Source organism: Ranitomeya variabilis, chromosome 4 (genome assembly GCF_051348905.1).
Source record: "Ranitomeya variabilis isolate aRanVar5 chromosome 4, aRanVar5.hap1, whole genome shotgun sequence".
Classification (NCBI taxonomy): domain Eukaryota; kingdom Metazoa; phylum Chordata; class Amphibia; order Anura; family Dendrobatidae; genus Ranitomeya; species Ranitomeya variabilis.
Window position 1 is genome coordinate 700,461,905 of NC_135235.1, and position 72,089 is coordinate 700,533,993.

The window sequence follows — 72,089 nt, forward strand, 5'->3', positions numbered from 1 at the left end:
AAGGCAAACATACTGGTAGACCAAGGAAGACATCAAAGCGTCAAGACCAGAAACTTAAAGCAATATGTCTCCAAAACAAGAAATGCATAGCAAAACAAATGAGGAACGAATTTGTGGAAACTGGAGTCAACGTCTGTGACCAAACTGTAAGAAATTGCCTAAAGGAAATGAGATTTACATACAGAAAAGCTAAACGAAAGCCATCATTAACACCTAAACAGAAAAAAACAAGGTTACAATGGGTTAAGGAAAAGCAATCATGGACTGTGGATGACTGGATGAAAGTCATATTCAGTGATGAATTGCGAATCTGTATTGGGCAAGGTGATGATGCTAGAACTTTTGTTTGGTGCCGTTCCAATGAGATTTATAAAGATGACTGCCTGAAGAGAACATGCAAATTTCCACAGTCATTGATGATATGGGGCTGCATGTCATGTTAAGGCACTGAGGAGATGTCTGTCATTACATCTTCAACAAATGCACAAGTTTACGTTGATATTTTTGACACTTTTCTTATCCCATCAATTCAAAGGATGTTTGGGGATGATGAAATCATTTTTCAAGATGATAATGCATCCTGCCATAGAGCAAAAACTGTGAAAACATTCCTTGAAATAGGCGCATAAGGTCAATGTCATGGACTTCAAATAGTCCGTATCTCAATCCAATTGAAAATATTTGGTGGAAGTTTTAAAAAAATGGTCCGTGACAAGGCTCCAACCTGCAAAGCTGATCTGGCAACAGCAATCAGAGAAAGTTGGAGCCAGATTGTTGAGACTGACCTTAGCAATGATGTATAACGTGTGGGACAGAGGAGAGATGGTTGGAGATAAGGGAATACTCTAATATTACCCATTATGGCAAAATCATCGACTGGTGGACTTTGACAAATTTACTGGTTTCAGAGGTTGGGAATCAAGGGGAATTCAGACTTTAGATCAGTTAGTAGGAAATGGAACACTTAAAAGCTTTAACAAACTACAAAAAGAGTTAGGATTGCCCATGGCCTCTTCTTTCGATACCTACAACTTAGGCATGCATATCTAACTCAGTTTAGCGCTGTGGCACAGGATATACTGAAAAAATATTTGCTAGATTCAATAGCAGCTGAAAAATACATGACCAACTGGCAACTACATTAAAATAGGAAGCAGATGTGAGGTTTATTATGGAAGTTTTGAATTCCCCGTAGGTCTTTCGCAAACATTGTATCAAGCTCGCAAACTTATTGCACAACATTGGCCAGATACTCAACCACTTACAGTTAATGAGTTAATAAATAAGCAAAACAATATTTTTTGCTTGGAAATTTGACAACATCTGGGGATCCTGGTTCAATGTTCCATGTCTACCATCTGGAGTACTCCTGAGAGAACATATGGTAATTTCTGGCTTTATGAACACTTGTAGTATCATCAATCCAGGTTAAATGCTATAAGTAGGGTGAGTACACATGCAAACTAATTATGATAACTGAATGGCAGATATTCTAATGTATATACTGTACATCATAAAAAAAAATAATAGTATGAATACAGATTTATCTGGAGTGTTATCGGGGAGGGGGGGTTGAATTAGTGTCATGCCCTCAGCCGCAGGTCCGGTCTCCGCTGTGCAGGGAGACCGGCTCCTATCACACAGCCTTACTCGCCCTGTCCGTGGCTGCAGACGATCAGTGGCTTCTTTCTCTGCTAAGAACCTGCATCCTCTTGGCAGGTCTCCTGGAAATGCTCTTAGGAGCTGCGCCCTGCTTCCTGCACGTACTTGAAACAGCATGACACCTGTTCTCTATTAGGGCTGTCTGTGTTATGATGCTCTGTGCATAAAAAGCACCCTCTCCTTAAGGGAGGTGCCTGGGCAATGTGTTCATTCTTTGGATTGTTGCCTCAGCTTCAGGCCACGCTCTGCTGTGCTCTGCACTTTACTTACTGTATATTTCTATTTTCACACAGTCCTCTTTTGGCGAATCCCATTCTGGACTCCTCTGTTCTTTCCGGTTCCCACTCCAAGTTGTCTTGCCTCTCCTCACAGAATCCTCCAGACCCTGCTACCAGTGGGATCAACCTTGCTGGATTTCATGGAGCTTCTGGGATTCTTTCCACCATCAGGCCCAAGTATTCTACTGTGTTGCTAGTTGGTCAGTATGGGTCGTCCTCTGGTCCTGGATTCGTAGCATTCAGGCCACCTGGTGTGACGGGGGAATCCCTGTATAGGGGTACACCTTGCCCGGTGCTCCACTTCGTGGTACAGTGTTGTGATCCAGAGGTTCTTTCCCTCTGACACCTGTTTCCTTTTTGTTTTTACCTTGTTAATAAATATCTTTTGGTTTATGAGATCCACTCTCCTGTCTTTTGAGTATCCGGTATACAGCCGCCACTGCACCATCAGTGGTCTAGTGAGTCCACTTGACCTTGTCACACCCTGTGGGCGTTACAGTTTGCCCATGCCATGGACTCCGCTGATACCCGATTCTCAGTCCAGAGAGAGCTAGCTGCGCTTTGTCAAAGCCAGGATCAGCTAATTGCCTTCATGCAAACTCTGGATACCCGCTTATCTACTCTACAGGCTGCCGAGTCCACCAACGTGACCCAGCTAGCAGAGCTCCGTCTGGAATTCAATTGCCAACATGAGATGCAGACCCGCTTGTTGGACTACATGACCTCTGTGGATAACCGGTTAACTAAGGTACAGTATCCGACGGTTGAGCCCACCATAAGACCCTGTCCTCCTCGTCTCTGCAAGCCTCCTCGTTACTATGGTGACCCCAAGTCGAGCAGAGGATTTCTCAACCTATGCTTGCTGCATTTTCATTTTTTGCCTCAGCATTTTCAGACAGACATGGCCAAGGTGGCTTTCCTTGCCTCTCATCAGGAGGGAGAGGCTTTAGCTTGGTTCAACCCCCTAATGGAGCGGAATGATCCCGTCATGTCTGATCTGCAGGTATTCTTGGACACGTTCCGCAAGATATTTGATGAGCCTGGTCATGCCACATCTGCCATGGAGTCTCTCTTCAATTTGCAACAGGGCTCTCTCTCTGTCGGTCAGTATGCCATCCGTTTCCGCACCTTGGCTTCGGAGCTCCAGTCGACCAATGAGCCCCTGGTCGGAGTCTTCCGGCGAGGGTTATCTGGAAAAATCAAGGATGAATTGGCAGGCAGGGACCTTCCCGAGACCCTGGATGATCTCATATCCCTCACCATTCGGATTGACCTGCATCTTCAGCAGCGCTCCAGAGAGAGGCTTCTCGAGAAGCAATTTCCTCATCCAGCGTCTTCTTCACCGAAACCTTGGTTTCCGCTTTGTCCTGCTCCGGTCTTTGAGGATGAGCCCATGGAGCTTGACCGCGTAAAGGTGAAGAGGAATCAGCAGGAGGAGATTCCCACTAGGAATCTATATCGTTATGGTGGACGCTCCACTTCCGGTCAATGCAGTGGAACTGAGAGGTCAGAAAAACTCGTCCGCCTAGAACAGGTAAGGGAGACCTCCCTAGGTGAGAATGACTCTTCTCTCCCGCTAACCATATCCATACAGGTGATCTTCAAGAAGGTGCGGTTCTCCGAGACGGCCTATCTGGACTCTGGATCTGGTGGAAATTTCATCCAGCAAGCTGTGGCCAGGCAGTTCGGGATTCCAATTGTTCCACTGCAGCGGTCCTGGCGCATCGCCTCCGTAGATGGTAGACCCCTGAAAGATGCCATTATCGGTATCCCCAAAGAGGTGGAGCTTCTAATCGGAGCACTCCACAGGGAGAAAATTTCCTTCTATGTGTTACCGAATCTTTCTCCACCATTCCTTCTAGGTCTTCCGTGGCTGCTCCTTCATGAACCTGTCCTGGATTGGCGGTCTGGAGATGTCCTTCGATGGGGTCAGTCTTGTCACGAACACTCAAACAACCACAAGATGGCAGTACAATCACTGTCATCCCAAAGAAGCCAACCATTCATAAAAACTTGAATAAATTTTATTAAAGAAACAATTGCAACAATACACATACAAGTTAAAAAGCTACCTCCATTTTACCGGGTAATACCCCATGGGAAAGCCTTGCGAGGCACACTGTTCAATTAAATCTGGACTAAATAAAGTACATATGACAAAAAACTGCCTATGTCTATAGACCAACACATATATTATACACAAGGTGCTAACAGCATCCGCTCTGCAATATCAGTGTTTTTTTGTTTTCAGACAGCTCTTACTATCATAGTACTAGCTATGTCATAGATAATAATATCATTTCCTTAAATAAGTACAAAAAGTCGTTACCTAGATAGAATATCAGATCGTGTGCCTCCACCACTGGCTTTTCCCAGCGCCCCGATGCGCGTTTCGTCCTTGCTTCTTCCGGGGGCGTGTCCATACCCAGGCAGAGTGATGTATATATAGAGCCCCTGGCCCAATCCCCTTGCTGCTGTGGTCACAGCTAGTTACCGCCAGTTCCGTGAGTGACCTATCGGCGCATGCGCAGATCCATACTGCTCTGGATGTAAAAACACTTTGGGACATCCGCCGGGTGAAATACAAGCCTGCACGCAAGCTGATAACACCAGTGGTGCTGTCCCAAATGTATGGAGAAGGAGACCCACGCATGCGCACTATCATCTGGAAGACAGACTCAAAACCGGGACTATGAGAGAACGCTATAAACATACAGAAAGTGCCATAGTGCCGATTTCGTATAAGTGCATGACTAAGAAGTGAAGTAGATAAAGAACAGATTCTATACCACAAAGAATAAATAAAAATGATTAAAATACATTGAATAAAGTGCCAAGTGAAATACTATTTGTATCTATGAAGTGCATGCAGTGCATAATCCTCAAGATTATGGTTACAAAAGACCATGCGTGAAATCAAAATACCACATAAGTATAAAGGTGGTATTAATAAGCTAATAGGATACAGTATATTATATAAAGTGCTAAAACCAAAACCACAATAATAATATATCCAGTGCGTGATAATAATATAATAGACAAAGTGAAAAAGTGATGTGAATGAAATTTATTCATTAATCATAATTAATATTGTCATAACATAAATAACGCGGTGCGAAGTGATTTAAAAGAATATATAGATATAGAATCAACGATGTGTGCTATCGTTTGAAATTGCCTGCCTCCTTACGGATCCATAACTCCTTCCATGTATCCCTGCTGAAACCAGTTGTTCTCAGCCGCTTCACCCAGGATCCAGGTAATTTTCCTTCTCCTGTCAGTTCCGAGGACGTTTATGAAGTGAAGGACATCCTGGCCATGAAGAAAAGAGGGGGCAGGTCCCTCTTTCTGGTTGACTGGAAGGGATACGGCCCTGAAGAGAGATCCTGGGAGCCTGAGGAGAACATTAATGCCCCAGTTCTTCTTGGAAGGTTCCTGACAGGTTTGAAGAAGGGGGGCGTAAGGGGGGGTACTGTCATGCCCTCAGCCGCAGGTCCGGTCTCTGCTGTGCAGGGAGATCGGCGCCTATCACACAGCCTTACTCACCCTGTCCGTGGTCCAGATGATCAGCGGCTTCTTTCTCTGCTAAGAACCTGCATCCTCTTGGCAGGTCTCCTGGAAATGCTCTAAGGGTACTGTCACACTCTGCAACTTTCCAACGATCACGACCAGCGATACGACCTGGCCGTGATCGTTGGAAAGTCGTTGTGTGGTCGCTGGGGAGCTGTCACACAGACAGCTCTCCAGCGACCAATGATGCCGAAGGCCCCGGGTAACCATCGGGTTACTAAGCGCAGGGCCGCGCTTAGTAACCCGATGTTTACCGTGGTTACCAGCGTAAAAGTAAAAAAAAACAAACAGTACATACTCACATTCCGGTGTCCTTCAGGTCCCTTGCCGTCTGCTTCCCGCACTGACTGAGTGCTGCCATAAAGTGAAAGCAGAGCACAGCGGTGACGTCACTGCTGTGCTGTGCCACTGCCTTACGGCCGGCAGTCAGTCAGTGCGGGAAGCAGACGGCAAGGGACCTGAAGGACACCGGAATGTGAGTATGTACTGTTTTTTTTTTTTTTTTTACTTTTACGCTGGTAACCAGGGTAAACATCGGGTTACTAAGCGCGGCCCTGCGATGTTTACCCTGGTTACAAGCGAACGCATCGCTGGATCACTGTCACACACAACGATCCAGCGATGACAGCGGGAGATCCAGCGACAAAATAAAGTTCCAAACGATCTGCTACGACGTACGATTCTCAGCAGGGTCCCTGATCGCTGCTGCGTGTCAGACACAGCGATATCGTATGGATATCGCTGGAATGTCACAGATCGTACCGTCGTAGCGATCAAAGTGCCACTGTGTGACATTACCCTTAGGAGCCGCGCCCCGCTTCCTGCACATACTTGAAACAGCAGGACACCTGTTCGCTATTAGCTCTGCACTTTACTTATATTTCTATTTTCACAGAGTCCTCTTCTGGCGAATCCCATTCTGGACTCCCCTGGTCTTTCCGGTTCTCACTCCAAGTTGTCTTTCCTCTCCTCACAGAATCCTCCAGACCCTGCTACCAGTGGGATCAACCTTGCTGGATTTCATGGAGCTTCTGGGATTCTCTCCACCAGCAGGCCCAAGTATTCTACTGTGTTGCTAGTTGGTCAGTATGGGTCGTCCTCTGGTCCTGGATTCGTAGCATTCAGGCCACCTGGTGTTATGACGGGGGAATCCCTGTATAGGGGTACACCTTGCCCGGTGCTCCACTACGTGGTACAGTGTTGTGATCCAGAGGTTCTTTCCCTCTGACACCTGTTTCCTTTTTGTTTTTACCTTGTTAATAAATATCTTTCGGTTTATGAGATCCACTCTCCTGTCTTTTGAGTATCGGGTATACAGCCGCCACTGCACCATCAGTGCTCTAGTGAGTCCACTTTACCTTGTCACACCCTGTGGGCGTTACAATTAGTTTGAATGAAAAAAAAAATAGAATCCTTGGAAGATGACAACTTTATTGTATTTTATGTACAACAATAACATATAATAATACCATGTAACATTGAAAATATCTTTGTTCTACTGATGTCCCTTTGTAAAACTATTGTGGAATTTTCTTAAAAAAATTATCTAATAAAAAAATGTGTCATAGTAAGTTCTAAAGTAATTTCCCTCTCTGATTCAATAATACATCTGTTATATGTTTTTGTCCAATATGTCAATATCATATATAGTTTGAGTTAGTCAACAAAATACTATTTTTCAGTAATTAATTTTTCACACTCTGGGTATGATAAGGTCTTCTCCGCTATGTGGGATTTTGACTTCTCATTTCTCATGTTTGGTCCTGTTAAAATATAAACACCCATGCTGGTGCGGTTCCAGCAGTGTCAGCACTTGCATTTCGGTTGCTCGGGTTTTTATGTCATATGAGCCCTGCATCCAATTAGCGCTGGCTTCTCTGTTCTCACCTTCAGACAAATCGAACAATAAGAGGAAGTCAAAGAGAAGTCACAGCACTGGCTTCCTGTTCATGTTCAATACGTCTGAGGGTGGGGACAGTGAAGTTGGGGCTGATTGGGCACAGAGCTCGTGTGATGCAAAAACCTCATATGAGCCCCAGGAAGGCGAGTGACTATACCACTGGAACAGCACCAGCATGGAAGATGAATAGGGTTTATTTTATTTTAACAAAGCCAAACATGAAGACAACTCCTTTAAGAAAATACCATTTCCGTTTATAACATTTCCCTCACTAAGAACATGAAAAAGGCTTCCCCCGTGTGTGGGTTCTCTGGTGGTGATCAAGAACCGATTTCCAGTTAAAATATTTCCCACATTCTGAACATGAAAAAGGCTTCTCCCCTGTGTGGGTTCTCTGGTGGTGATTAAGATGCACTTTCTGGTTAAAACATTTCCCACATTGTGAACAGGAAAAAGGTTTCTCCCCTTTGTGAGTTCTAAGGTGTATAACACAATCTGATTTCTTTTTAAAACATTTCCCACATTCTGAGCATGAAAAAGGCTTCTCTCCTGTGTGAATTTTCTGGTGCTTAAGCAAAACTGATTTCTGGTTAAAACATTTCCCACATTCTGAACAGGAAAAAGGCTTCTCCCCTGTGTGAGATATTTGGTGTTTAACAAGATGTGATTTCTGGTTAAAACATTTCCCACATTCTGAACAGGAAAAAGGCTTGTCCCCTGTGTGAGTTCTTTGGTGTATAACAAGATGTGATTTCTGGTTAAAACATTTCCCACATTCTGAACAGGAAAAAGGCTTGTCCCCTGTGTGAGTTCTTTGGTGTATAACAAGATGTGATTTCTGGTTAAAACATTTCCCACATTCTGAACAGGAAAAAGGCTTCTCCCCTGTGTGAGATATTTGGTGTTTAACAAGATGTGATTTCTGGTTAAAACATTTCCCACATTCTGAACAGGAAAAAGGCTTCTCCCCTGTGTGATTTCTTTGGTGTATAACAAGATGTGATTTCTTGTTAAAACATTTCCCACATTCTGAACATAAAAAAGGCTTCTCCCCTGTGTGAATTCTCTGGTGCTTAAGCAAATTTGATTTCTGGCTAAAACATTTCCCACATTCTGAACAGGAAAAAGGCTTCTCCCCTGTGTGGGTTCTTTGGTGCATAACAAAATATGATTTCTTGTTAAAACATTTCCCACATTCTGAACAGGAAAAATGCTTCTCCCCTGTATGGGTTCTTTGGTGTATAACAATATGTGATTTCTTGCGAAAACATTTCCCACATTCTGAACAGGAAAATGGCTTCTCCCCTGTGTGGGTTCTTTGGTGTATAACAAAATCTGATTTCTGGTTAAAACATTTCCCACATTTTGAACATGAAAATCTGTTCTCTGCTGTGTGAATTGTTTGATGTTTAAGAAAAGACTTTTCAAGGTGAAAACTATTTCCATATTCGGAAGGTGTAAATGGCTTGTTTGATTTAGGAACAGTTCGTTTTTTAATGCTTATGTTGTGACTTTGACTTTCCTTAGTAGTTGGTAATGAATCAGAAGACAGGACCTGTTTCAAAGGATCAGATGACAGATCTTTGCTGTGAAGGGATGATGTTACATCTGGTGTAATGACATTCACTTCAATTGGATCCTGTGTGATCTCAAGATCTGATTTAAAAAATGAAGATGTCAGCTGCCCCTCTGATCTTCTGGTACAGTAAACTGCTAAGAATAAAACCAATTATTTTTCAATGAAATATCCTCAAATTTAATATTTTTTGAACATTTCTACTTAAACTGTCGTTAAAAATGGCAAGTTATGTAAAATATTTGAATTATTCACCAACAAAATGACAGTTCACAGTCGAATAGAAAACCTCATGAACCAGTGGAGCGTGGTGTTCAACTGTTTGTTCATTTTGCCTCCCAAATATATAATAAAAAGCCACCAAACAATGTTATGTAGACAAAATAATACCAAAGAAAAGTTCTACTTATCTTATAAAAACAAGTCCCCACTCAGGTCTATCATCTGTCAATGGAAAAACAGAGGTTTCTATATTATTAGTGGCTTGAAAAGCAACCTCGCTTCCATAAACCAATCTAGCAAAATCCACTCTTCCAAAATTAAATCTCCCCCTCGCTTCTGAGCCTTGCAGTATGCCCAAAACAAATTTAGCATCCATATATTGCCCTTCCCTAATAACCTCCCTCTCCAATATCACTGAAAGAGAGCTTACTTGCCTCTTTTCCAAATCACACCTCACCACCTGTGCACTTCACCCCATCCCCTCCCATTGCTCCCCAACCTCACTAACATGCTCATTACAGCCATAACCCATCTTTTCAACCTATCGCTATCTTCTGGTACCTTCCCCTCTGCCTTCAAACATGCCACCATCACACCCAACCTCAAAAAAACTAACCTTGACCCAACGGCTTTGCCCAGCTACAGCCCCATATCACTGCTCCCGTTTGCTTCAAAACTCCTTGAGCAGCATGTCCATGCTCAAATTTCTCCCACCTCTCATCTAACTCTCTCCTTGACAACCTCCAATCTGGCTTCTGTCCCCACCACTCCACCGAAACTGTTCTTACAAAAATTACTAATGGCTTACAGCCAAAGCTAACAGACAGTTCTCCATCCTCCTCCTTCTCGATCTGTCCTCTGCTTTCGACACAGTCGATCACTGCCTACTGCTACAGATTCTTTCTTCCCTTGGCATCAAAGACCTTGCCCTGTCCTGGATTGCCTCATACCTTTCCGACCGCACATTTAGCGTTTCCCACTCCCACACTACCTCCTCATCCCGCCCTCTCTCTCTGCTGGAGTCCCTCAAGGCTCTGTCCTAGGGCCCTATTTTTTTCCATCTATACCTTTGGCCTAGGGCAACTCATAAAGTCCCATGGCTTCCAGTACCACCTGTATGCGGACGACAATCAGACCTACCTCTCTGGCTCAGATGTTGCCTCTCTTCTGTCCAGATTCCAGGAGTGTCTGTCAACCATATCCTCCTTCTTCTCTCGCTTCCAAAAAATCAATGTAGGCAAAACCGAACTCATCATCTTTCCCCATCTCACGTATCCCCCCTACCTGATCTATCTATTATGGTAAATGGCATCACGTTCTCTCCCGCACCTGAAATCCGCTGCCTCGGGGTAACTCTCGACTCTGCCTTGTCCTTCAAACCGCACGTTCAAACTCTTGCCACTTCCTGTCGCCTCCAACTCAAAAATATTGCCAGAATCCGTCCCTTCCTCACCCCACAATCTACTAAGACTCTCGTGCATGACCTTATCTCCCGCCTCGACTACTGCAACACCCTCCTCTGTGGCCTCCCCGCTAACTCTCTTGCACCACTCCAGTCTGCCCTCAACTCTGCTGCCCGGCTAATCCACCTCTCTCCTCGCTACTCCCCTGCTTCTCCCCTTTGCAAATCCCTCCACTGGCTCCCAATTCCCCAACGAATCCAGTTCAAACTACTAACACTGATCTACAAAGCCATCCACAACCTGTCCCCTCCATATATCTCTGAACTAATCTCCCAATACCTTCCCTCACGTAATCTCCGATCCTCCCAAGACCTCCTACTCTCCTCCGCACTTATTCGTTCCTCACACAACCGCCTCCAAGATTTCTCCCGAATATCCCCCGTCCTCTGGAATTCCATGCCTCAACACGTCCGACTAGCCACCACCCTCGGATCCTTCAGACGGAACCTGAAAACCCATCTCTTCAAGAAAGCCTACAGCCTGCAATAACCATTCTGCCGCCTCGCCATCGCCAGAGCAGCCACCTGACCACCGCCAGAGCTGCTGCACCACCGACCTTCTGTCTCTTCCCCACTATCCCATAGAATGTAAGTCCGCAAGGAGAGGGGCCTCTCTCCCCTCTGCACCAGTCTGTCACTGTAAACTTGTTTACTGTAAACGATATTTATAACCCTCTATGTAACCTTTTTCTCATGTACAGCACCATGGAATTAATGGTGCTATATAAATAAATAATAATATATTTGGCATTACTATAGCGAGAAGACCCCACTTAAATTTATGGTGCATGTGTCTTCTGGAGCACAATCTGGGCACTATGTGTTGGGTAATAAAATGGTATATATTAAATTTTTAATCTCCAACATCCACTGCACGCTAATTATGGGAAAGTGGCTGTTGAGTCAAAATTGTCACTACTCCTGTAGATTAATTCACAGAGGGTTATACTGTCCAAAATGGAGTCACTTTATGGGGATTTCTACTGCTCTACTTTCTGACATTTTGTCATATTAGGGCTTCTACAAATGCTGCATCCCATCTTCTCTAGGATCTGCTTCTATGACGTCTGCTTATTCATTCTGTAGGTGGTGCTGGTAATAGAAGAGACAACAGAACCAGAAGCTCTGGGGGTGCAGACTGTCGAGCCACCAAGTTTAAGGTGTCTGCAACCTGTGATACCATCCATTCTGGCAGGGGTACCATCTATTCTGGCAGTTTGGGTGTGCACGCTGTCCAGCTAGAGTAATCTGCACACTACTTCAGCCAACTGGAAAGCCCCGCACCCCACTAAAGCTTGAAGCATATTGTCGGAAGCTGCGAGATACAGGCTTGTTCTCCTCTGGTTCAGTCCTCTGTACTCAGCTCCCAGCTTGTATATTTGTTTCCTGTTGTGACCCCGGCCTGTTTACTGACTACTATTGTGTCTTTTGATTTTGTATTTTCTTTTCCCTCACGGTTATAGCCAGACTACCTGACTATTCTTCTTGCCATCTCATACTACTGAAAAGCAAGTATCAATGTGGCCCAAGCATAGGGGTCTTTGTGTAAGTCCAGATGTAAAGGGGTTGAAGAAGTTAAAGGATGATGGGATAAACTGCAACTATATAACAAACCTACTGAAATAATCAAGCTGAACAGTCTTTTTAAGAATAAAAAAAAAAAGAGTAACTAACGGCAAAACCTCTTCAAGGAAATTAGAGTATGGGACTCAGTGGCTCTTACCAATATAAACTAAGGTAAAGGCCAATATTTTCTATCACATTAATTTCAATAAGAAATATACTTTTAAATAGCACTATTTCTAAGGCTGTGTGTGCACGTTGCGTAATTGCTTGCAGAAATTTCTGCATCTCTTGGCAGAAAAACGCAGCTGACAATACGCGCGGTTTTTATGCATTTTTGTGAATCCAAAGAGCTAAATAAAGATATATTAAAAAAAAATAATAATAGTTGTGATGTCATTTCCTTGTTCAACCTCTTCAGTCAGATACCCTCATTAATATTAAATAAAGACACACACACCAGCCTATGCAGGAGCATTAACATAATTAACCTACATATGCTGTAACAAAAAATTAATTGTCAGAAATCTGCGTGAAATGCAATATCTGTTTATATTTCAAAATATAAAAAAAAAAAGTGAGTGGGCTCCCGCATAATTTTCATAACCAGCAGAGGAAAAGCTGACAGCTGATATTAATATTCAGGCAAGGAGCCAATAGCCAAAGATTTGCAGGCTACGAGTATTAATATCAGCTCACAGCTGTTTGCTTAGGCTTTACTGGCTAGTTTACAGGGAAACCCCAGAAATAAATTGACATGAGTTCCCCCAATAAAATCAAACCAGCAAAGGCTAGGCAGACAGCTGTGGGCTGATATTAATAGCCTGGGAAGGGGTTATGGATATTGACATCCCTCAGGCTAGAAACATCAGCTCTCAGCCTCCCCAGAAATGGCGCATCTTAGAGATGCGCCAATTCTGGCACTTAGCCTCACTCTTCCCACATGCCCTGTAGCGGTGGCAAGTGGGGTTCACATTTGTGGGGTTAATATCACCTTTGTATTATCAGATGACATCAAGCCCACAGGTTAGAAATGGAGAGGCATCTAAAAGACATCTATCCATTAGTAACCATAGTGATATTGTATAAAACACAGACACCAAGAATACAGTCCTTTATTTGAAATAATCACATAGACTCCTTTATTGAATCAAAATTCACCATACTTACTTAACGCCTAATCTCCGACTCCCTTGTCTCCTGCAAACTATCAAAAAATAATAAACCAACATATAATACTATCCTGTCCTCCGTTATCCATTTAATACCGAGTGTCCCACGGCAATCTCACGTGTAGAACAGTCACATCAGGAGATGTGACTGCTCTACCCGGCCTCCGGCAATACACTGACAGGAGGTAATTATTCCTGCAATGTACCACTGCGCTGCCATGCTCTCACTTACGGCACTACCGCTGTGTGAGAACGTTCCCACGCAGCGATGCCGTGAGAGCATCGGAGCTGATTAACTCCAGTGAACTCACGGCGGTTCAGTGATACACTGCGGGAGGGATTACCTCCTGTCAAAAGACGCAGCCACATGGGAGTAGTAGTCCCATCAGATGATGCCTGGGTATACACGTCGCATGAATACACACACACACACGCACATATTCTCCGCCCACACACAGACACACGGATATATTCTCCGCCCACACACAGACACACATTCTCCGCCCACATACTCTTCCTCCTTCTGACATTATTTCCCTTTGACAATTTGCAGCATTTTTGGAAGCAAATCTGCAGCAAATCCGCAAACCTTTTTACACCTGCGTTTTTGCTGCAGATTTGACTGACTCAATTGAAGTCAATGAGTCAAAAACGCTGCAGAAACGCAAAAAGAATTGACATGCTGCAGAAAATAAAACGCTGCAAATACGGACGGAAATTTACTGATAATGTGCAGAACACTTCAGGATTGTCACTGAATTACCTTACTTTACTATCCCATGGCGTTTATGGAGCATTTACACACGTAATAAAATGTCGCGAAAATGCGTATGCATACAGCCTAATAGTGCAGAGCTGACGTGTGATAAATTTAAATCTCAAGCATTTGGAAAAGGGAATGGAGACCCTTTTTAACCCCTTAAACAACCAGAGGTATTTTTGGTTTTGCATTTTCATTTTTTGCTCCCCTGCTTCCCAGAGCCATAACAATTTTTTTGGTAAATATTGCCATGTGAAGGCTTGGTTTTTTGTTGGTTGAGTTGTATATTTGAAAGAAAGCTTAATTTTAACATATCGCGTACTGGAAAATGGGGAAAAAAATTCCAAAGGCGGTGAAATTGCAAAAAAGAGCAATCCCACAGTTGTTTTGGTCTTGCTTTTTTACTATGTTTATTAACCCCTTCCCGACCCATGACGCCACATAGGCGTCATGAAAACCCGTGCCAATCCGACCCATGACGCCTATGTGGCGTCATGGAATGATCGCGTCCCTGCAGATCGGGTGAAGGGGTTAACTCCTATTTTACCCGATCTGCAGGGAGAGGGGGAGTGGTGCTTCAGCCCAGGGGGGGTGGCTTCACCCCCCCGTGGCTACGATCGCTCTGATTGGCTGTTGAAAGTGAAACTGCCAATCAGAGCGATTTGTAATATTTCACCTAAAAAACAGGTGAAATATTACAATCCAGCCATGGCCGATGCTGCAATATCATCGGCCATGGCTGGAAAACCTGAAGTGACCACCCCCCACCCCACCGATCGCCCCCCCACCGCTCCGTTATGGGGTCCGGTCCCCTCCGTCCTGTGCTCCGCTGCCCCGTGCTCCTGCCCGCTCCCCCGTCCTGCTGTCCGCTCCCCCCGTCCTCCGATCACCCCCCCTGTGCTCAGATCCACCCCCCCACCACCCCTTCATACTTACCGATCCTCCCGGTGTCCGGCCGTCTCCTCGCTGGGCGCCGCCATCTTCCAAAATGGCGGGCGCATGCTCAGTACGCCCGCCGGCCGGCAGATTCCTTTCAGGTACATTTTGATCGCTGTGGTAGGTTCTACCACAGCGATCAAAATAAAAAAAATAATAAATAAACCCCCCCCTTTATCACCCCCATAGATAGGGACAATAATAAAATAAAGAAAATTTTTTTTTTTTTTTTTTCCCACTGTGGTTAGGGTTAGAACTAGGGTTAGGGTTAGAACTAGGGTTAGGGTTAGAACTAGGGTTAGGGTTACGGGTAGGGTTAGGGTTATGGCATGTGCGGATTTGGCAGCGGATCCGCAGCGGATCGGCCGCGGATCCGCAGCGGATCGGCCGCGGATCCGCAGCGGATCGGCCGCGGATCCGCAGCGGATTGGCCGCTGCGAATTCGTAGCAGTTTTCCATCAGGTTTACAGTACCGTGTACACCTATGGAAAACCAAATCCGCTGTGCCCATGGTGCGGAAAATTCCGTGCAGAAACGCTGCGTTGTATTTTCCACAGCATGTCAATTCTTTGTGCGGATTCCGCAGCGTTTTACACCTGTTCCTCAATAGGAATCCGCAGGTGAAATCCGCACAAAAAAACACTGGAAATCTGCTGTAAATCCGCAGGTAAAACGCAGTGCCTTTTACTTGCAGATTTTTCAAAAGTCGTGCGGAAAAATCTCACACGAATCCGCTACGTGGGCACATACCCTTAGGGTTAGGGTTGGAATTAGGGCTAGGGTTGGAATTAGGGTTACGGGTGTGTTGGGGTTAGGGTTGTGGTTAGGGGTGTGTTGGGGTTAGGGTTGGGATTAGGGTTATGGCTACAGTTGGGATTAGGATTAGGGGTGTGTTGGGGTTAGTGTTGAAGTTAGAAATGAGGGGTTTCCACTGTTAGGGCACATCAGGGGTCTCCAAACGCAACATGGCGCCACCATTGATTCCAGCCAATCTTGCATTCAAAAAGTCAAATGGTGCTCCCTCCCTTCCAAGCCCCGACGTGTGCCCAAACAGTGGTTTACCCCCACATTTGGGGTACCAGCGTACTCAGGACAAACTGGGCAACAACTGTTGGGGTCCAATTTCTCCTGTTACCCTTGCAAAAATAAAAAATTACTTGCTAAGACATAATTTTTGAGGAAAGAAGAATTATTTTTTATTTTCACGGCTCTGCGTTGTAAACTTCTGTGAAGCACTTGGAGGTTGAACGTGCTCATCACACATCTAGATAAGTTCCTTGGGGGGTCTAGTTTCCAAAATGGGGTCACTTGTGGGGTGTTTCTACTGTTTAGGCACATCAGGGGCTCTGCAAATGCAACGTGACGCCCGCAGACCATTCCATCAAAGTCTGCATTTCAAATGTCACTACTTCCCTTCCGAGCCCTGACGTGTGCCCAAACAGTGGTTTACCCCCACATATGGGGTATCACTGTACTCACAACAAACTGGGCAACAAACATTGGGGCCCAATTTCTCCTGTTACCCTTGTGAAAATAAAAAATTGCTTGCTAAAACATCTTTTTTGAGGAAAGAAAAATGATTTTTTATTTTCACGGCTCTGCGTTGTAAACTTCTGTGAAGCACTTGGGGGTTGAATGTGCTCATCACACATCTAGATAAGTTCCTTGGGGGGTCTAGTTTCCAAAATGGGGTCACTTGTGGGGTGTTTCTACTGTTTAGGCACATCAGGGGCTCTGCAAATGCAACGTGACGCCCGCAGACCATTCCATCAAAGTCTGCATTTCAAATGTCACTACTTCCCTTCCGAGCCCTGACGTGCGCCCAAACAGTGGTTTACCCCCACATATGGGGTATCACTGTACTCACAACAAACTGGGCAACAAACATTGGGGCCCAATTTCTCCTGTTACCCTTGTGAAAATAAAAAATTGCTTGCTAAAACATCTTTTTTGAGGAAAGAAAAATGATTTTTTATTTTCACGGCTCTGCGTTGTAAACTTCTGTGAAGCACTTGGGGGTTGAATGTGCTCATCACACATCTAGATAAGTTCCTTGGGGGGTCTAGTTTCCAAAATGGGGTCACTTGTGGGGTGTTTCTACTGTTTAGGCACATCAGGGGCTCTGCAAATGCAACGTGACGCCCGCAGACCATTCCATCAAAGTCTGCATTTCAAATGTCACTACTTCCCTTCCGAGCCCTGACGTGCGCCCAAACAGTGGTTTACCCCCACATATGGGGTATCACTGTACTCACAACAAACTGGGCAACAAACATTGGGGCCCAATTTCTCCTGTTACCCTTGTGAAAATAAAAAATTGCTTGCTAAAACATCTTTTTTGAGGAAAGAAAAATGATTTTTTATTTTCACGGCTCTGCGTTGTAAACTTCTGTGAAGCACTTGGGGGTTGAATGTGCTCATCACACATCTAGATAAGTTCCTTGGGGGGTCTAGTTTCCAAAATGGGGTCACTTGTGGGGTGTTTCTACTGTTTAGGCACATCAGGGGCTCTGCAAATGCAACGTGACGCCCGCAGACCATTCCATCAAAGTCTGCATTTCAAATGTCACTACTTCCCTTCCGAGCCCTGACGTGCGCCCAAACAGTGGTTTACCCCCACATATGGGGTATCACTGTACTCACAACAAACTGGGCAACAAACATTGGGGCCCAATTTCTCCTGTTACCCTTGTGAAAATAAAAAATTGCTTGCTAAAACATCTTTTTTGAGGAAAGAAAAATGATTTTTTATTTTCACGGCTCTGCGTTGTAAACTTCTGTGAAGCACTTGGGGGTTGAATGTGCTCATCACACATCTAGATAAGATCCTTGGGGGGTCTAGTTTCCAAAATGGGGTCACTTGTGGGGTGTTTCTACTGTTTAGGCACATCAGGGGCTCTGCAAATGCAACGTGACGCCCGCAGACCATTCCATCAAAGTCTGCATTTCAAATGTCACTACTTCCCTTCCGAGCCCTGACGTGCGCCCAAACAGTGGTTTACCCCCACATATGGGGTATCACTGTACTCACAACAAACTGGGCAACAAACATTGGGGCCCAATTTCTCCTGTTACCCTTGTGAAAATAAAAAATTGCTTGCTAAAACATCTTTTTTGAGGAAAGAAAAATGATTTTTTATTTTCACGGCTCTGCGTTGTAAACTTCTGTGAAGCACTTGGGGGTTGAATGTGCTCATCACACATCTAGATAAGTTCCTTGGGGGGTCTAGTTTTCAAAATGGGGTCACTTGTGGGGTGTTTCTACTGTTTAGGCACATCAGGGGCTCTGCAAATGCAACGTGACGCCCGCAGAGCATTCCATCAAAGTCTGCATTCCAAAACGTCACTACTTCCCTTCCGAGCCCCGGCATGTGCCCAAACAGTGGTTTACCCCCACATATGGGGTATCACCGTACTCAGGAGAAACTGGACAACAACTTTTGGGGTCCAATTTCTCCTGTTACCCTTGCAAAAATAAAAAATTCTGGGCTAAAAAAATATTTTTGAGGAAAGGAAACATTTATTATTTTCACGGCTCTGCTTTATAAACTTCTGCGAAGCACTTGGGGGTTCAAAGTGCTCACCACACATCTAGATTAGTTCCTTGGGAGGTCTAGTTTCCAAAATGGGGTCACTTGTTAGGGAGCTCCAATGTTTAGGCACACAGGGGCTCTCCAAACGTGACATGGTGTCCGCTAATGATTGGAGCTAATTTTCCATTCAAAAAGCCAAATGGCGTGCCTTCCCTTCCGAGCCCTGCCGTGTGCCCAAACAGTGGTTTACCCCCACATATGGGGTATCATCGTACTCAGGACAAACTGGACAACAACATTTGGGGTCCAATTTCTCCCATTACCCTTGGAAAATTAAAAAATCCTGGGCTAAAACTCATTTTTGAGGAAAGAAAAATTATTTTTTTATTTTCACGGCTCTGCGTTATAAACTTCTGTGAAGCACCTGGGGGTTATAAGTGCTCACTATGCATCTAGATAAGTTCCTTGGGGGGTCTAGTTTCCAAAATGGGGTCACGTGTAGGGGAGCTCCAATGTTTAGGCACACAGGGGCTCTCCAAACGCGACATGGTGTTCGCTAACGATTGGAGCTAATTTTCCATTTAAAAAGTCAAATGGCACGATTCCCCTTCCGAGCCTTGCCGTGCACCCAAACAGTGGTTTACCCCCACATATGAGGTATCAACATACTCAGCAGAAATTGCCCAACAAATTTTAGGATCCATTTTATCCTGTTGCCCATGTGAAAATGAAAAAATTGAGGCTAAAATAATTTTTTTGTGAAAAAAAAGTACTGTTTAATTTTTACGGATCAATTTGTGAAGCACCTGGGGGTTTAAAGTGCTCACTATGCTTCTAGATAAGTTCCTTGGGGGGTCTAGTTTCCAAAATGGGGTCACTTGTGGGGGAGCTCCAATGTTTAGGCACACGGGGGCTCTCCAAACGCGACATGGTGTCCGCTAAAGATTGGAGCCAATTTTTCATTCAAAAAGTCAAATGGCGCTCCTTTCCTTCCAAGCCCTGCCGTATGCCCAAACAGTGGTTTACCCCCACATATGAGGTATCAGCGTACTCAGGACAAATTGGACAACATCGTTCGTGGTCCAGTTTTTCCTTTTACCCTTGGGAAAATAAAAAAATTGTTGCTAAAAGATCATTTTTGTGACTAAAAAGTTAAATGTTCATTTTTTCCTTCCATGTTGCTTCTGCTGCTGTGAAACACCTGAAGGGTTAATAAACTTCTTGAATGTGGTTTTGAGCACCTTGAGGGGTGCAGTTTTTAGAATGGTGTCACTTTGGGGTATTTTCAGCCATATAGAACCCTCAAACTGACTTCAAATGTGAGGTGGTCCCTAAAAAAAATGGTTTTGTAAATTTTGTTGTAAAAATGAGAAATCACTGGTCAAATTTTAACCCTTATAACTTCCTAGCAAAAAAAAAATTTGTTTCCAAAATTGTGCTGATGTAAAGTAGACATGTGGGAAATGTTATTTATTAACTATTTTGTGTCACATAACTCTCTGGTTTAACAGAATAAAAATTCAAAATGTGAAAATTGCGAAATTTTCAAAATTTTCGCCAAATTTCCGTTTTTTTCACAAATAAACTCAGAAATTATCGACCTAAATTTACCACTAACATGAAGCCCAATATGTCACGAAAAAACAATCTCAGAATCGCTAGGATCCGTTGAAGCGTTCCTTAGTTATTACCTCATAAAGGGACACTGGTCAGAATTGCAAAAAACGGCAAGGTCATTAAGGCCAAAATAGGCTGGGTCATGAAGGGGTTAAATACTAAAACTGACCTGCCATTATGATTCTCCAGGTTATTACGAATTCATAGACACCAAACGTGTCCTTTTTTATCTTAGTTGCGAAAAAAAATTCCAAACTTTGTAAAAAAAAATAAATTGTGCCATTTTCCGATACCCGTAGCGTCTCCATTTTTCATGATCATGGGTTGGGTGAGGGCTTATTTTTTGTACACCGAGATGATGTTTTTAATTATACCATTTTGGTGCAGATACGAGCTTTTGATCGCCAGTTATTGCATTTTAATGCAATGACGTGGCGAGCAAAAAAATGGATTTCTGGCGTTTCTACTTTTTTTCTGGCTACGCTGTTTAGCGATCATGTTAATTCTTTTTTAATATTGATATATCGGATGATTCTGAACGTTGCGATATCAAATATGTGTATGTTTGTTTTTTTATTATTTTATTTTAAATAGGGCAAACGGGGGGGTGATTTGAACTTTTATATTTTTTTAATATTTTTAAAAACTTTTTTTTTACTTTTGGCATGCTTCAATAGCCTCCATGGAAGACTAGAAGCTGCCATAACCCAATCGGCTCAGCTACACGGTGTTCCAAATTATTATGCACAAAGAGTTTAGGAGTGATCAGGTTAGAATTTTTTTGTTTGTCATTTAAACTCATTGATGGTGATGTGTGTCAGGGCTCTTTATATCACCGAAAGCAATTGCAGATACCTGTGCAAATTAGTTTGGCAGGTGTGTCCAAATAAAGGCAAGACTACTTAAGAAGGCTGTTCCACATTATTAAGCAGCCTACATTTTTGGCCAAAATGGGAAAGAAAAAGGATGTGTTGGCTGCTGAGAAGCAACAAATTGTGGAACATTTAGGTCAAGGCATGATTTCAATCAACATTGCCAAGACACTTCATCGTGATCATCGCACAATCAAGAAGTATGTAGCTGATTCCCAGCACACACGTGTGCGTGCTGATAAGGGAAAATTGAGGACCCTTTCCAACAGGCAATTGCGTAAGGTTAAAAGAGCAGCTGCAAAAATGCCTTGTCATAGCAGCAGACAAGTTTTTGAAGCTGCTGGTGCCTCCAACATCCCCAGAACAACAAGATGCAGGGTCCTTCAGAGGTGCGTAAGCCATCCTGTCGACCACCTCTATCCACTGCACACAAGCAGAAACATCCCAGTGGACCAAACGATACATGAAGACTGACTTCCAAACTGTTTTGTTCACCGATGAGTGCCGTGCAACGCTCGATGGTCCAGATGGATGGAGTGGAGGATCGCTGGTTGATGGACACCCCATGAAAACACGGCTAAGGCGCCAACAAGGAGGAGGTGGAGTAATGTTTTGGGCTGGAATCATGGGGAGAGAAATTGTCGGCCCCTTTATGATCCCTGAAGGGGTAAAGATGAACTCCATAATCTATGTGGAGTTTCTAAAAACACTTCCTGCCATGGTTCAAGAGGAAGAACCGTGCTTTCCGCAGCAAGATCATTTTCATGCATAATAATGCACCATCTCATGCTGCAAAAAACACATCTGCATCTCTGGCTGCTATGGACATAAAAGAGGACAAACCCCATTGAGAACCTCTGGAGCATCATCAAAAGGAGTGTCTATGATGGCGGGAGGCAGTCTCACATCTAAGCAACAGCTCTGGGAGGGTATTCTGTCCACATGTAAAACAATTGAAGCAGAAACCATCCAAAAACTGACAAATTCAATGGACGAGAGAGTTCAGAAGCTTCTTTCGAACAAGGGGTCCTATGTGCAAATGTAACATCACCTAGAATAAAGTTTTCACTTGAAAACTGTTTGATTTCATTTTGTAATAAGCTGATAATGCTTATAACTTCACAATTGACCACTGTTTTGTTCAAAATAAAATAAAAAAGGTTGAAAACTCTGCTGTGCATAATAATTTGGAACATGCATTTTGAGTGTTTTTTTTTTTTTAAAAGATACTGTTTTCATAGGCAGTTTGTTCCAAAACATTGCAATTATACTAGAATAGTAGATGACTGGAAAATAACAATGACTGCAATTCAGATAGGTAATTTAGAGAAAATATGAGGAAATATTATTTGCATAATAATTTGGAACACAGTGTACATACAAGCGATGATCAGATCACCTGGATGTAGCAGAATTACTCACTTGATATGAGCGCCCACCACGTGGCGGTGCTCACAGCAAGCAGGTAGTGACAACCATAGAGGAATACAGGAGACCTCTGGTTGTCATGCCAACCCATTAGTGACCAGTGATCACATGATGGGGGTCATCGATGGGCAGATTTTCTGGCGCAATTGCCAGAATCGCATGTTAAATGCTGCTGTTGGCGTTTGGCAGCGGCATTTAATGGGTTAATAGTCGAGGGTGGATCGCGAATCTACCCGCAACTGTTCCTTGCACATGTCAGCTGTTCAAAACAGCTGAAATGTGCTGGAAAAGATGTCAGCTCACCGCCGGAGCCCACATCAAAGGGAAGGTGTCCGACATCGACGTACATTTACGACCAATGTAGGAAAGGGGCTAAGGACTAACACGGAGTTACAGACTCAGATAACTGAGGCAGGGCGATCCCACCACAATCAAACTATCATACAGATGAACAGGTAAAAAAAAGAAATAGAATTAAAAAAAACTATGATATATCCCCAACAACAGCGTATGTATGAGGGGAGAGCTCATACACTAAACCAGAGTTGCACTCATTTATGGTGAACCACTGGAGCCATTGTGAGTCCTGTTCAGAAGAGTAGAGAAAGTATTAGCGCCCCCATTTCAGGATAGATCGTGCAGTAATCTGAATTCCTGAGGATTGAAAACATAAAGTAATTTATGACGTGAAGTGAATCCATGAAACCAGGGCTTGCGCCATGCCAACACATCTCCTGCAGGCGTGAATAAATGGATATTACAGCCATCAGCCACGCACAGCTTAGAGATATATCATGGCACAGGTGTAATGTCTTTTAAGAAGTTTATCACAATCCTCCTTGAAGTTATTCGATTTTAAAAGAAATTGAAAATTCAGTATAAAGGGAAACTCTGTTGTTACAGTACAGAAATTCACACTTGGTCCTCACTGCACACTTAACCCCTTAAGCCCCGAGGGTGGTTTGCACATTAATGATCAGGCCAATTTTTACAATTCTGACCACTGTCCCTTTATGAGGTTATATCTCTGGAACGCTTCAACGGATCTTGGCGAACCTGACATTATTTTCTCGTGACATATTGTACTTCATGATAGTGGTAAAATTTCTTTGATATTACCTGTGTTTATTTGTGAAAAAAATGGAAATTAGGTGAAAATTATGAATTTTTATTCCCTTAAATAACAGAGATATGTCACCCAAAATACTTAGTAAGTAACATTTCCCACAAGTCTACTTTACAACAGACCAATTTTGGAAACAACATTTTTTTTTTTGTTAGGGAGTTATAAGGGTTAAAAATTGACCAGCAATTTCTCATTTTTACAACAAAATTTACAAAACCATTTTTGTTAGGGACCACCTCACATTTGAAGTCACATTTAGGAGTCTACCGTATATACTCGAGTATAAGCCGAGATTTTCAGCCCAAATTCTTGGGCTGAAAGTGCCCCCTCGGCTTATACTCGAGTCACGGTCGGCGGGTGAGGGGGAGAGGGCGCCGAGGCATACTTACCTGCTTCCGGGGCTCCTGGCGCTCCCCCTGCCCGTCCCACGGTCTCCGGGTGCCGCAGCTCTTCCCCTGTTCAGCGGTCACGTGGGACCGCTCATTAGAGAAATGAATAGGCTGCTCCACCTCCCATAGGGGCGGAGCCGCATAATTCATTTCTCTAATCAGCGGTGCTGGTGACCGCTGACAGAGGAAGAGGCTGCGGCACCGAAGACCAGCTGTCCGGGGGAAGGAGCGGGACGCCGGGAGCAGGTAAGTATGTCATATTTACCTTCCCTCGTTCCACACGCCGGGCGCCGCTCTGTCTTCCCGGCGTCTGTCTGCACTGACTGTGCAGGTCAGAGGGCGCGATGACGCATATAGTGTGCGCGCCGCCCTCTGCCTGATCAGTCAGTGCAGAGAGACGCCGGGACAGGACGCTGAGGAGCTGCAAGCAAGACAGGTGAGTATGTCTTTTATTATTTTTATTGCAGCAGCAGCACAGCTATGGGGCAATAATGGACGGTGCAGAGCACTGTATGGCACAGCTATGGGGCAATAATGGTGCAGAGCACTGTATGGCACAGCTATGGGGCAATAAGGAACGGTGCAGAGCACTATATGGCACAGCTATGGGGCAATAATAAACGGTGCAGAGCACTATATGGCACAGCTATGGGGCAATAATGGTGCAGAGCACTGTATGGCACAGCTATGGGGCAATAATGGTGCAGAGCACTGTATGGCCCAGCTATGGGGCAATAATGGTGCAGAGCACTGTATGGCCCAGCTATGGGGCAATTATGAACGGTGCAGAGCACTATATGGCACAGCTATGGTGCAATTATGAACGGTGCAGAGCACTATATGGCACAGCTATGGGGCAATTATGAACGGTGCAGAGCACTATATGGCACAGCTATGGGGCAATAATGAATGGTGCAGAGCACTATATGGCACAGCTATGGGGCCATAATGAACGGTATGGAGCATCTATTTTTATTTTTGACATTCACCGGTAGCTGCTGCATTTTCCACCCTAGGCTTATACTCGAGTCAATAAGTTTTCCCAGTTTTTTTGTGGCAAAATTAGGGGGGTCGGCTTATACTCGGGTCGGCTTATACTCGAGTATATACGGTATACAGCAAAAAATACCCAAAAGTGACACCATTCTAAAAACTGCACCCCTCAAGCTGATCAGCACCACATTCAAGAAGTTTATTAACCCTTCAGGTGCTTCATGAGAGCTAAAGCAATGTTGTAGGAAAAAATGAAAATTTAACTTTTTAGTCATGAAAACGATCTTTTAGCAACAATTTTTTTATTTTCCCAAAGGTAACAGGAGAAATTGGACTGCAAAAGATGTTGTCCAATTTGTCCTGAGTACGCTGATACCCCATATGTGGGGGGAACCACTGTTTGGGCGCATGGCAGGGCTCGGAAGGGAAGGAGCGCTGTTTGATTTTTTCAACCTAAAATTGGCTGGAATTGCGATCGGACGCCATGTTGCGTTTGACGAGCCCCTGATGTGCCTTAACAGTGGAAACCCTCCACAAGTGACCCCATTTTGGAAACTAGACCCCCTAAGGAACTTATCTAGATGCGTGGTGAGCACTTTTATCCCCCAGGGGCTTCACAGAAGTTTATAACGCCTGGGCGTGAAAATTAAAAATCATATTTTTTCCACAAACATGATCGTTTAGTCCCCAATTTTTTATTTTCACAAGGGTAACAGAAGAAATTGAACCATAAAAGTTGTAGTCCAATTTGTCCTGAGTACGTTGATACCCCATATGTGGGGGGGGGGGAGGGAACACTGTTTGGGCGCATGGCAGGGCTCAGAAGGGAAGGAGCGCCATTTGACTTTTTCAAGCTAAAATTAGCTGGAATTGAGATCGGACGCCATGTCACGTTTGGTGAGCCCCTGATGTGCCTAAACAGCGGAAACCCCCCACAAGTGACTGCATTTTGGAAACTAGACCCCCTAAGGAACTTATCTAGATGTGTGGTGAGCACTTTTATCCCCCAAGTGCTTTACAGAAGTTTATAACGCCCGGGCATGAAAATAAAAAATCATATTTTTTCCACAAACATGATCGTTTAGTCCCCAATTTTTTATTTTCACATGAGTAACAGAAGAAATTGGACCACAAAAGTTGTAGTACAATTTGTCCTGAGTACGCTGATACCCCATATGTGGGTGGGAACCACAATTTGGGCGCATGGCAGGGCTCAGAAAGGAAGGAGCGCCATTTGACTTTTTCAAGCTAAAATTAGCTGGAATTGAGACGCCATGTCACGTTTGGTGAGCCCCTGATGTGCCTAAACAGTGGAAACCCCCCCACAAGTGACCCCATTTTGGAAACTAGACCCCCTAAGGAACGTGTCTAGATGTGTGGTGAGAACTTTGAACCCCCAAGTGTTTCCCTTAATTTTATAACGCCCGGGTGTGAAAATAAAAAATCCTATTTTTTGCCCACAAAAATGATCTTTTAGTCCCCAATTTTTAAATTTCCCAAGGGTAACAGGAGAAATTGAACCGCAAAAGTTGTTGTCCAATTTGTCCCGAGTATGCTGGTACCCCACATGTGGGAAAAAACTATTTGGGCACATGTTGGGGCTCGAAAGGGAAGTACTGAAGTTTTGGAATGCAGACTTTGATGGAATCGTCTGCGGGCGTCATGTTCCGTTTGCAGAGCCCCTGATGTGCCTAAACAGGAAAAAAAAACCACAAGTGACAACATTTTGGAAAGTAGGCCCCCAAAGAACTTACGTAGATGTGCCTCCTTTGGAATTAAGCTGTTTCCTGTAAATTAGTAGTACATGGAGGTGTGGTACAATTTAAAGCAATCCTTCATACACAATCCGCATTGATAGATGGTCCGAAAAAGTAAAGAACCTGCGCTCCATCCGGGTGTAGTATTCCAAAGTAGCATGTTATTGCAGCACGCACAGCCCAAACACGGGAAATTACCATACTTGACCGTGCTAAGAGTCTTTTGTATCGAAATTTTTGATGTTCCAATGTCGGAACGAACTAACCTGTCCCTTAAATTTCGTCCTCTTCTGAAGGACATCAATGGGTATGTCCTAAAACTAGGAATCGATGGCAGACCTTGTTGTAAAAGAGACCAATGTTTCCTTATCACTCTGCCAATTTGGTTGCTAGCTGGATTAAATGTTGTCACAAACGGAATACGATCACACGTCCGTTTGACACGTGTCTTGTTGCGAATGCTCTCACGAGAGCAACTCAAAGTCCTTTCCTTATATCTTACCACCTCCTTCGCAGGGTACCCCCTCGCCAAAAATTTAGAACACATCTCATCCAAACGCTGGTCCACTTTACCCTCATCAGACACTATCCTCCGAACTCTAAGCAGTTGACTCCACGGTAGAGAATTCACCATTCTCCTTGGATGGTTACCATCAAACATCAATAAACTGTTCCTATCTGTTTCTTTCACAAAGATGTCAGTTCTCAACTTATCTACATCCTTATACACCAGAGTATCAAGGAACTGTATTTGTCATTGAATATGTTAACGTAAACCGTAGCTCAGAGTGTATCTGATTCAAATATGTCTGAAAGTCATGCAGGGATATGACGTGAGTGGTGCATTATGTATGATGGTGGTTGATTGGTTGGGTGACGAACCTCCTACTGGAATATGACTTCTGATAGGCATCAGGTACATTTAGGCGCCGGTTTTGGAGGTAACCAATTGGCCTTATCCACCATATGAGATAGTGTAGGGCCTACTTTGGATTGGCCCATTGTTCACATGGCAACGATGGACACTTTATGCCGATTGGTTGATGTAATAGTAAACAATCTGTGAAACTCCAAATATATATATGCTTTTTATATTTACTATGTGGTGATTATAGCTGCGGTGGTGGATTTTTAACATATGTATAGTTGATGTCTGTTTTGATATTTTTTTATGGTATATTTTGTGGTGGGGGGGTTGGCTTGATTGCGATTGGTGCATTGTGTAGCATTGACGCTATTTAAAGCTGACCCTGGATATGGTTTGATATGCTTGAAAAAGACCCTCGGGTCGAAACGTTGCTGTAACATGGCTTAATAAAGTTCTACTTTGGAATACTACACCCGGATGGAGCGCTGGTTCTTTACTTTATCGGACTATGTGGAATATCCAGTAAGGTTCCCTGGATTCGGACCGGGCGACCCAACAAGTGAGTGCTGTCAGTCTTTCTCTTTTTCTTGCATTGATAGACAGTGTCCTTGCGTATTCCTCTTTTGTAGCACACTCGGCACCTTTTTTGCGGCTTACCTTTTCTTCCAGTTGGCGGGACCACCCCCGGAAAATGCTGACCTGGTACGATACGTGTACCTTCAGTTCCAGAAGTACTGGGACCCACTCCTTCCCTCGTGCCAAACATCAGGGCCTTAACCACTACCTCCTGGAAATGAAGGTACGACGTATCTGTGTTGTGTGCAAATCGTGACAGCAGGAAAGTGTTGAGCATTGCCATTTGTACAATGTACACGGACAGCTTTTTGTACCACACCCTGGCCTATCTCAAAGCACTGTACGGTTGGAGGAGTTGATCAGAGAGATCAACGCCCCCCATGTTTTTGTTGTACCCCAGTACACAGGTCGGTTTACTGACCTCTGTAGAGGTACCCCTTACAGTCCTCAGGGCGCTGCCATCCAGGTGTATGGTGGTCAATAGAAGGACATCCCTTTTGTCCTTGTACTTGACCACCAACAGGTGGTCGCTACATAGGGCTTTGCTCTCACCTTTTCTCAGAGTCTGCCCATGTAGCGACTTCGGGAGGCCTCTCTGATTTTTGCGGACAGTACCGCAGGCTGCGGTACCTCGCGCAGAGAGAGATTTATAGAGTGGGATGCTGGTGTAAAAGTTATCGGTATAGAGGTGATAACCTTTATCCAGCAGTGGGTGCACAAAATCCCACACAATTTTCCCACTCACTCCCAGGATAGAAGGACACTCAGGCGGTTCAATCCTGGTGTCCTTCCCTTCGTAAACTTTAAAGCTGTGGGTGTACCCTGAGGGGGAAGAAGTGGGGAGGGATCCCACGCGTATCGCTGCCTCTGTGCAGCTTCGTCAGGGAATTCCCTGTGGGATTCCTCCCCACTTCTTCCCCCTGGCGTCCTGCCTCCTAACACTTTGGAGGCTGCTCGTTCTCCTTTTGGCTCCTAGGGTATGTTATTGAGTTCTATAATTGGGGATCTCATAGCGCTTTTTTGGGCAGCACTAGTCACACTATATTTTTTTTCTTTTTGACCCTATATCTTCTCTTGTTGTGGGTTCATTCCTATTTATTAGTTATCATTATTGTGCTGCTGCTTTCTTGCGCTACATATATCCCTTGGCTTTCCTTGGACTCATAGCCTTTGTTACCAATCGGTACTACTTATTCTCCTTTGGGCTGAAATTGGTTGTGACTATTTTATTGGGGACGCCCAATTTTTGTTATACTGTCTGATAGGGAGAATTTGTATGTTATTATACTGTACCTATTTACCTTGATGTGCCATAATATGTCATTTTTGTAAATATTGTCATGTATTATCTATACGGGATTGGACCCTATTTTGGTTACATTGTTCCTCCAGGGGGAAGGGTGGTTTTTCCACATGGTTTTAATTGATTTTTATTGATTGATGTGTTTTTGTCCTTGTTTTTTGCTCAATAAAGGTTGTTTATATTTTTCTAATTATTTGTTTGACATACTCAGGTGTGCGCTGGTCTATGCATAGGCTTTTTTTCTTTCTGTGGTTATGTCATTTCTATGCAGTCTTGCAGCACCCTATACAATTTATTCATTTATGTGTATAGGTTTTTTTATTGATATGTGGTTCATATAGACAGTGCACCTGAGATCTCCTTGTTTGTTGATCCTTTGAGGCACGTACACTTCAGCAAACTTTTTGTTGAAGTGTTCAATGACCGGCTGAACTTTGAACAGACGGTCAAAGTTGGGGTCATCTCGTGCGGGACACCGTGCATTATCGTTGTAATGCAGCAACTTATGGATGGCCTCAAAACGCGTCCGGGTCATGACCATTCGGAACACTGGAGTGTTATATAAAATATCAACACTCCAATATTGCCGAAGTTCAGGCTTCTTCAGGATCCCCATGTGGAGGACCAGGCCCCAAAACTGCATCATTTCAACTGCGTCTACAGGAGACCAGTTAGAATATGATGACCCGAGTTTTGGTCCAAAAATTGCCGAGCATACAAGTTAGTTTGCTCCACCATGAGGTCAATGAAAGCCTCAGAGAAAAAGACTTTGCAAAAGTCTAGTTCTGTGAGGCCGGTGGTGTCAAACTTGATTCCTGATTCTGCCACAAAATCAGGAATCAGTGGCTCGTAATTTTCGGTTGGCGAGGTCCATATGGGGTCCGCAGTGGGGTGCGCTGGTTCGTCTTCAGCAATGGTGGGCGCTTCATCATCTTCATCAATGATGGGCCTTGCCTCATCTTCTGTCCTGCGGCGTCTGTGTGGCGGTTCCGCAGGGCTGGAGGAGGAAGATGAGGAGTGGGAAGAAGATGAGGAAGAATCTGAAAAATAAACAAAAGTGGGATCCTCTCCCTCGCTATCAGTGTCGGAGGCAAGGAAAGAATATGCCTCCTCCGCTGAATAGAATAAGAATAAGAGTGGTGCTTGGGTGTACTTTATTGGTAACTATGTGTAAGTGTGGGGGGGATAGGGCTTGGTGCAAACTACTCTGAAAAGAAAAAGCTAAAGGAAAAAAAAGCAAATAGGGAAAAAAATACCTGTGAAAGAAAAGTCTAAAACAGCAGGCCCTAGCTCTGATAAGTGAACCGCGTCACTTATCAAAGTACGGCCGCTGCTGGGTGTGCGAAAGGGGATGTGAAAAAAAACGGCAGGCACGAGAGCTCTGATAAGTGAACCTAATCACTTCAAAGTTCGGCTGCTGGGTGTGCGCACGGAGATGTGAAAGAAAAAAAAGAAAAGGAAGGCACGGGTTAGACGGGGCGGCTGGGTGAGCGCACGGAGAGGTGAAAAAAAAAAAGAAAAGGAAGGCACGGGTTAGACGCGGTGGCTGGGTGAGCGCACGGAGATGTGAAAAAAAAAAGAAAAACGGCAGGCACGGGAGCTTTGATAAGTGAACCGCGTCACTTATCAAAGTTCGGCGGCTGCTGGGTGTGCGCACAGGTGTGGTGAAAAAAAAAAAAGGAAAAAAGGCAGGCACAAGCTCTGATAAGTGAACTGCGTCACTTATCAAAGTTTGGCAGCTGCGGGATGGGTGTACGGAATTGGGCAAAGGGGGCTGATGAAAAAAAAGCGAGCACGAGTGTTGATCGGTGAACTGCGTCACCAATCAGTGCTCGGTGGCTGCTAAACGTGTGCACGGAGGCAGCGCAAAGAGGGACGGAGGGGGTTAAAAAAAGAGGGGGAAGGGGGGATGGGGGGAGATTGGGTAGGGCTGTTAACACTTACGTTTGTAGTCTCTCTTCTTTCTTCGGTTTTCTTTCTTCTTTCTTTTGCTCTTTTCTAACGCAGGGGATTGTGGTGTTACAGGCTTCTGTAGCACCACAAGGCCCAGCAAGACAAGATCTGGCTGTGTGACCGCTCTGCAGGAGTCCTCAGCTAGAGTGGGGACCCCTGCAGAGAGGTCAGACAGGTCACCTGCAGGTGACAGACAGGTCATAGAGCAGTCACACCGCTGCTGTGAGCTGTCATTGGTGGGATCGAATGATAACATCGATCCCACCAATCCCTGCAGGCCCTGGTGACCATGGCAACGGCCTAGGATCCCTCCGATCCTAGGCAGGTCACAGCCAGGTCACCAGCAGGGCACACAGCGGTCACAACGTGACCGCCGCTGTGCCCTGTGATTGGCACAATCGTCAATAGCATCGATCGCACCAATCAGCTCCTGCAGGCCCTACTTGGCCTGCACTAGTCTCTGGCCTGTGATCGGTGCGATTGCAGCACCGATCCAGACCGCTACAGCAGGATACAGCCGGGTACATCAGGGCACAGCGCGGTAATACCGCCGCTGTGCCCTGCGATTGGAGCGATCGATTCGATCGGCGATGGCGCAAATACGGGGTCTTTTGTCAGTGCGGAGCCAGGCCCTGGGATGCCGACGCTATCTTCCTGCAGGTAAGATGGCGCCGGAAATTTAATGCGATCACCGCGACTTAAGTCGCGATGTCGCATTAAACGGTATGACGTACTATCCCGTCACTGGGAATTAAGTCCCATGTCACCTTGACGGGATAGTACGTCATATGGGATTAAGGGGTTACTGTCGGCGATCATAAAAGTGAAGTTTGACCAGAAAGACTGGACCTGGTCTTGTAGGGACCATATGAGCACATTCAGCAGCACAGAAGGGAGAGAAGGTAGATACAATAAGATATCAGGTTTACAGGAAGCCAACAGCATCATTACCCTCCGCATTCCCTTACAGGCCCATCATTATATTTTTCTTCAAGTTTTTCTAATTTGTCAGCACATTCCACGTACACTGTCATTTGGCTTTGGAGCTTACAGATCTGGGCAGGTTACGGTCAGCGTCTCCTAATTTCAGGGTATAGGTTGGTCCTCCAAACTCTATGTTCTATAGCAAAGGGCTTTTAATGCCCAAAGTCATTTGAAGAGTTTTGGATGGAGGAGAATGTTGTGGTCTAGAAGAAAAATGGTGATCACATGATTGTGATACAGCCAGACTGCACCACCGATAAAGCAGCCACAGACGGTGACTGAGAAAAATCTGTGACTTCTCTGCATTTAGTGGTTACTACTCACCTGGGTATTCATATGTAGGAATCTCCTCTTTACACCACTCATCACCCCTCACATATGTCTCTGTAGTATTAATATGGGTCAGATCTTCACCCTGAAACAAATATTGTAAAAGTCACAGACAGATGGAGAAGTCACATCTATGATCAGCTCTAGTCCTACCATCTCCATCATTCTCATTACACAAGTATAAACCGGATTACTTACCGGTAATTGTATTTTATGAAGTCCACCACAGCACCCACTGAGAGAGGGGATCCGCCCCCAGGAACAGGAAACCTACAGATAAAAAGGAGCGGTCCCCCTCGTCTCCTCAGTTGGATTACAGAGTACAAGAGGAACCGCCAAGAAAACATTAGAACATCTTCATAAAAGCCACTCAATATATATAAACATATACCTCAATATATACTACCATCACCCAGAGTGAATTACATACACATCTCTAGTATGTGCTACTATTGGAGGGAAGTGAGTGGGTGCTGTCATGGACTCCATAAAATACAATTACCGGTAAGTATTCCGTTTTTTTATTCTCGCCATGACAGCACCCACTGAGAGACTTTCAGAGAACCATCACCTGGGAGGGACCACCATATTGAGGACAGATCTCCTGAAAACCAAGTCCGAAGATGATGACAAATCGAGTCTCTAGTGGTTGTAAAAGGTAGATGGTGAAGACCATGTTGCAGCATTACATATCAGGTCAATTGAGACGTCCACCTTTTCAGCCCAGGAGGATGCCATAGCCAATGACGAATGTGCCCTTATTCCATCCGGAGGACCTTCACCCTTTGCTGAGTAGGCCAGAGAGATTGTATCTCTGATCCAATATGATAAAGTGATCCTTGTGACTCCAAAACCCTTCCTGTGGCCCTGAAAAGACACAAACAGAGCCCTACTCTGCCTCCAGGGATGAGTTCTGTTTACATAATGTAGGACCGCTCTCCTCACATCTAAAGTGTGAAATTTCTTGGTCCAGGTGATGGGGAGGGATCCCTTGGTTCAGGGGTTGGAGGCAGGAAGTTTCAGGAAGATGGGTTTGGTGTATCCTACTTTAGCGCTGATACATAAAGTCTGGGAGACAATTAAAAAGATTAGGGGTTTGGAGAACTTGACAAATTTTTCCCCGATATGGCAAAACGAGACTCAACCGGAATTTGTTAAAATGGGAGAATTTAAAAATTTGATGAGACTGGGAATACAGTACATGGTTCAGGTGAAGGACATGCAGGGACTGGTGCCCTTTGGAAAGTTGCAGGAGGATTATGGTCTACCGGAGGTCTGCAGATTTAAATATGGGCAGTTTCGGCATGCTTATGTTACGCAGAGCAAGACGATGAATACGGAGATTCACAAGGATATATTGATTACTAGCTATTGAACCCGTTCTACGCCCGGGTGGCGAGCATTTATATTGGTATATGGTGTCCATCCTGCGCCCCGATCCTGTCATGTGCTGCTCCATCCTGCATCCCCATCCTGTCATGTGCTTCCATCCTGCGCCCCGATCCTGTCATGTGCTGCTCCATCCTGCGTCCCCATCCTGTCATGTGCTGTTCCATCCTGCGCCCCCATCCTGTCATGTGCTGTTCCATCCTGCGCCCCCATCCTGTCATATGCTGCTCCATCCTGCGTCCCCATCCTGTCATGTGCTCCCATCCTGCGCGCTGAGTGCAGGCGGCTGTGCTGAGTGTGGGCGGCTGTGCTGAGTGCGGGCGGCTGTGCTGAGTGCGGGCGGCTGTGCTGAGTGCGGGCGGCTGTGCTGAGTGCGGGCGGCTGTGCTGAGTGCGGGTGGCGGTGCTGAGTGCGGGCGGCTGCGCGTGGCGGTGCTGAGTGCGGGCGGCTGCGCGTGGCGGTGCTGAGTGCGGGCGGCTGCGCGTGGCGGTGCTGAGTGCGGGCGGCTGCGCGTGGCGGTGCTGAGTGCGGGCGGCTGCGCGTGGCGGTGCTGAGTGCGGGCGGCTGTTGTGAATTTGCTTTTTGCTCCCTCTAGTGGTTACTAGTTTTTTGACTCTGGTTTTTCTGTCATTCCTTTTATCCGCACCTGGGTTGTTAGTTAGGGGTGTTGCTATATAAGCTCCCTGGACCTTCAGTTCTATGCCTGGCAACGCAGTTATCAGAGCTAGTCTGCTGTGCTCTTGTCTACTGATCCTGGTTCCAGTTATATCAGCTAAGTCTGCCTTTTGCTTTTGCTATTTGTTTTGGTTTTGTATTTTTGTCCAGCTTGTTCCAAATCTATATCCTGACCTTTGCTGGAAGCTCTAGGGGGCTGGTGTTCTCCCCCCGGACCGTTAGACGGTTCGGGGGTTCTTGAATTTCCAGTGTGGATTTTGATAGGGTTTTTGTTGACCATATAAGTTACCTTTCTTTATTCTGCTATCAGTAAGCGGGCCTCTCTGTGCTAAACCTGGTTCATTTCTGTGTTTGTCATTTCCTCTTACCTCACCGTCATTATTTGTGGGGGGCTTCTATCCAGCTTTGGGGTCCCCTTCTCTGGAGGCAAGAAAGGTCTTTGTTTTCCTCTACTAGGGGTAGCTAGATTCTCCGGCTGGCGCGTGTCATCTAGAATCAACGTAGGAATGATCCCCGGCTACTTCTAGTGTTGGCGTTAGGAGTAGATATATGGTCAACCCAGTTACCACTGCCCTATGAGCTGGATTTTTGTATTCTGCAGACTTCCACGTTCCTCTGAGACCCTCGCCATTGGGGTCATAACAGGCGGCTGCGCGTGGCGGTGCTGAGTGCGGGCGGCTGCGCGTGGTGGTGCTGAGTGCGGACGGCTGCACGTGGCGGTGCTGTGCTTGGCGGTGCCGAGTGCGGGCGGCTGTGGTGAGTGCGGGCGGCTGTGCGTGGCGGTGCTGAGTGCGGGCGGCTGTGCGTGGCGGTGCTGAGTGCGGGCGGCTGTGCGTGGCGGTGCTGAGTGCGGGCGGCTGTGCGTGGCGGTGCTGAGTGCGGGCGGCTGTGCGTGGCGGTGCTGAGTGCGGGCGGCTGTGCGTGGCGGTGCTGAGTGCGGGCGGCTGTGCGTGGCGGTGCTGAGTGCTGGCGGCTGTGCGTGGCGGTGCTGAGTGTGGGCGGCTGTGCGTGGCGGTGCTGTGCTTGGCGGTGCTGAGTGCAGGCAGCTGTGCGTGGCGGTGCTGTGCTTGGCGGTGCCGAGTGCGGGCGGCTGCGCGTGGCGGTGCTGAGTGCGGGTGGCTGCGCGTGGCGGTGCTGAGTGCGGGCAGCTGCGCGTAGCGGTGGTGAGTGCGGGCGGCTGAGCGTGGCGGTGCTGTGCTTGGCGGTGCTGAGTGCGGGCGGCTGTGCGTGGCGGAGGTGAGTGCGGGCGGCTGTGCGTGGCGGTGCTGAGTGTGGGCGGCTGTGCGTGGCGGTGCTGAGTGTGGGCGGCTGTGCGTGGCGGTGCTGTGCTTGGCGGTGCTGAGTGCGGGCAGCTGTGCGTGGCGGTGCTGTGCTTGGCGGTGGTGAGTGCGGGCGGCTGAGCGTGGCGGTGAGTGCGGGCGGCTGTGCGTGGCGGTAGTGAGTGCGGGAGGCTGTGCTGTGCTTGGCGGTGCCGAGTGCGGGCGGCTGTGCGTGGCGGTGGTGAGTGCGGGCGGCTGAGCATGGCGGTGGTGAGTGCGGGCGGCTGTGCGTGGCGGTGGTGAGTGCGGGCGGCTGTGCGTGCTGGCGGCTGTGCTTGGCGGTGCCGAGTGCGGGCGGCTGTGCGTGGCGGTGGTGGGTGCGGGCGGCTGTGCGTGGCGGTGGTGAGTGCGGGCGGCTGTGCGTGGCGGTGGTGAGTCCGGGCGGCTGAGCATGGCGGTGGTGAGTGCGGGCGGCTGCGCGTGGCGGTGGTGAGTGCGGGCGGCTGTGCGTGCTGGCGGCTGTGCTTGGCGGTGCCGAGTGCGGGCGGCTGTGCGTGGCGGTGGTGAGTGTGGGCGGCTGAGCATGGCGGTGGTGAGTGCGGGCGGCTGTGCGTGGCGGTGGTGAGTGCGGGCGGCTGTGCGTGCTGGCGGCTGTGCATGGCGGTGGTGAGTGCGGGCGGTTGTGCGTGGCGGTGGTGAGTGCGGGCGGCTGTGCGTGGCGGTGGTGAGTGCGGGCGGATGTGCGTGGCGGTGGTGAGTGCGGGCGGATGTGCGTGGCGGTGGTGAGTGCGGGCGGATGTGCGTGGCGGTGGTGAGTGCGGGCGGCTGTGCGTGGCGGTGGTGAGTGCGGGCGGCTGTGCGTGGCGGTGGTGAGTGCGGGCGGCTGTGCGTGGTGGTGGTGAGTGCAGGCGGCTGTGCGTGGCGGTGGTGAGTGTGGGCGGCTGTGCTGGGCGCTGAGTGCTGGCGGCCTGAGCAGGCGGGGACACCGGCGATGGGGGGGTCAGGTGCCGGAGTTGCCGCTAGCTCAGGCCCCCAGCACTTGCTATATTTACCTGTCCCCCGTTCCACTGCTGCGCTCCGCTCCATCTTCCGAGTCCTCTGCCTGTGACTGTTCAGTCAGAGGGCGGCGCGAATTAAGCGCGTCATTGCGCCCTCTGAACCGTTCAGTTCAGAGGGCGCGATGACGCGTTAATGCGCGCCGCCCTCTGACTGAACAGTCGCAGGCGGAGGATGGAGCAGCGCGCATCACTGGAACGGGGACAGGTTCACCCTCACCCTCACCCTCCTGGCTGGTCCCTGCTTCTCCGTTGGAGATCGTGGTGTGCGTTCAGTACGTATACCGCGATCTCCTGGGAGCGTCACTCTGTGGGGTCCAGACTGCGCCGGCGCTGGCGCTTGCGCAGTCTATAAAGGCTTCGGACAGACTGACGCCCCCAGCGTTATATTATAGATGTCTGCGCAGAGGGGGGAACAAAAGGGGTGGTGTCGGGCATTTATAAGGATCTAATGCATGCTTTTTTAAATAATTATCCTATTAGAGCACAGGGGAAATGGGAGGAGGAATTGGGTAGGATAGAGGAAGATAAATGGGAAGTGATTACGGAATATATACCTCAACTATTACTGAGTGAACCGGGCAGACTCTCGCAGATATATGAACTCCATAGAGTATATAGGACTCCTGAACAGCTCTATAGAGCGGGTCTGAGACAGACTTCTGAGTGTCCTCGGTGCCAGGTGGAGGGTGCTGGAATTCTCCATATGTTATGGAAGTGTCCAAATCTGAACCCATATTGGACAGCGGTGCTTAATGTCATAGAAGGAGCGCATGGTTGTAGGACTGAGAGGGATCCTGTGGTGTGTATTCTGGGATATGTGGAGGAGGTCCAGGTACATAATAAAAATAAGGTGACAATAGCTAGATTATTATATATCGCGCGGAAACTATTCTCCAGATACTGGATAAATGAAGATCCGCCGACGTTGAGGGAATTTTTCAGACAGTCTGACTCTATTGTGAATATAGAAAAAAACATTTATGTTAAGAGAAAAGGCATAAGAACATTTAAGACACTATGGACACCTTGGGTGGAGAGAAGATGACCCTGAACTTAGGTTATACCATGCATTATTCGCTGTTCTTGTATGTAATGGGGGGAGGGAGGAAATTTCTGAAACTAATGACCATTGCTAATGTTGTTCTCATTGCAATTTTTGTTTTATTGCTTTGCACCTTGAATTTGGTTAAATAAAAATGTATCTGATTTGAAAAAAAAAGGTGTGGAATCTCTCTTCCTCAGCAGTAGAAGGGTTATCAAAAAAGGAGAGAAGGAAAATCCCCTGACTTCGATGAAACCTTGCGGCTACCTTAGGGAGGTAGGAAGGATCTGACTTCAGCAGTATCCTATCAGGAATACTAACAGGAAAGGAGGGTAGATAGATAGAGCCTGTATGTCACTAACTCTTCTAGCTGATGTTAAAGCAACTAACAGAGCAGTCTTTAATGATCTGAACTTTACTGTACTTTAATGCGACAGACTCTAAAAGGTTCAAAAGGAGGACCTGTCAGGGCATCAAGGACCAGGTTCAGGTCCCAGGGAGGCAAGCGAGCAATGTGTACAGGGTCACTACGCTCACACGCTAAAATAAACAGTACAAACCATCTATCTCCCTCAAAATTACGACTAAATAGGGCTCCCAAAACTGATATCTGAACCTTTAATGTGTTAACTGAAAGACCCAGCTCCCGACCCTTCTGCAGAAACTTGAGAATTGCAGAAATTGGAACCTCACTACAGAAGGGCCCAGTATAAAAATTAAGGAACTTCCTCCACACTCTACTGTATATCTTCGTCGTGGATTCTTTCCTACTCTGCAGACTGGCACTAATCAGGTTGTCAGAAAAACCCCTTAGTTTAAACACCTGCCTCATGTTCCACGCTGTCAAGCGGAGACCCCTCACCCGAGTATGAGGGAATGGACCTCGAGAGATCAGGCCTGGATCTGATGGGAGGATCCAGGGGTCGGATATTAACATGGCCCTGAGCCATGAAAACCATGGTCTCTTGGGCCAGAAAGGCGCGATGAGAATTACCCTGCCCTCTCGTCCCTGATCTTCCCGATGACTAGTGGAAGCACCATCATTGGGGGAAACGCATAGGCCAGACTGAACCGCCAAGGGAACTGGAGGGAGTCGACCATCTCTGGCTGATCTGCCCTGTCCAGGGAGGCAAACCTTTGGACCTTTCTAATGTCCCTGGTAGCATACAAGTCTATTTCCGGAAGCCCCCACTAGTCCACTAACTTCCTAAATACTTGGTGACTGAGACCCCATTCTATCTGATATAACGTATGGCAACTGAGGAAGTCCGCTTTGAGATTTTCCACTCCCTTGATGTGAATCGTTGAGAGGGACAAGAGATGGGTTTAAGCCAGTTGGAGAATCACCACCGCAATAGACATCAGCACTTTTGATCTAGTTCTGCCTGGCCAATTTACATATGCAACCGACATGGCAGCTGTGGGGGAAAGTGATGTAGAGCTTGACTGACTGCCTTAAATTCCTTTAGATTTGAGGAGTCATCAGCCTCCTCTATGGACCACTGCCCCTGGGTCAGGTTATCGTCCATATGAGCTCACCATCCATCAGGACTAGCATCCGTAGTAACTATCCTGGACGGTTTCACTACCCATGGAATCCTCTTCCCTCCTGGTCTCCCAGGACCTTCATCAGGACATGCTTAGATAATAGACATAAAACCTCCAATTCAAGAGACTCCTGTTGTGCTGGAGATCTATGTGTCCACGGGCCAGTTTACATCCGGATTAGCTGCAGATTGAACGCTGCATACAACCCACAGCGTCCAGATGTTACAGCATAGTGGAGGGGATTTTATGAAATCCGGTCTCCACTATGCGTGTGAACACACACCTGGCGGCCCAGCGTTTACGGACATGCAGCGTGTCTTTTTAGAACGCAGCATGTCTGTTTACCCTGCGGCGACGCTCCGTCGTCACAAGGTAAATGTAGAAGGTACGAAAGGCTAGCACTCGACTGTTGAGGATATGACGGTGCAAGTGAACGGAACCAGTAGTCCCATCAACCATCCAGAATCCACTAATCCCCTTAGACCTGTTTCTACACCAGCCCAAACAGAGAGACCCACCATTACTATTGAGCAGCTTGGCTTACGCAATCGCAGCACTTTCATTCCACCTAAATCTAATCACGCGGTTGAGACCTTTGTTAATCTACTTGACAGAGATGTCAAAAAGACACTCCATGAACAGCGATTAGGCTTCCTCCCTGTCCGCCACAATCTTGATCCCCTGGAAAAACAGGCCTTGGACTCACTTAGTGAGAACAAAAATATCATCATTAAACCAGCGGACAAGGGGGGAGCTATCGTTGTCATGGATAAGAGCTTCTATGTGGGTGAGGTGAGAAGACAGCTCTCTGACACAACTACGTATAAAATATTACAGACCGATCCAACCTATTCCATACAACGAAAAATCAAGGGGGTGTTGGATAAACACTTACTATTGAATACTATTGACAATAAAACCAAAGCATACCTTACCAATAACCATCCGGTGACTCCTGTAATTTACATTTTACCTAAGATCCATAAGAATCTCCAGAATCCCCCCGGTCGCCCTATAGTGGCTTCAACTGATTCAATATTAAATCCTTTGTCCATGTTTTTGGAAAAACTACTCACACCGTATACCAAACTTACAAAATCGTTCATATTAGATACTGGAGATTTCCTTAAAAAAATACGTAATATTAACAATATCCCATGCGCTAGCATCCTATGCACCTTTGACGTAAATAGTCTGTATACGTCAATCACTCATGATAAGGGGATTGAGGCAGTATCTCTGACACTCAATGAGGCCAACGTGGACAAAGGTTCCCAAGAACTATGTACAGACTTATTAAACCTAGTACTTAGAGAGAATTTCTTTCTATTTGAGGATGATTTTTTCGTGCAGATATGTGGTACTGCCATGGGGTCAAATGTGGCCCCAGCTTATGCCAATCTGTACATGGACCGGTTCGAAAAAGAACACGTATACCCAGACCCCGCCTTTCAGAAGCACGCACGTACCTGGTATAGGTACATTGATGATATTTTTTGTATATGGCAAGGAGACCTAACAAGTCTCCTTGAATTCTATGCTACCATCAATGCTGTTAGGTCAGAGCTGTCTTTTACACTGATACACCACAGTAACGAGGTAACATTTCTAGACACTAAGGTACTCAAGGATGTCAACGGCTATCTTAGCACGGATATTTACACAAAACCGACTGATTGTAACAGCCTTTTGCTATACAACAGCTGTCATCCTAAATCGATCAAAAACAGCCTTCCCAGATCACAATTTAAAAGGGTCACCAGAATCGTTTCAGACCCCCCAACTAGAGAGACCAGAATTTGGGAAATGACACAAAAATTTGAAGCCCGCAATTACCCATCCAACCTTCTCCAGATGGAATCAGCTCGAGCCACTAGTGACCCAGATGATGGGGCGGTTAGCGTACAAAAAAACCCAAGACTCCCTTTTGTACATAACCACCATCCTACTATGCACAAAATACACAATCTCATTCGAGGACATTGGCCCCTCCTCATTAAGGCCTATCCCAATATATCTATCTTTAGGGATCCTCCATTAATGTGTACCAGACGACCCAGGAACATACGGGACAAGGTGGTAAGAGCTGATCTAGGGTCACATAAACCACCACTTACCAGAACCCTGACTGATCAAAGAAGAACGGGCACCTTTCCCTGCTTGAGTTGTATGAGTTGCTCAAATATCATTAAAGGCAACGAAGTAATCCATCCACGGACTGGGAAATCATATCCCATTAAGGATTATTACACCTGCGCAACAAGCTTTGTGGTGTATATTATAAAATGCCCGTGTGGGTTGTTATATGTGGGGGAGACCACCCAGGCGATTAGGGATCGAATATCCAGCCATAAATCTACCATCAGGCGTGAGAAGTTATGGCTACCTTTACCTGCACATTTTAAGGAAGCGAGACACAATATCGCCCAACTCAGGTTTCAGATAGTTGAAAAAGTACCCCGCCCGAGAAGGGGTGGCAATCACATCCAACTCTTAAAGCAAAGGGAAACATTTTGGATTTATACCCTAGATACCCTTCACCCAAGGGGGCTAAATCGTGAGATTGACTGGCTAACATAAACAACCTTATCTATTTTTCCTAGACGAGTTGAGCCACTGCACTGATAGCTTCGACAGCGTGCACTTTCGAGATGGTAAGATTCATACACCCTGGGTTCCTTGACTTACATCCCATTAATTTTTTATTATTATTATTTTTATTATTTTTTTTTTTTATTTATTATTTTTTCATTCATTTTTTTCAGATATTTTTTCAAATTTATTTCTTCATTTTCCCTTTATACCCCATTTTTATTTCATAGAAATCTTCTTTTCATTTTAGTCTCCCTCATTCATTTTCCCTTAGTTCCGCTTTTATTTCATTTATTTTCCTTTATTTCTTATTTCCTTTTTCAGTTTGGACTCCTACCATGTATTTATAAATGTATGTATATTCACTATGTATCTGCAGAGTTTTTTCTTTGAATCAGCATCTTATACAGTAGTGTGACATACTCGGCCTGTCCAGCGCCTCCCTTTTAGTAACGCTGGTGCATCCCCTTTCTTATCTGCTTTGTGCAGTATCGGCACTCTGTAGCGTACATAACACTGCTACATCACACATTCATTCTACCTCCGTGACAGTCCAACCCACAATACGCATTGCGCATGCGCGGGCGCCATCTTGCAGCTCCTGCTGCAATATGGATACAGGTTTTTCCCTCTGCCTTGTGAACAAGCGCACACTGGCCTTTTGTGCACTGCGCAGGCGTCGGATATGTCGGGCTCCTCACCTCCCAGGATCCTATACCAATAGCGCATGCGTGGGCGTCCCACATCACATCCGGTCAGCTGACCGGCCGGGGATTTATAGAGTACTGCCAGACTGAACATGGCAGCCATTCCTCAGCAACGACACTGTCTGTGTCTGCATCCTCCACCTGGCCACCTATGCTGCCTCCCAGCCACGAACGCCACCAGCGGACTGCGGATGTGAGACTTCACTTACCAGATAAGTTACTTGGGACATCCATTAAACCCCAACCTTACATCTTTTTCTCTTACATCTTTTTCTCTTATAGCAAAATATCCGTGCACCACAGCTCTCACTGACTCTAGAGCAGGGGATCCGTATAATTGGGCCAGGACTGGGTCTGCATACTGGCAGGTAGCGCACATAACATACAATTACCTGATAAGCCTATCTGACTACTCATTTACCCCGTGTATGTCTATTCCCACAGCTATACTTGTGTACACGATCCATCTATTCGGGGCATCTGATGTACTATAGAACATACAACATTAAAATCACATTGGCAAGTATACTATAGTTCTCTGTTCTGACCTTTTATGAACTGAACCTACAGATTCATCTCACTATATGTCTGTATATCCCCATAGCCATACCTATACAGGTGCCGCATACTACAACGACCAGCCTGGTACAATTGTTACAACACAGGCACTCAATTGGCAAGTATACTCATTATGAACCTAGCGGATATCGTATTCCTGTCTGTTTTACAGCAATGGGTGCACGTAAGCCCCATTTTTACATTATACGGCCACGTTTATGAGTAGCAGCAAAAGTATAGATCTGCGAGTACGTTTCAGCCTTTTTATACCATGGCCACTACTGACTATATTCCATCATTCTTTATAGGATTACCTTATTCCTCTATCTTTGGCTGATACCCTTAGTAAACACTCTAATACGGCAGTATACAAGGAACCTTTCACCAGGGTATGTTACATTATGTTACATTATGTTTATCATCTCTTTACTCTCCAGCTCCAATGCACGCCATATCTACCTCCAGTTCTCCTTGTTGTTCTATTTTTCGTCCATTTCACCATACATGGTAGATGTACTAGTTTTGGCATCATATGAATCACTCTGACTATGGTGATTTTGACATGTATTCTAGAATTGTATATATGTAGATATGTTGTATATATTGCTATTTATTACTTTTTGTATATAGTTATTCATTACTTTCTATATGATTTATTTTTAGCGATGATGTGATCAAGGCCACGAGCTGGCCGAAACGTCTTTACGCCTATCGCTTCTTCAGTTCACCTTACTGCAACAATTATTTCAATAAACTTGTTCACCTGCATCAAGCATATTCCATAGTACGTGTGCAGTGATTATATATTTGGATGGTCACAAGGTAAATCACAGGGCCCTATGCATAGGGTGCGGAGATTCTGGGTGTGTGCAATGACCACATCCGGAATCACTGCGCGTTGAGAAGGGGGCGGCGCTTTGGGCGGAGGGGGTTTTCCGCTCTGTCCAAAGCGCCGTAAATCCAGACAGTGGACACGCACCCTAAGAGAGGTCATGATAAAGGAATCCGATGAAACTCTAGTTTCAACCCCGATGTTACTAAGCCCAGGGTCCAGGGATTAGTAGTGATCTCCCGCCATCTGTGGCAAAAGAATTTTAACCTGCCGGCCACAGGAGGGCCATGGTCAATGGAATTTATTACTCTTCCTGAAAGAAGATCCGCTACAAAGGGCACCTTTTTGTTTGATCTCCTTTGTTTCCCAGCGATCTCGGTTTTCATAAGGCCTCCTTCTACCGAATGGTCGCTTTCTGAAGGCCCTCCTGTAGGACAGAACAGACTGGTTAGAGAACCCCTTCGTTCTTTCTCCCGCCATGGTGACAATATCATCGAGCATGCTGCCAAACAGGAACTCACCCTGGCATGGAATTGCGCACAATTTAGATTTTGATTGCGCATCCCCCTTCCAGCCCTTCAGCCATAGGGCACAACAAGCAGAATTAACAAGACCAGCTGACCTTGCAGCCAGGCGTAGGGAGTCCACAGAAGCATCAGCTAGATATGCTGTAGCTCCCCTGATCAATGGAATAGAGGACAAAAGCCTCTCTCTAGACAATCCTTTCTTGATCTGTTCCTCCAGCTGGTCCACCCAAACAAGCACTGACCTTGCTGTACATGTGCTGGATATAGCCCGTCTAAAGGCTCTGGTGCAGGACTCCCATGATCTTTTAAATAATGTCTCTGCTTTGCGGTCTAGAGGGTCAGATAAGACCCCAGAATCTTCTACAGGCAGGACAGAATACCTAGAAGTCGAGGCCACTGCAGCCACCTTGGGAACCTTGTACCAAGCTGTCAGGTCATCAACTTCAAAGGGATACATCCTCCTGGAAGATGAAGAGAGGAACCCTCGTGCTGCCCCTGCTTGCTCCATTCCTTCCTGACCAAATCCTTCACCGCACCAATAACTGGGAAAGTGCGTCTCTTGTTCTGCGAGAGACCTGCAAACATAATTTCCTGCGTAGATCTAGCCTCTTTCACCTCTGAAAGCCCCATGGTATTTCTAACTGACTTCACTAGGTTATCCATACTCTCTATCAGAAAACAAGATAGCCCTTCTTCACCAGATGGCGATGAATCAGAAGCACCAGAAGATCCAGTCTGGTCACTACCGGAAGCAGAACTGGAGACAAGGGTAACACTCCTTGCTTTGGACTTATGTTTCCTAAGGACTGAAGTTTCTCTCATCATTAATTGTATATCAGCGGATCTAACCGAGGACTCCTCCTCTAAAGTCTGGCTGATACAACTCTGACACAGTCTTAAGATAGATGTCAGGAAGGGGTTGTGAGCACAAGGCACATTCTTTTTGCTTAGCTTTTTTAGTTTTCTTAGCCTGAAAGGGAGGTACACAGAAAGAAGGTGAATCAGCTTAGTAGGCAGAGTCATGTAACACTCACCCAGTGAAGCTGTGATGCGGTACCGGTTCTGGAAGCGGAGGCACAGCACGAGTTCTAGAAGGTTCAGCTCCCTAACTCCGTACCCTCTTGTCAGTGAAGTCACCATCTCTGGAGCGCCCACTGCTGCTCTTGGGATTGCTGTGCAGCTGCACTTCCACCACATGTGGTGCACCTCAGATTCTCCTGGAGAGGACATCTTTGGGACACATTGGCAGCAGGAGGCTGCCGAATCTTATACTTACAGCCCGTCCATCTCCAGAACAAGCCTCCCCAAACCCCAGGAAGTGAACCCAAGCAATTTTAGTTCAGGAATGCTGAATGGACAGTGCGCATGCATGGGCCGAAACATGGAAGCACTGCCCGATGGAAGAGCTGGGCAGCCGATGCTCGCATCCCGCTCCACAAAATGAGTGCCGGTCTGTTCCTACCGCACCACGTTCCGCGTGAACCAGGAAGGCCTCTCCCGGATCCTGGCCTCACATCATCCACCATCAGACGAGTGGGAAGTCTGACAGGCAGGGCTCTCCCAACACTGCTTCTGGTGCCACAGCCCCTGCTGTTCCCCAGACACCGCACAGGCGGCATGCACAGGTCCAGGTAACGTTTCCTCTGCAGGTTCCCGCAGGAACAGGAAACCAACTGAGGAGGCAAGGGGGACAGCCCCTTTTTATCTGTAAGTTTCCTGTTCCTGGGGGCGGATCCCCTCTCTCAGTGGGCGCTGTCAGCGATGATAAAAAAAACCATATAATACTGGTGGATAAAACAAGACTGAGCACAAAACCTTCACAGTTGTCTACACATCATAGGGGAGATCTCATTACACCTTCTCTCCATCTACCTGATGATCCTGAGGAACATTGGGATGTTCTTGTTTACAGTCCTGTGGAAGAAGAGGACGGGGACATCTCTCTGGTGTTGTCCTCTTACTGGATAGATCTGAAGAAAACACATACAGGGACTGAATTCATTCATTCTTTACATACAGATAATTATAGGCCGTGTGTATTTAGTCCTGCCTATTACCTGGTGATGTGAGGGGCTGGGGAACCTCCATCATGACGTCCATGTACAGATTTTTGTGTCCTTCTAAATACTCCCACTCCTCCATGGTAAAATAGATTGTAACATCCTGACACCTTATAGGAACCTGACACATACAATGATACCGTCATCCCCCGATCCCTTCATAGCATTACTGTATAATGTCCCAGCATTCCCAGCAGTGTCACCTCTCCAGTCAGCAGCTCAATCATCTTGTAGGTGACTTCTAGGATCTTCTGGTCATTGATGTTCTCATGTATCAGGGGGTGAAGTGAAGGCCCCATGATTGGGCTCAGGGGTCTTCTGCATCGCTCAGACACAGGGTCCTGACAGCGCTCACTAGAGGTCTTCTTCACTACTGTGTATTCCTGGTTATGGAGAGACACATTAATAAATCTCACTACAGACATTTCCAGAGTCCTCACCTCTCCAGTTCTGTCCATCTGTTATTCCCATAGATAAGAATGATGTAATGTGACGTCATCAGAATCTCTCACCTCTCCAGTAAGCCGGAAGAGGATCTCTAGGGTGAGGTGTAATATCCTCTGCGCCATCTTGTCTCTGTCCATATCTATCTTTGATGGGTAAATCAGGAAAATTATCTTCTATAGAAGATCTTCACTGAGAGGATCCGATATTGTAGAGACCTGAATGAGAAGATGAGCCGATGTAACAAAATTCCTGTAGATAATAAGGGGAAGCATATAAGATAGAACTTGTAGATGTTGTATTCTCTAGTCTTGTATGGACTGGAGTGTAAGTTGAATTGCTGACTAAGACATCTCCTTCATGCTCCCAATCACTGGCGATGTTACTCACAGCTTTGGCAACTGATTGGCTGTAAGAATCATAAGTTCGTTAGGACTGAGCAGAAAATACAGAGACTGGCGGGAACCCAAGCAGCAATGGTATTTTTATTATTTTACAGTATTTAGTTTTCTTCTTTACATCTACTAATAAATCCTATATATTTAGGCCACAGACAACAAGCAGTTTCTTCCTCGGAGTCGGCAGCTGAATACGTTTCTCATAGACTCATCTTCCATAACGCTAATTCTCGTCTCATTTACCGACCCTGGAATCGGCATTAGTAATACTGCAGGAGATATTCATTACACAGGACAGGAGAAATAACTACTTCATGGTGAGGACGACATCTTCATCTTCTACTGCGGCTCTAGAAACAGATTTGTCCAGAGTTTATCACTGACTCCATCACCACTGGCCGTCTATATGAAGGTTTCCATATAATACTGTGTGGAGGCCCCGTACTATGAGAGTAATACATGTTTCCTTGGTTCCCGTCTTTCATAGACCCAACAAATTGGGTTGGAGATACAGTGAGAACATTATACTGTGTGGGAACCAAGAAACTGGCAATGTACAGTATCAAGAATGGGGATAAATGAGGATTTATTATCTAGTGGTTCAGGTGGTAGAATATTGTGTGAGGCATTTTGTATTATTATAATGTGTGGAGGCTTCTGGGGGAACATTACACTGTGTGAGGCCCTGTACTATGAGAGTAATACATGTCTCCTCGGTTCCCGTCTTTCATAGTTGGGTCGTTTGTATCAGCGGAAAAGGAACAAAACCATTGTGATTCCTATAAGGAGACAACACAAACCCCCTAAATATAACATTATATAACAACCCCACAATCTGTGACTCTTCAGGGTAAATCGCTCTCTCACCATTGGATTAGAGCTGATACTATGAAGCTAAAGTGACTAAACAGACTTTCTGTCACCTCCATAAAGGGGCACTTTTCCGTGTTCGTCAGAACTGTCCGAGGATTATTAGAGGTGATAGTTTCCCCCAATTAGAAGGGACACCTGTGGGTATTGGGGTCTTTACCTGCTACAGTTCTGGTGTGGACCCTCCACCTGCAGCACCGACCTCCACATTTGGTAGAGGCTAAACCAAGTCGGCTAAAGGACCTCTGCTGACGTCATGCCCATGTGACCAGGAGGGGCGGCGCCTCTTCCTCCATAGAGCAGACACCAGGAAGCTGTGCATGTCATGGCGGGATTTGGAGTGTTTTGGGTTCACAGATCAGGTAAGTGGATGTTCATGCACGAGCTGGGAGTCTGCCGGGGGTGATGTTGCTTTTGCATGGGTCTGCCTGGAGAGTAAGGCCACGTTCACACTTTGCGGGTTCCTCTGCGGGTTAATCCCGCAGCGGAATTGATAAATCTGCAGGGCAAAACCGCTGCGGTTATCCCTGCAGATTTATCGCGGTTTGTTCCACAGTTTCCGCTGCGGGATTACTGCTGTACTATTGATGCTACATATGCAGCATCAATAGTAATGTAAAAAATAATAAAAATTGGTTATACTCACCCTCTGACGTCGCGATCTCCTCGGCGCTGCACTTGGCGGTCCGATTCCAAAGATGCTGTGCCGAGAAGGACCTTCGCGACGTCACCACAGGTCCTGCTCGCACAGCAACTGAGACCGGACGCCGCGGGCAGCGCTGAGAGGTGAGTATAGCATCATTTTTTATTTTAATTCTTTTTTTTTTACACCAAAATATGGTTCCCAGGGCCTGGAGGAGAGTCTCCTCTCCTCCACCCCGGGTACCATCGGCACATTATCCGCTTAACTTCCCGCAACGTGGGCACAGCCCCATGCGGGAAGTGAGCGGATCAATGCATTTCTATGGGTGCAGAACCGCTGCGATTCTGCACCAAGAAATGACATGCTCCTTCTTTTTTTCCGCAGAAAAGCCGCGCGGCTTTTTCCGCGGAAATCCGCAGCATGTGCACAGCGGGTTTTGTTTTCCATAGGGTAACATTGTACTGTACCCTGCATGGAAAACTGCTGCGGATCTGCAGTGTCAAATCCGCTGCGGATCCGCAGCAAAACCCGCAAAGTGTGAACATAGCCTTAGGGTGATGTTGCTTGCATGGGGTTGCATGTGAATGCGGGAGGGGGGTCTGCCTGGAGAGAAGGGGTCGTGATGCTTGCATGGGGCTGCTTGTACATGCTGGAGGGAGGGTCTGCCTGGGGAGAAGGGGGTGATGTTGCTTGCATGGGGCTGCATGTGCACGCTGGAGGGTGGTCTGCCTGGGGATAATGGGGGTGATGATGCTTGCATGGGGCTGCACGCTGGAGGGGGGTCTGCCTGGGGAGAAGGGGGTGATGTTGCTTGCATGGGGCTGCATGTGAATGCTGGAGGGGGGTCTGCCTGGGGAGAAGGGGGTAAGCTAAATTCCAGTGCACAGAAGGACCTGGTCCTTTCGCCGACTTGGATTTAGCCACAACCCAAGGCTGAACCATATATGGCTGCTCTGTCCGCACAGGACCTGTGATGAGGTCACAGGAGGGGAGGAGTCAGGGGTCACGTGATCAGGGGCCTCAGGTGATGGGCAGTCTGGCTCTTCTTGCATATAGTGCTACTTTTCCCACTGTTATCACTCCGGTCCCTTCACAAGAAGTAGGGATATAGGGGGCACCACATCAATATCAGCAACAGGGATCTACCACGTGCATATAAAACAACACCGAGAAAAGACAAGCAAAGGATATGCACGCCAAAGGGATCAACCTGAATATTAGACTTTAGTATAATACCTATACAAACAGGGCAAGAGAAGTAACACATTTACAAACATTTAAAAGCCAGAAAGGCTAAATAGCCCCGACATGGTCACCCCAAACGGACAAAGAAACACATTAATGGTGGTGCTTGCATAGGAAGAAATCCATGGTACAAACATATTAGGTACAGGCGTCAAATATCTCTCCTTGACTAAATATTAAGGCACTATACAGTATGCTGCCAGCTGACCCAATCCGTCCCACTTATGGTACCATACAGGTTATGATGCAAGGACACGGGAAATAGAACAATAGATATCCTGATCACATAGAGTGCAACCCCCATACATCCTGCCAACCTTCTATTATGTACAATTAAAGGGCATTACCGAAAACACCACCTGGTATCAAATAACAATAAAACATGCTGACCCCAATAGTGCCAAGCCTAAGCCGAGTATCCTGGCTAATACCACTAGACCTCTATATAAAGTCCATGATGGTGGTCAGATTTGCGAGTGCAATAGCGCTATGTTGTGTTTGTATTCTGTTCCTTTCTTATGACTTGTACCTCTTATTCTTTCCAGCTTGAATTATTACCAATGTTCCTCCTACGCCAGCATCTCACGAACATATCTGGATTCCTACATCGTCTTTGAAATTGAAAACGTACACCTGTTATGTGTCTTCATCTATCTATTGTATATTTTATAGGGAGGCTCTTTTGTCCTGCTGCCAGCTGTACCCGTTCCTGTATTGGAACTAATTTGTCCCTGCTCGACCTTTCCCCTTTGGAAAGTTTCTGTATGTATGGTGGTAGTAAGTCGGGGGGGGGGGGGGGGTCGTGGTTGTGATATACTACATACAATTAAACATCAATTTCTGCAAAATAAGTACTTTTTATCTATGTTCAAAACAATAATAAAGGATACTAAGGAAGGATTAATCTGGTGTCCACTGTGACCATTCAGCGGTTTGGGAGTTGGTGGCCCATTTTTGGTATTCATGGGGGGGGTTTAACTATTGGAATTGTGGTTTTTTTTGTTTTTGTTTTTTTTACCTGACCCCGCTCAATCTAAGTTTAGAGATGTTCTTTCTTAAACTTCCTTTTTTAGGGGTCCATTTGAAAGCCTACTATACATGGGTATATCTGGTTCCCTCACCGAAACCTATGTATACACTGTGGGTGGGGTCATCTTTGATCCTTGGCTACCTCTCTCTCTACATGCCGCACACCCCGATTGGTGGAAGTGGGGTGTACCCATGTTTGCTCACTGGGTAGCTTCAGCCCTTGGGGCAATATGTAAGGTCCATACGTTTGGGCCTCTACTGCCCGAGGTTCTGGAAAAGCGCTGTACCTCTCTCCATGTGAAATGGTCTTGTTGGAGTAGGGGCTATTATTTACATAGTGACCGGCAAAATTAGCACGTTAGTACGTTCGGACATTGGCATGATATTCCTTGGCTACCAGTCTATAACGAGATAGCGAATATTTAATTGCGTTGTTCTTGTAATAAATCTGTAAGAAAGTGTCTGCTGGGGCAATGGGTAAAAAACGAAAAAACCTGATGCCTTGCACTATTAGGGGGCTTTCTGTGCACGGATGAATTGTATTCCAGTGCACATTTACACAATTCTCATATGACTGGCATTTATTGGGGGGCCTATGCTATAGGTGCCGGTCATTTATCTTTGATTTACAAAATGGAGCGCGCATGCACTTTGGGGATGGGGGGATCAGTGTGTCTACCCGGAAGCTTTTGCTGAGCGAACGAGCAGTAAGATGGGAGGTTCCTGCACGCCGCCGTACCCTCACAGGTGATGTCTATTCCATGTAAATACTTTTATATAAACTCGGTGGGGTTGAGTTAGACTTACATTTTCCCCTGAGGAAGACGCACTAGCAGCATCGATACGCGTGGGAGCTTTGGTTCCCCTACGCACTATTCCTGGTAAAGCGCTATTGCGCTTGCAAATCTGACCACCATCATGGACTTTATATAGAGGTCTAGTGGTATTAGCCAGGATACTCGGCTTAGGCTTGGCACTATTGGCGTCAGCGTGTTTTATTGTTATTTGATACCAGGTGGTGTTTTCGGTAATGCACTTTAATTGTACATAATAGAAGGTTGGCAGGATGTATGGGGGTTGCACTCTATGTGATCAGGATATCTATTGTTCTATTTCCCGTGTCCTTGCATCATAACCTGTATGGTACCATTAGTGGGACGTATTGGGTCAGCTGGCAGCATACTGTATAGTGCCTTAATATTTAGTCAAGGAGAGATATTTGACGCCTGTACATATGTTTGTACCATGGATTTCTTCCTATGCAAGCACCACCATTAATGTGTTTCTTTGTCCGTTTGGGGTGACCATGTCTGGGCTATTTAGCCTTTCTGGCTTTTAAATGTTTTTAAATTTGTTGCTTCTCTTGCCCTGTTTGTATAGTTATTATAATAAAGTCTAATATTCAGGTTGATCCCTTTGGTGTGCATATCCTTTTCTTGTCTTCACTCTGGTCCCTTCTCTATAAAGCCTGGGCCTCATTATACAGCTGTACAGGGGTCTAGTGGAGGCTTTTTAGCATTGCCATGTTCTCAGACAGTAGCTCCTGGGATCAGGCCCTCGCTCCAGTCCCTTCACTATGAAGCCTGGGCCTCATTATACAGCTGTACAGGAGCCTAGTGGAGTCTTTTTAGCCATGTTCTCAGATTGTCGCTCCTGGGATCAGGTCCTCACTCCAGTCCCTTCACTATAACGCCTGGGCCTCATAAAGCTGTACAGGTGTCTAGTGGAGGCTTTTTAGCATTGCCATGTTCTCAGACTGTAGCTCCTGGGACCAGGCACTCACTCCTAGTCTGTATTGCTGACTTGTGTTATTTTCTATAATCCAATGCACTCACCTGTCCTCATTGTCCCCCCTGTGTAATGCTCTCGATGGCTCACGCAGCGGAGCCGGGGAGAAAGACACCTGCAGCGAGCGGCCCTGGACCTCAGTGAGTGACAGGACACTGCTCACTAAACTCAGCAATCCGGGGCCCGCTCTCTGCAGGCATCATTATCCCCAGTTCCTCTGCATGATTGGTGGCATGGATTACGGTGAGGGACATTTAGGACAGGGGAGTATAAGGATGGGTTTCCATGGTCCGTATCGGCAGGACTTTGGGCGCAGCTCCGTCCATAGCGCTGCCGGCTTTTGAACGCCTGTGACCCCTCATGTGTTCATTGAACCGTGTGGAATCACCACGTCTAATACATTGTACGAGAAATGTATCTTGGGGAGACTGAGCTTCTCCACAAGACAGACATGCTGCGGTCTGGAAAGACGCACCACATGTCCGGTTACTCAGGGAAGCCGGAGGCGGCCCTGCACGCATAGTGGAGATGGGATTTCATGAAATCCCCCCACTATGCTGTAACACATGGCCGCTGTGGCTGTACACAGTCTCCAAGCCGCAATGAATCCTGAACGTGGAAACGTGCCCGAAGGATGTTTTGTATTTTATCTTTATTTTTACAGGTGGAGCCAGTGGGAGCAGACTGCTACTCTCATCTTTATCCTCTGCTGGTGCTGGGAGCCATGATGAGGGCAGCGTTCAGCACTCGGTGCTTGGGAACAGAGCAAACTGTACACTGATTCCAGGCTGCGGATGGCATCCATGTGGGCTACGTGTCACATGGACTCATTGATTTGAATGGATCCGTGTGATCTGTGTTGTCGGCCATGACACACTGTCCGTGGAAACACAATGACGTGTGCAGACTCATTCATTTCAATGGGTCTCTGTGTCACCACACGTACCAGAGATACTGACGTGTGAAAGAACGCTAATAAAGAAGTGCGATTTTTAAAAAAAAATTTAAACCTGTCTACAAAAGTACGATCTATTGAAATCTAAAATTAACATGAGCTGTAAAACTATATAAAAAAAAAACGTTATTAAATGCCAGAATTTGGGGGTTTTGGTCACTATGTCAGGAAAAATGCATTAAGAAGCAATCAAAGCATCATATGCACCCCAACATTTACTATATAGAAGTCCCAGATGTTTTGGACAATTGCAACTCGAGTAATTTTTTTGTTGCGAAGTTCTCAATATTTTCACCCCTATAAAATAAAAAAACAACAAAACACACAAGCCCACACAACCTTTATTATTTTCCCGCTGATGGTCAAAGTTCCAGCTCTTAGGCCTCTTTCACACATCCGTGTCTCTGGTACGTGTGGTGACGGTTCTCACATGTACCGGAGACACGTACACACATAGATGGGTCTGTGCGCATGTCGTGTGCTTCCACGGACCGTGTGCCCCACATGTCGACATGTCCATTTTTTCCTGTCAGCTCAGATGGAAAAACGTCCCGCACATGGATGTGACACGCATCGTCACCGGGGAAGAAGCGCTACAGTAAGTTATATGGTAAATAAAGACACGGCCAGAATAAAGTCCTTTATTAGAAATAAAACCTTTATTAGAAATAAAACAAAACATAGTTTTACTTTTTATTTAAAAATAACAAACCCCATTATACTCATCTAACGCCTAATTCCACTGAAAACTAAGTAAAAGCCCCCACCTGCTGTCATTGTTCTGAGTTGAATATAAGGCCGCGGTCACACTTGTGAGTTCAATGCGAATCTCTCACATTAAGTCCCAGCACGGCCGCCGGCACTCGGACCAGAGCATTCAGCTACATAGAAATACATGCGGCACTCCGGTCCGAGTGACGGGACTTGACGCTAGTTTCCTGTTGAGGGCAGAGCAAAGTACAGCAGTGCGCAGGTGCCGGGAAAAGTCAGAGAGGTGCAGCGCCCGGCAATTTACCCTCAACAGAGCAGATCAGTACGCCTGCGCAGGAGCCGATCTGCCATGGTCTCTCTGAATTCACCCTTATTTCTACAGGTGACATTCTCCCTATGAAAAGTCCCATGTCATGTTCCACCAGTTATGTCACCTATGTGATTATATGCTAATGTCAGAATGTATATGTGGGAAGGACGACCCAACTCCTCCACAAAAGGCTGAACTCACACTGTTCCAAGATTCAGTAGGGTTTTCTCAAACATGGGCTTTCACGCCACTGCACCATCAAACACAATAAAGATGACAAACAACGGAAAATATTCCCCACAGAGGAGATTCCCCCACAGGTTCAGAATCACATTGGACAACTACATCGGAAAGAAATCTTTTGGATTTATAAACTAAACACCCTTACTCCAAATGGACTCAGCGAAATCACAGATGTATTTTTGTGACCACCTTTCCGACTTCATAAATTGTATTATTTATTATAACAGATTGTTGTCATATTCATAATACATGTTATTGGTCTGTTCATTGGGGATCTTAATTATTTTAATATTTGTAACATTCTTCTAATACTTTCATAAATGTCATTGTCATATTAATCACTCGTAGGCTACGTTCACATTTGCGTTGTGCGCTGCAGCGTCGGCGCCGCAGCGCACAACGCAAACAAAAACGCGGCAAAACGCACGCTAAAACGCTGCGTTTTGCGCCGCATGCGTCCTTTTTGGCCAAAAGTTGGACGCAAAAAAAATGCAACTTAATGCGTTTCTTGCGTCCAACGCTTGCGGCCATGCGGCGCACAACGCATGTCCATGCGCCCCCATGTTAAATATAGGGGCGCATGATGCATGCGGCGCCGCTGCGGCGAGGACCGCAAATGTGAACGTAGCCTTATGGAGTACTCGACCCGAGCAACGAGCCCAATGTAAGTCTATGGGAAACCCGAGCATTTTCCCTCGATCCCCCCCGGGGGTCCTTTTAGGGTCTAAAAACATCAGAAATCGATGGGAACACTGCTCAAATGACACAGGAACATCATGGGGAAGACCCCTGGAAGCATTTCTGACTCCTAGGTCACAGCTGTAAACAATGTCAGAGTGTGACGCCACTGTTACAGGCACACAATAAAACATACAAAAACGAAACCAAAATAAACTTTCCTGGGAAATATGTCAAGATACATCCTTTCCAGGGTAATTATTTGTATGTAAGGCAAAATAAAGAACCTCAAAAAAATGTTCCTCCACCAACTTTAGCATTGCTTTCAACCAATACAAATGCATTCACTGGGAAATGTTATTGTAACATTTAACAACCCTAGCTGGCCATGTGGTGTGTGACACATAAGGAGACCCATCTTGTTTCATTTATGAAGGAGGGACTCTTAAAGTCACCAAGCCTATTTTTATAGGGGTATCAGGCGGCATTAATATTCTTAAAGGGCCATTATTATACAGTGGGTCTCCTATACTGTTATTGCCTATGCAGTGAGTGGCTGGGCTGCCAAAAATTAGGGTGCACCCCAAACCCCAATAACCCTTTCACAAGACGTACAGGAGGGCCTCCTGAAAAAATGTTCCCATTATAAGAAAGTGGGTCTCCCATACTGTTTGCCTATGCATTGAATGCCAGACCTGCCCTGCCCCAAAGTTACATGCACCCCAATAAGCCTTTGAACCCACGTACTGGATGGCCACAGGAAACCAAGTTCACATTAATATTTTCTTTAAGTCACCTAAAGCTTGCCCATGAAGTGAATACAAGGCCTGCCCCAAATTTACACGCACTCCAATCACTGTCATGTCGGACGCTATTCACACTAGGGTGTCCGACAGACAGCGGTAATTCCACATTCGTCCACTATACGCTCAGTGGCGCCGGCTAGACTTTATCCAGGTTGTCCGGGGTTAATCTAGCTGGTAATCGGATTGGAGGCTGGGTCACGCCCGTGGCCTTTAAATAGTCATTCTGGACTTTGGGCGTCGCCGATTATAGCTTGTGTCTTGTGCCTGGTGATCTTGGTCTGGAGTGGTGGTCTAGGAGAAGAAATATCGCATCTGGTGGTGTATTATCCTTTGTCATATTTCTCCTTCCTATATTTGTATTTGTTTTGCCCTGTGCACATTATAGTATTTTCCTGTGGGCCTGTGGCATGGTGCGTTTTTAGTTTTCCCTGTCTGTGCTTTCTGTAGGGGTTGGTGTGTGGTCTAATCACTGGGTGGTGGGTTGAGGTTTCAGCATAGGACTGAAACAGGAGTCAGGGTCAGGCCTGGCGGCCCAGACAAGCACGCCATCAGTTTAAATTCTGGGAGAGGGACAGACAGGGTTTTCCCTAGTCTGAGGGATATCGCAGGGGCCCGGGTAATCAGATGTAGTCTACCCAGTACCCGCATGACAATCACCCATGGAAGAAATGTGGAGGATTGCCAACAGTAACGTGGCTTTTGCATCAAGGATCACATTCTCCCTAGTGTTCTAGTGGTGGTGGATGATGAGGATGAGGAGGATAGCAGCAAATAGCCAAAATCAGGAAGAGTGTACCCATGTGTGGATGTGAAGAGGTGCATGGGAATATACCTCCCCCCAAAATATCTGGATTTGAGGTTAGGTTTCACTGTTATCATGCGCTGGTGTACAGAAGTCTGACCCAATCCAACCCTTGTTCATTTTTAGAACAGTCAGCCTGTCAGCATTTTCAGTTGTCAGGCGGATGCTCTTATCAGTTATAATTCCACCAACGGCACTAAAAACGCATTCTGACAAAACGCTAGCAGCCTGGTAGGCCAGGACCTCCAAGGCGTAGACAGCCAGTTCATGCCACGTGTCCAGCTTTGAGGCCCAATAATTATAAGGCACAGAGGAATCATGGATAACGTTGGTACTGTCAGCAAGGTACTCCCTCATCATCTTCCAAAACTTTGCACACCTTGTGACAGTACTCCGCGCCTCATGGCCACTGCGATAGGAAGGTCTGAGAAAACTGTCCCAGAATGTTGCCAGTGTTCCACTGCCTCTGCTGGATTGGAGTTGTGTCTCTCTAGCCTGTACTCCTTGGTTGTCCAACGAACTGTGACTTCTGCCACCAACATTTACAGATGGGAATCTTAATAATTCCGCAACAAGGGCTTTCTGCTAAACCACTATTTTAGTACACCTGTCTGTCTCTTAAAGGAGAGATTGAAAGTTCTTCCTGTAGCGTGGGTCTAAAAGTGTCACTAACCAGTAATGACTGTCACCCAAAATTTTGAGAATACGATGGTCAAGGGAAAGGCAGCGCAACATAAAGTCAGCCATGTGAGCCAGACTGGCAACAGGCAAGACTTCTGTGTCCTCACCAAGAGGACGACTGGCCATGCTCTCCTCCCTGTCGTCAGGCCATCCATGCTGAATAGACAGTATGATAGTAGTGCTTGTAGTACCATCTATAGCACATGAAAGTAGCTTCTGTTCTTCCTCCTCCTCCTCTTTGTCACCCAAGCCACGTTGGGATGAGATGAGCCTGGGCTGTGAGTAATCACCCTGAATGATTTCTTGCTCCATCTCATCGTGCTCCGCCTGCAATGCAACCTCTTTGATTGTGAGCAGAGAGCGTTTCAGAACACAGAAGCGGGATCGTGAAGCTAATTATGGCATCATCACCCTTCACCGTCTTGGTGGAGTCCTCAAAGTTTTGGAGGATGCTACATATGTCTGACATCCATGTCCACTCCTGAGGTCTTATGTGTGGAGACTAAACTGAAAAACGACTGCCTTGTTGATTCTGGTAGTCAACAACAGCCCTCTTCTGCTCACAAATCAGTTACAACATATGCAGTTGTAACAGCATGACAAGCAGATGCGGCAGCTCCGGGTAGGTTTTGAGAAACCGCTGAACCACGAGGTTCAGGCATGGCACTGTGTGAGCTCGCTTCGCCTCAGAGCTGCCATCAGGTTCCAGCCATTGTCACACATGACCATGCCTGGCTGTAGGTTCAGCGGTGTCAGCCACAGATCTTCCTGCTCTTTCAGAGCTGTCCACAACTCTTCATCATTGTGTGGCTTGTCACCTAAGCATATTAGCTTCAGTTCAGCCTGTTGCTGCTTGGCTGAGGCAGTGCTGCAGTGATTCCAGCTTTGACTGATGTGGTCATTTCAGAGATGGAGGCTGAGGAGGAGGAGGAGGAAGTGCAGGAGCTGTAGACTGTGGGGGGCAACCCTGATTGATCTAGGGCTCGCAATCCTTGGCATAGGGAGCGTGTTCCATCACAAGGTCCGACTGTGTCCCGGCTTCCACTATGTTAACCCAGTGTGCCGTCAGTGAGATGTACCATCCCTGCCCACAGACACTTGCCCACGTGTCCGTGGTTAGGTGGATATTCCCAGTAACAGCATTGTTGAGGGCACGGATAATGTTATGGGACATGTGCTTGAGTAATGCTGGGACAGCACACCAGGAGATATAGTGGTGGCTGGGGACCGAATACCTTGGGACGGTCGCCGCCATCAGGTTGCGGAAAGCTTCTGTCTCCATGAGCCTAAAAGGCAACATTTCAAGTGCAAGCAGATGAGAAATGTGTGTGGAGCGCCCGCTAGGACCATGGGGTTCTCGGAACCGGGCCGGTTTTTAAAGGGGATGTGTCACAGCAGCAGTGACCCAGTCCGAGGCCCTGGGCATCCAATCAAAGGAAAATTGACATCGGAATAAAGTTTATGGGATAAATGTTTGTGACGCCACCTGTGGTACTCGGCAAATATGAGGTGTTAGCTGACGCTGCTTGAAGAGACCACTGGGGCTGATGGTGTTGCAGCAGAATCGGTACAGCTCTCCACAGGCAGAGCTTTAGTCCTAGGGCAGTTTGGTTGTAAATGATGGCGATGCTGCCGGTAGATGTGGTGCAAGGTGGGTGGCGCGGTAAATAAATGTGAGTACACAGCGTGGTGCAGTTTCCAATGCTTTACTTACAGCTCTTAGTTGCCCCAGATGCGGTGCTGTGTCCTCCAGGTTTGTGGTCCAGCCAGCTCTCAAGTAATTTGGGTGCACTTTCCAGAACCCTTTTTCTTATATTCCTTTCTCTGGCAGTTTTTCTTCGCTGGCCATCGCCTCTCCTGCCCTACACCTGCCACACAGTGTCCCAAGCCAGCAGCCATGGATCCTGCCCTGCAATGAGTGCTAAGTCCTCCCTGAAACCTATTCGACTGCCTTTTCAGCGAATGTGTGCAGATGTGACTGTGCTTCTTGCAAAAGCCACAGCCTCCGGTTAGCTAGCTGAGTTCTTAGTTTCTCCACTACTTTGAGGGCTGGTCCCTCCACCCGAAGATGGTCAGCGTGGATACGAACCCCACGGGTGGACTTCTCACTACCCATGCCTCTAGGACCCCTTCCTTTGGTTATTTCTGTCTTTCACTTTTCTTCAGTTCCCTCACTTTTTAGGAACTCCTTTCTGTCAGACAGGAGCTGCAGATCACCACGTCTGCTCAGCTCCACTTCTCTCTCAATCTCCACCTAAGCTGTTGTTTCTACAAGCTCCTCCCCTACTCTACCACACCCTCTCCTCCAACACCCTTTCCTATCCAGCCTGGCCCTCACTGAATTGTCTAGTGCTGGATGCAGGTGTAGGGTTCTGTGCCGTGCCCACTCCTTACCTGAGAGCGGAATCCCACACCTCTGGTTGAGGTGCAGCACTCTGTGGCGACTGGACCCTCAGGGGCGCCACATGTGAATTTAGTACTGTGGCCTGTGGGGCATTGGCTGCGTATTTCCTCTTGTAGTCTAATGACTGAGGTATGGACAACTGAAGGCTGCGCTAGGACAAGGACGTGCTTGATGATAGTGCTAGATGAGTGTAGGCAAGGACAGGTGCAGTGCCGGAGGCATCTTCGCATGCACCGTGGACAGGGGATTGGCATGCACGCAGAACAGTGGAAGAAGCGCTACTGCCACCCGCAGAAACTGTTCCTGGAGAATGTGGTTCAGTGCACAATGTCGGGTGCTTTGCTGCCTGATCATTCGGGTGGTGGTCTGGCTGGTAGTTTTGTTACCCCTCCTAAGGCCTGTTTCACACGTCAGTGGCTCCGGTACGTGTGGTGACAGTTTTCTCACATACCGGAGACACTTGACTCACGTAGACACATTAAAATCAATGTGTTTCTGCCCATGTCAGTGTGTTTTAACTGACCGTGTGTCCGTGTGCAAAACACGGAGACATGTCAGTGTTCGTGGCAGCGCACGGATCACACGGACACATTAAAGTCAATGGGTGCGTGTCAACACGTACCGCACACGGATGCTGTCCGAGCACGGTACCGCTCATTACAGTGATGAATATGCGGCTCCACCTCCCATAGGGGTGGAGCCGCATAATCATCCCTGTAATGAGCGGTACCATGTGACCGCTCATACAGGACAAGCTGGGGCGCTGAGAGGAAGCATCGCGGGAGCTGGGTGAGTATTTTAATGCAAGCGGGCGGGTGCACAGGGGGTGGGAGGCAGGAGGTGACCAGGAACTTCATTTTAAACACAAAAAAATAAAAAAAACCATGATTTTTCATTCCTTCTCTCCAGCGAACGCTGCTGGGAAGAAGGAATGAATGCCGGCTTCAGCACCATGCGCTGGGGACAGCGCTTAACTCTAGCGCTGTCTCCTGCACGGTCCGTGTGGTCCTCAGTCGGCACACGGCTGCCGCACGTGTGCCACACTGATGTGCCACATGAGCACACGGACACGGATAACTCCGGTACCGATTTTTCCGGTACCGGAATTATCTGGACCTGTGAGACTGGCCTAATGCGGGCATGGCAGGTGGTGCAAATGGCCTGTTTGGGGTTATTGGCAGAGTATTTATAAAACAACCAGACTCGGGAAGACCTAACAATTGGACTGGCAACTTCCATCATGTTCATGTTACGGGGAACGGTTGCCTACCTTCTGTCTGCAGCAACCACACTGCTTCTTCCTGCCTGTTGGGGTGTTATGCCTCCCTCCCCTGTGTGCTGCTGTCCACGCTCTGCATGACCTCCTGCCAGATTGGGTCAGTTACTATATCATCTACCATCTCATCTTCCACTTCCGCACCCTGGTCCTCCTCCTGACTTTCTGGCAATTGTGTCTCATCATCGTCCACCTCTTGTGACACGTTCCCATTGTCGCCTTTGTGTGACCGTGGCTGCTCAAATATTTGGGCATCGCTACATGGAATTTCATCTTGCTGCGCTTCAAGTGGACCGGGCGTGAGGCCTGAATCTATAAATGGAAAAGTGAACAGCTCTTCAGAGTGTCCAAGTATGGGATGAGTTTTCTTGGGCACTCAGCATGGTGGGAGGAAGGAGGATCAGGGCCAGGAATATGTGGTCCAGACTTACGGCTACTCAGACTTGACCCTGTGAAGGACAGGGTGTTGGTGGTGGTGTGAAACAGAATGGAAGTATTATCCAACCAACAACCTTTTCACACTGCTCTGGCTTCAATACTTTTGTTCTGCTGCGGTCCCCTAGTAATTGAGACAGGAAGGTCGAGCCAGCAAATGTAGGTGTTTTTTGTGGCCCATTTTCAGCTTCCCATGGCCTCGACCTCTGCATGCAAGATCACCATTACGTCCACTTTCCATCCCTTGCCACATGCCTTGCCCATTTTAAATGGACTACAATATTTTCCGCGTTCAGTACAAATGGCTGAATTTGGAGCGAACTTATATGTGATTTATGTGCGGGAAAAGCACAGTTTAAAATATCCGCCCTGTAGGTAACAATTTTTTTTAGCAAACTGGTGTCAATAACTAGGGTAACACACAGCAAAAACAGTTCAATGGAAGCCTCAAATGCCACAATTTGTAACCAACAAATAGATGAGGCATGTCACGTAGATACCACACTGTAAAATATGTGGCCTGTATTTTTTTTACAGCAAAATAGTGTATAGAACTAGGGTAACATACAGCAAAAAAAGGTGAATGTAGGTCTCAAATGCCACAATTTGTAGCCCACTGATAGATGAAGGGAAGTGTGTTTCCCTTACTCCCATTCACTACATATTCTATCAGCTTCCACCATAGTAGCTTGAGCCCGATACATGCTCACTAGGTTTATGTCTCCTGTTACCAGAACAGCCGCGATCAGGAACAAACACGCACTCTTCGAATAGACAGCCATCACACACAAGATTCAATCACATTCTTGTTTCGTCAGCACTTCCATTTCTCACTATGTAACACCCCAGGCTGACATTCATTCTTATTACTTATTAACCATTGGGTTACATATTTGTCTTCTGGTTCTATGGATTCTTTTCCAATAATCCTAATTTTTCAGTCCAATGCTGATCCACATCAAGTTCACTAGTGGTGCACAGCTTTACACCACTATACCTGTGACTTCAGAAACTTACAGAACACCAGTTCACATCTCATATAGGAAACTACTGACATAACTAAATAACACCATTTATAAATGATTTATTTAATGGCAAGAACATTCTCATTCATATCACATACATGTTTATTCATTGTTTTAGGTGACTTCACTTAATTCATAAGTACTTCTTAACCCCTTAACGACCGCCGATACGCCTTTTAACGGCAGCAGTTAAGGGTATTTAAACCACAGCGCCGTTAATTAACGGCACTGTGGAAAAAGTGAATAGCGCCCCCCAGATTCAGATTTTCTCTGGGGTCTCGGTTGCCGGGGGTAGCCGAGACCCCAGAGAACATGATTCAGGGGGGATTTACTGACCCCCGAGTTGCGATCGCCGGCAATTAACCGTTTACCGGTGGCCGCAAAAAAAACCCAAAAACACGATTTCCCATTTAATTACTCTGTCCTCCGATGTGATCGCACATCAGAGGACAGAGAAATGGGGTCCCCGATAGCCCCCCGATACTCACCTGTCTCCCCCGGTGCTCCTTGTGGCTCCCAATGGGCGCCGCCATCTTGTTCCGGCCAAAAAATGGCCGGCGCCCAGAAAATCTTTGGGGTCTTGGCTGCCAGGGGTAGCCGAGACCCCAAAGAACATGATCGGGGTCGGTTTTTACCAACCCCTGTTTTGCGATTGTGATCGCTGGTAATTAACTGTTTACCGGCGGCCGCAAAAAAAAATAAAGCTATGTGTCATTCTCTGTCCTCTGATGTGATCGCACATCAGAGGACAGAGAAATAGGGGGATTCGGGGACTCTGCTATACTTACCGGTGTCCCTGGGTCCTCCTGCCGGCCGGCAGCTAGAGGAGTTGGGGCTAAATTTAGGGTTAGGGTTGGGGCTAAATTTAGGGTTAGGGTTGGGGCTAAATTTAGGGTTGGGGCTAAATTCAGGGTTAGGGTTGGGGCTAAATTTAGGGTTAGGGTTTGGGCTAAAATTAGGGTTAGGGTTGGGGCTAAATTTTGGGTTAGGGCTAGGGTTAGGCTTCTCTCACACTTGCGTCGATACGGGGCCGTCGCAATGCGTCGGCCCAACGTACCGACGCACGTTGTGAAAATTGTGCACAACGTGGAAAGCGGATGCAGTTTTTCAATGCATCCGCTGCCCAGTCTATGTCCTGGGGAGGAGGGGGCGGAGTTATGGCCACACATACGCGGTCGGAAATGGCGGACGCGACGTACAAAAAAGTTACATTGAACTTTTTTGTGACGACGGTATGCGAAAACATAACGGATCCAGTGCACGACGGACGCGACGTGTGGCCATCCATCGCGATCCGTCGGCAATACAAGTCTATGGGCAAAAAATGCATCCTGCGGGCACATTTGCAGGATCCGTTATTTGTCCAAAACGACGGATTGCGATGGATGCCACATGACGCAAGTGTGAAAGTAGCCTTAGGGCTAGGGTTAGGGCTATGGTTGGGGCTAAAGTTAGGGCTAGGGTTGAGGCTATAGTTAGGGTTAGAGTTGGGATTAGGGTTAGGGTTTGGATTAGGGTTGGTATTAGGGTTAGGGTTGGCATTAGGGTTACGCTTGGGATTAGGGTTAGGTTTGGGATTAGGGTTAAGGTTAGGGTTGAGATTAGGATTAGGGGTGTGTTGGATTTAGGGTTTTGATTAGGGTTATGGTTAGGGTTGAGATTAGGGTTGTTTTGGGGTTAGGGTTGTGATTATCATTAGGGTTGTGATTAGGATTATGGATCGGGTTGGGATTAGGGTTAGGGGTGTGTTGGGGTTAGGGTTGGAGTTAGAATTGTACCTAAACAGTGGAAACCCCACATCAGGGGGTCTCCAAACACGACAGCCAATTTTGCGCTCAAAAAGTCAAATGGTGCTCCCTCCCTTCTGAGCTCTGCCGTGCGCCCAAACAGTGGTTTACCCCCACATATGTGGCATCAGCGTACTCGGGATAAATTGGACAACAACTTTTGGTGTCCAATTTCTCCTGTTACCCTTTTGAAAATAAAAACTTGGGGGCTAAAAAATCTTTTTTGTGAAAAAAAAAATATTTTTTATTTTCACGACTCTGCATTATAAACTTCTGTGAAGCACTTGGGCATTCAAAGTTCTCACCACACATCTATATAAGTTCCTTAAGGGGTCAAGCTTCCAAAATGGGGTCACTTGTGGGGGGATTCTACTGTTTAGGCACATCAGGGGTTCTCCAAACGCGGCATGGCATCCAATCTCAATTCCAGCCAATTCTACTTTGAAAAAATAAAACGGCACTCCTTCTCTTCAAAGCTCTGCGGTGCGCCCAAACAGTGGTTTACCCCCACATATAGGGTATCGACGTACTCAGAAGAAATTGCACAACAACTTTTGTGGTCTAATTTCTCCTGTTACCCTTGTGAAAATAAGAATTTGTGGGCGAAAAGATCATTTTTGTGTAAACAAATCGATTTTTTATTTTCATGGCTCTACATTATAAACTTCTGTGAAGCAGTTGGGGGTTCATAGTGCTCACCGCACATCTAGATATGCTCTTTGGTAGGTCTAGTTTCCAAAATGGGGTCACTTGTGGGGGGTTTCTACTGTTTAGGCACATCAGGAGCTCTGCAAATGCAACATGACGCTCGCAGACCATCCCATCAAAGTCTGCATTCCAAGCGGCGCTCCTTCCCTTCCGAGCCCCGATGGGTGCCCAAACAGTACCCCCCCACATATGGGGTATCAGCATACTCAGGACAAACTGGTCAACAGATTTTGGGGTCCAATGTCTCTTGTTACCCTTGAGAAAATAAAAAATTGCAGGCTAAAAAATCATTTTTGAGGGAAAAAAAAAGGATTTTTTATTTTCACAGCTCTACTTTATAAATTTCTGTGAAGCACTTGGGGGTTTAAAGTGCTCACCACACATCTAGATAAGTTCCTTAAGGGGTCTAGTTTCCAAAATGGGGTCACTTGTGGAGCGTTTCCACTGATTAGGCACATCAGGGGCTCTCTAAACATGACATGGCATCCGATCTCAATTCCAGCCAATTCTGCATTGAAAAAGTCAAACGGCGCTCCTTCTCTTCCAAGCTCTGCGGTGCGCCCAAACAGTGGTTTACCCCCACATATGGGGTATCGGCGTATTCAGGAGAAATTGCACAACCAAATTTATGGTTAAATTTCTGTTTTTACACTTGGGAAAATAAAAAGAATGGTTCTGAAGTAAAATGTTTGCAAAAAAAAGTTAAATGTTCATTTTTTCCTTCCACATTGTTTCAGTTCCTGTGAAGCACGTAAAGGGTTAATAAACTTCTTGAATGTGGTTTTGAGCACCTTGACGGGTGCAGTTTTTAGAATGGTGTCACACTTGGTTATTTTCTATCATATAGACCCCTCAAAATGACTTCAAATGTGATGTGGTCCCTAAAAAAAAATGGTGTTGTAAAAATGAGAAATTGCTGGTCAACTTTTAACCCTTATAACTACCTAACAAAAAAAAATTTGTTTCCAAAATTGTGCTGATGTAAAGTAGACATGTGGGAAATGTTATTTATTAACTATTTTTTGTGACATATCTCTCTGATTTAAGGGCATAAAAATACAAAGTTTGAAAATTGCAAAAGTTTAAAAATTTTCGCCATATTTCCGTTTTTTTCTTAAATAATTGCAAGTAATATCGAAGAAATGTTACCACTAACATGAAGGACAATGTGTCACGAAAAAACAATCTCTGAATCAGCAGGATCTGTTAAAGCGTTCCAGAGTTATAACCTCATAAAGTGACAGTGGTCAGAATTGTAAAAATTGGCTCGGTCATTAAGGGGTTAATATAAATGTATTTAAATGTTTGTTTTCATGAACCATAATTTATGTTTGACAACTTTCTCATTAACTTTGACATATCGTGCTTTGTTTGGCTTTTTTGTTTTCAAAAAGACTGCTTATAAAACGTTCCAAGCTTGACATGTTCATCCGCTATCAGGTTTTGTCCTGAGGTAGAGGTCCTGAGTGACTTTGAAACGCGTTGACTTCGAAAACCTATTTGAATAAATGTTTTTAAGGAAATCTCCATATCTAATATGTTATGACCTGGTGGTTAAGAGGCCACACTGATATGACCTGGTGGCTAAAACGCAACATGGGACGAGCTCTGAGAAGGTGGTATCTCTACTGACCGCAGTCCCTAATCCTAACAACAACACTAGTAATAGCCGTGGGATGTTCCTGACTCTCCCTAGACACCTCTTCACAGCCTAAGAACTAACTACCCCTAAAGAAGGAAATAGAAAGCTATCTTGCCTCAGAGAAAACCCCAAAAGGAAAGACAGCCCCCCACAAATATTGACTGTGAGTGGAGAGGGAAATGACGTACACAGAAATGAAATCAGAATTCAGCAAAGGAGGCCAATACTAAACTTGATAGACAGAGAGAAAAAGATACTGTGCGGTCAGTATTAAAAACTACAAAATCCACGCAGAGTTTACAAAAATGAACTCCACACCGACTCACGGTGTGGAGGGGCAAATCTGCTTTCCCAGAGCTTCCAGCTAGCCTGAATATGACATAGTGACAAGCTGGACAAAAAGAGACATATTTGCAGAGCAATAGAGTCCAAGCAAATGGACAAACAAAAACTAGCAAAAACTTATATTTTGCTGACAAGGACAGGCCATATGAGAAATCCAAGGAGAGAACCAAATCCAACCAAGAACATTGACAGCTGGCATGAACTAAAGCCCAGAGCAGGTTTAAATAACAAACCCAGGCAAGGCGATTAGTGAAGGCAGCTGCTACAGCTACCTAAAGGAGCAGCAGTTCCACTCGAAACCACCAGAGGGAGCCCAAGGGCAGAACTCACAAAAATACCATTAGTAACCACAGGAGGGAGCTCCAGAATGAAATTCACAACAGTACCCCCCCCCCTTGAGGAGGGGTCACCGAACCCTCACCAAAGCTCCCAGGCCGATCAGGACGAGCCAAATGGAAAGCACGAACCAAATCGGCAGCATGAACATCGGAGGCAACAACCCAAGAATTATCCTCCTGGCCATAACCCTTCCACTTGACCAGATACTGAAGCTTCCGCCTCGAAAAATGAGAATCTAAAATCTTCTCCACCACATATTCCAATTCCCCCTCAACCAACACCGGAGCAGGAGGATCAACGGAGGGAACCATAGGTACCACATATCTCCGCAACAAGGATCTGTGGAACACATTATGAATGGAAAAGGAAGCTGGAAGGGCCGAACGAAAAGACACCGGATTGATAATTTCAGAAATCTTATAAGGCCCAATAAAGCGAGGCTTGAACTTAGGGGAAGAAACCTTCATAGGAACATGACGAGAAGACAACCAGACCAAATCCCCAACACGAAGCCGGGGACCAACACACCGACGACGGTTAGCAAAACGTTGAGCCTTTTCCTGAGACAACGTCAAATTGTCCACCACATGAGTCCAAATTTGCTGCAACCTGTCCACCACAGAATCCACACCAGGACAGTCAGAAGGCTCAAGCTGCCCCGAAGAAAAACGAGGATGAAAACCAAAGTTACAAAAGAAAGGCGAAACCAAGGTAGCCGAACTAGCCCAATTATTAAGGGCAAACTCGGCCAACGGCAAAAAGGTCACCCAATCATCCTGATCAGCAGACACGAAGCATCTCAAATAGGTTTCCAAGGTCTGATTGGTTCGCTCCGTTTGGCCATTTGTCTGAGGATGGAATGCTGAAGAAAAAGACAAATCAATGCCCATTCTAGCACAAAAAGACCGCCAAAACCTAGAAACGAACTGGGAACCTCTGTCAGACACAATATTCTCCGGAATACCATGCAAACGAACCACATGCTGAAAAAACAACGGAACCAAATCAGAGGAGGAAGGCAACTTAGGCAACGGTACCAAATGGACCATCTTAGAAAACCGGTCACAAACCACCCAGATGACAGACATCTTCTGAGAAACAGGAAGATCAGAAATAAAATCCATGGAAATATGCGTCCAGGGCCTCTCAGGGATAGGCAAAGGCAAAAGCAACCCACTGGCACGGGAACACCAAGGCTTAGCCCGAGCACAGGTCCCACAGGACTGCACAAACGAACGCACATCTCGCGACAAGGAAGGCCACCAAAAGGACCTAGCCACCAAATCTCTGGTACCGAAAATCCCAGGGTGACCAGCCAACACCGAACAATGAACCTCAGAAATTACCCTACTAGTCTGTTATGACCCCAATGGCAGAGGGTCTCAAAAGTACATACCAAGTCTGCAAACACAAAACCCAGCTCATAGGGCAGTGGTAACTGGGCTGACCATATATCTAATCCTAGCACCACAAATAGCAGCAGCCGGGGAACGTGCCTACGTTGGTTCTAGACGTCTCGCGCCAGCCGGAGAACTAACTAACCCTAGAAGGGAAAAGATAGACCTTTCTTGCCTCCAGAGAAAAGACCCCAAAAGTTGGATACAAGCCCCCAACAAATAATAACGGTGAGGTAAGGAGAAAAGACAAACGTAAGAATGAACTAGATATTTAGCAAAGAGAGGCCCACTGACTAATAGCAGAATATAGTAAGATGACTTATATGGTCAGCAAAAACCCTATCAAAATTTCCACGCTGGATATTCAAGAACCCCTGAACCGTCTAACGGCCCGGGGGGAGAACACCAGCCCCCTAGAGCTTCCAGCAAAATCCGGAATCACATTTAGTACAAGCTGGACAAAAAATAAGAGCAAAGCAAATAACCAAAAAACAAGGAAGCAGGACTTAGCTAATTTTGCAAGATCCAAGACCAGCAGACAGGAGCAAACAGAAAGGAACTGATTACAACGATGCCAGGCACTGGACTGAGAAACCATGAAGTTTATATAGCAACACCCCTGGTTTAACGACCCAGGTGGGTGCCAAACTGAGGAAAGACAATCCCAGAGTCATATCACTAGTGACCACAAGAGGGAGCCAAAAAAGTCTAATTCACAACAGTACCCCCCCTTTATGGAGGGGTCACCGAACCCTCACCAAGACCACCAGGGCGATCAGGATGAGCAGCGTGAAAGGCACAAACTAAATCGGCCGCATGCACATCAGAGGCAACCACCCAGGAATTATCCTCCTGACCATAGCCCTTCCACTTGACCAGATACTGAAGCCTCCGCCTGGAGAGACGAGAATCCAAGATCTCCACCACGTACTCCAACTCGCCCTCAACCAACACCGGAGCAGGAGGTTCAACAGAAGGAACCACAGGTACAACGTACCGCCGCAACAAAGACCTATGGAACACGCTGTGAATGGCAAACGACACCGGAAGATCCAAGCGAAAGGACACAGGATTAAGGATTTCCAATATCTTGTAAGGACCGATGAAGCGAGGCTTAAATTTAGGAGAGGAGACCTTCATAGGAACAAATCGAGAAGACAGCCATACCAAATCCCCAACACGAAGTCGGGGACCCACACCGCAGCGGCGGTTGGCAAAACGCTGAGCCTTCTCCTGTGACAACTTCAAGTTGTCCACCACATGATTCCAGATCCGCTGCAACCTATCCACCACGGAATCTACCCCAGGACAGTCAGAAGGCTCCACATGTCCCGAGGAAAAACGAGGATGGAAACCAGAGTTGCAAAAAAATGGCGAAACCAAAGTAGCGGAACTAGCCCGATTATTAAGGGCAAACTCAGCCAACGGCAAGAAGGTCACCCAATCATCCTGATCTGCAGAAACAAAACACCTCAAATAAGCCTCCAGAGTCTGATTAGTTCGCTCCGTTTGTCCATTAGTCTGAGGATGAAAGGCAGACGAAAATGACAAATCAATGCCCATCTTAGCACAAAAGGATCGCCAGAACCTGGAAACAAACTGGGATCCTCTGTCAGACACAATATTCTCAGGAATGCCGTGTAAACGAACCACATTCTGAAAGAACAAAGGAACCAGATCGGAAGAGGAAGGCAGCTTAGGCAAAGATACCAAATGGACCATCTTGGAAAAGCGATCTGTTGTGTATCCGCTTTTTGGGCTCCCCTGGTGGTTGCTGGTGGTATTGGTGACTTGTTTGCACTTTGCTGCTTCTGTTCACCTGCTTCCATCAGCGTTTGGGAGTTTCCTATTTAGCCTTGCTCTCCAGTCATTTCCTTGCCGGTCATCATTGTAACCAGAGCCTTCGGTTGCATGTTCCTGCTACTAGTCTGCTGATCAGCTAAGTGGACTTTGTCCTTTTGTTTTGTATCTTTTGTCCAGTTTGCAGTTTTTGTAATTCTCTGTAGCTGGAAGCTCTTGCGGGCTGAAATTGCCACTCCTGTGTCATGAGT

The 72,089-nt window shown here is 46.3% G+C and overlaps 1 protein-coding gene across 1 annotated transcript; it reads right to left on the reverse strand.

Moving 5' to 3' along the window:
• Window positions 1-6,835: 6,835 nt before the first annotated feature.
• On the reverse strand, window positions 6,836-49,078 carry LOC143766440 (uncharacterized). Its single transcript, XM_077254134.1, has 7 exons — window positions 48,950-49,078; window positions 47,590-47,739; window positions 47,281-47,460; window positions 47,075-47,198; window positions 46,890-46,987; window positions 32,825-32,915; window positions 6,836-9,123 (listed from the first exon to the last, which is right to left on the reverse strand). The coding sequence occupies exons 2-7, from the start codon at window positions 47,659-47,661 to the stop codon at window positions 7,682-7,684; spliced, it is 2,007 nt and encodes a 668-aa protein (XP_077110249.1). The 5' UTR covers window positions 47,662-47,739; window positions 48,950-49,078; the 3' UTR covers window positions 6,836-7,681.
• Between the last annotated feature and the right edge of the window lie 23,011 nt (window positions 49,079-72,089).

Excerpts from the sequence above, each read along its gene's own strand:
- LOC143766440 (XM_077254134.1), bottom strand. The coding sequence starts at position 47,661 with ATGGACAGAGACAAGATGGCGCAGAGGATATTACACCTCACCCTAGAG. Across the intron at positions 47,461-47,589 it reads TCTTCCGGCTTACTGGAGAG|GAATACACAGTAGTGAAGAA; the intron begins GTGAGAGATTCT and ends CTCCATAACCAG. Across the intron at positions 32,916-46,889 it reads ATGTTCCTCAGGATCATCAG|GGTGAAGATCTGACCCATAT; the intron begins GTAGATGGAGAG and ends TATTTGTTTCAG.